This window comes from Chrysemys picta, chromosome 16 (genome assembly GCF_011386835.1).
Source record: "Chrysemys picta bellii isolate R12L10 chromosome 16, ASM1138683v2, whole genome shotgun sequence".
NCBI lineage: Eukaryota > Metazoa > Chordata > Testudines > Emydidae > Chrysemys > Chrysemys picta.
In genome coordinates, this window is record NC_088806.1 from 19547285 (window position 1) to 19618852 (window position 71568).

At 45.8% G+C, this 71568-nt stretch overlaps 2 protein-coding genes across 4 annotated transcripts in view; both read left to right on the forward strand.

The window, feature by feature from the left end:
- Positions 1 to 29749: 29749 nt before the first annotated feature.
- On the forward strand, positions 29750 to 56484 carry LOC101951287 (transmembrane protein 45B-like). 3 transcript variants are annotated; one of them, XM_065570338.1, is made up of 7 exons: positions 29754 to 29817; positions 45081 to 45182; positions 48116 to 48318; positions 49192 to 49404; positions 51493 to 51677; positions 52905 to 53050; positions 55627 to 56484. In XM_065570338.1, exons 3-7 carry the CDS (start codon positions 48135 to 48137, stop codon positions 55742 to 55744), a joined length of 846 nt encoding a protein of 281 aa, XP_065426410.1. In that variant the 5' UTR covers positions 29754 to 29817; positions 45081 to 45182; positions 48116 to 48134; the 3' UTR covers positions 55745 to 56484. The 3 variants fall into 3 exon arrangements, with proteins under 3 accessions (XP_023957677.2, XP_065426410.1, XP_065426411.1); XM_024101909.3 differs by lacking the exon at positions 45081 to 45182 and having other exon boundaries at positions 29750 to 29817; XM_065570339.1 differs by lacking the exon at positions 45081 to 45182 and having other exon boundaries at positions 29768 to 29802.
- Positions 56485 to 65719: 9235 nt separating this feature from the next.
- The window catches only part of LOC101934465 (transmembrane protein 45B-like), a 12877-nt gene continuing 7028 nt past the window's right edge, over positions 65720 to 71568 (forward strand). Inside the window, exons 1-3 of the mRNA XM_065570209.1 lie at positions 65720 to 65803; positions 69378 to 69590; positions 70379 to 70591. Of these exons, the coding sequence (XP_065426281.1) occupies positions 69407 to 69590; positions 70379 to 70591 (397 nt within the window). The 5' untranslated portion in view covers positions 65720 to 65803; positions 69378 to 69406. The remainder of the gene's footprint in view (positions 65804 to 69377; positions 69591 to 70378; positions 70592 to 71568) is intronic.

Genomic DNA, 71568 nt, shown 5'->3' on the forward strand with positions numbered 1-71568 from the left:
TTACTGAGCACTCAACTCTTTGTGACCTCTGCAAAGCACAAAAATATTCAGTGAACCTCTCGCTTGTAAGTAATTGGAAGATCACTTTGTCTTTAGCAGGCATGTATATCCCCACCTTCCACGCCAAAGACACACATATTCCAAAGCTCCTGGTGACCACCTCCTAGTCAAGTACCCTGCCTTGGGCTTTGCTTACTTTCTGTTCCCCAGGCGGAATCCAGTGATACTTAGAATCGGAGGAAAAACCCTGAAAAGGGAAGGTGGGAGGGGAAGGAAAACCAATGCGTTTCTCTTTAGGCAAAAGACTGAAGGAATTATAGCTGAGATTATCAGAGATGCCTAAAGGATTTTGAGGCCCACTAAATGAATGGGAATCAGGCCTCTAAATCGCCCATAAGACTTTGACAATATCAGCCTACAGACATAAAGGGTTTTTTTATTTATAGTATACGCCATGTTCCTGGAAAGATGCATAACCGTGAAAGACAAGGGCTCATATTCCCATCTCACTTCCACCAGTGTAACTCTACTAGGTAACATTTTCAAAGGTGCTTAAATGACTTACATGCTTTTGAAAATTTTACCCCCTGACTTCACTAGTGGTGATATGGATTCACACCAGGCGTAGCAGAGAGCAGAATCTGGCCCATTGTTATTAAAAACCATTGCTAAAATTGATTTGAAGATGCCCCCATTTCAGGCAACAATCTACACATGCTCATCCCCATTTCAGCCCTCTCTGAGTTGTGTCCATATGAATCCAGAGTAAACCCCACTGACTGGTAAAGTTTTCAAAAGTGCCTGTGTGACTGAAGGCTTGTCTACATGGGACATTACTAAGCTGGTGTGTTGTAGATTCACACGCAGGCTTCCCGTGCACTAACATCCCATATAGACTAGCCTTTAGAAGCCAAGTCCCATTTTCCAGAAGTGACTGAGGCACTTGAGTCTAATTCGCATTGCAAGTCAATCTTTGCGTGCAGCTGCACAGACACCTGACTAGGGTTGTGCAGTAACAGACTGCACTAAGATCAAGGAAGATGACCAGCCCCGCTACAGAAACGTTGCTCATGGCCATTCCTGAAGAGAAGGCCCTTCAGCCATGGTTGCTTGGGGAGGAGGTAGGGTTAAACCATGGGAGGGACAGAGCTGCTGGCTCTCTGTGGCCCTGAAGTACCCTCACTGCTTTGTCTAGGATCAGCCAGGGAAGTCATAGATTCAGCCAGATGTTTTAAGGTCAGAAAGCACCATTAGCTCATCCACTCTGTCCTTCTGTATAACACAGGCCAGAGAATTTCCTCTCTGTTTTGAGCCCAATAACATGTGTTTGGCTAAAGCATCTTCCAGAAAGGCATCCACTCTTAATTTAAAGTCATCTGGTCCTAGGTAGAGCTGGTCAAAAAATGGTAAGTATGTGTCATGAAGAGTTCATTAGTTTCATTAATTCTTGGATGTTAGAGACCACCTAGTAGATCCCTGGCCAATGCAGGACTTTTCCTCCCCTCTCACATCTGCTTCACCTGCAAATCTGACCGTCATGATGCAGCAAAATGGTGGCTTGAGGCAATGTGCTGCTAACTTGATAAAGGGGCTTTGGTCTTTCTCTCCAGTTAAACTCTTACCATGAAAGCTAGTAAAGTGAAACTCTGTGGGTTCACTTTCTCTTTTCTCTTACATGTCCAGGGTATCTTGACAGGAGGAGGTGGAGGTCAGAGCCCAAGTGAACATGTCTGTAGGGGGCTCCCATGGGCTGAGTGAGACTTTCCTAAGGATGTCTCCTTCCAATGATGTCCTGTCCCCTTACAATAAGTCCCTCCCCTACCTACATTCACACTACAGTGTGGGGTCTTCACTGCTTTGAGCTACCCTAAACAGGGGCTCCAAGGTATGCAGTGTTGTCTAGTGGATGGATCACTGCTCAGGAAGTCTGGGTTCTATTCCCAGCTCTGACACTGACTTCCTGGGTGAATTTGGGCAGGTCATTTCATCTCTTTGTTCCTCTTTGTCTATTTAGAGTTGAAGTTCTTTGGGATAGGGGCTCTCTTTTACTATCTGTACAATGCCTACCACCACGAGGCCCTGATCTGAGTTGGCACTATTGTTATACAAATAATTAATTAATTATAATAATAATAATCAGATCCCTTGGGGGACTATACCACTGCCTAACAGATCTCCTCATTAGGAAACCTGCTCTGATGACTGGCCTACAATTCCCTGTGCATAACTTCATCCCATTACTCCTCATTAACCCTGGCTCCTTCCTTGGTGTTTATACACTCCAAATAGTTGCAGATGGTTTTGATACTCTATCTCCCTTACAGACATTGTTTAGCTAAATTCATCCCCCTGTGTTAATCCACGGAAGTCAATTGAGTTACTCCAGCGATTAGTTTGTCCCAGTAGGGCCAAAGCCCGCTCTTACACCCTGTGCAATCCCATTGATGTCAAATCAGCCAATTTCTCAGTTACACACGTGAATCTGGAATCAGGGCAGTTGCTTTGGACTTAAACCAGTGTCACTGAGAATAGAATTTGTCCATATTGAATTAAACAATGTTGCAGCTTGACTCATTCACTGCTTTCCTTCATTTTTGCTATGGAATTTTTGTTTTCTATCAGCCAGCTTCTATAGCAATGCAAGCAGTCTAGTTCCTTCTTGCATAGTTCCACGCTTCCCTATCAAAGCAGTCTCTCTGCACTAGGTTCTCGCTTGCTCCAAGGGTATCTCACCAGGTTAATTGTTCTGCCTTGTACTCTCAATGATCTACCTTTTCTCTTGGTTCCCTGACTTCTACCTTCACGTCTATCTGCCACTCAGACAGAGATGATCCATTGCATTGTAGTTTGGAAACCTTTAATAACTCCTCTGCGGCCATCTTCTCTGCTAGTCTTGACCAAAGAAGTTTGTGGCTTCATTTCAACTTCCTTCAGTTAAATGTCTTTAAGAGAGTCTATAGGGCAAAAGGACTCTGATCAAGAACAACTGTCTCCTTCCTTACCACCAACTTTTCTTCTGCTTTCTGTCGTTGAGAGTCATCCTTGACTCTCAGCTTTCCTTCCCCTCTCATATCTACTTCACCTGCAAATCTGCCCATTGTAATGCAACAAAATGGTAGCTTGAGGCAATGTGCTGCTAACTTGATAAAGGGGCTTTGGTCTTTCTCTCCAGTTAAACTCTTCCCATGAAAGCTCGTAAAGTGAAACTCTGTGGGTTTACTTTCTCTTTCCTCTTACATGTCCAGGTCATCTTGACAGGAGGAGGTGATCAGAGCCCAAGAGAACATGTCTGTAGGGGGCTCCCATGGGCTGAGTGAGACTTTCCTAAGGATGTCTCCTTCCAGTGGTGTCCTGTCCCCTTCCAATGAGTCCCTCCCCTAGCTACATTCACACTCCTGATGCTGTGCTGACATCCTGTAGAGCTCAGACCCATGGTAGTAACACTTAGCTGCTGGATACAATTCAAGTTCACTGCACTAGTGGCCTGGATGAGTCTACTCTAGCAAAGGAGGGTGAGATCTTTTAAAGTCCACCCAGAAGGTGGAAAAGACATTGTCTAAAAAGATATACAGCTTGCTGGACTTTCAGCAAATGACAGCCACATGTGGAAACTGTAGGGAAGTGTGAATGGGCTCTGTAAAGCCATTGAACCAGTGGAAAAATTAATATTGCTACTAAGTATTGTTACTACAATCACAGGTGATCACACTGGATTAATATTGGAGAGGACAATAAAAATTTGGAAAAGACTAAATTTAACAAAACTAAGAATTTGATGGTTCCCTGAACTTAAGGGGCCAGATACTCCCTAGACTGGGTTCTGGATTTGTCTTCTAGAAATTTTCCTCCTTTAACACAAGCATTTTTTGGGGGTGAGGGAAAGGGATATTTCCCCTTGGGGGTAGCCAGCCAGTGCTCCAGGGCTGGGAGCGGCCACCCGGCACATCAGATCTGGGAGCACTGCAGCCTCCCCCAACAGCTGGGTCACTGGCTGCCCATGATTTTGAAATGTTCTTCACAGGGAAAGTTCCTCATACAGAGCCCCTACTTTCTTCCTGTGTACTTCCCATGTCCTTGTTTAGCCTTTTAATCCCAACAAGAGTTTCTTTCTCTTGCTATTTGCGGTGCTCCTGTGAGCCTGACCCAGTCAAGCTGTCACTTCTCACCAACATGTCATCGCCTACCATCATGACCGCAGAATCTGCAACGGGTTGGCTGAGATCTGGCTGTTGATTGGTGCTAATGAATGAGAAGCACAGAGGGTGGCTTTGAGCAAGGCAGTCTTGCTAGGGATGAGTGGATGAGGAGAAAAAGGGCCTTCAGCAGTAAACCAGGGTATGTGGCACTTAAAAGTGAGAGCAGGGGGCTTTAACCAGCTGGTGGGCAAACCTCAGAGAGTTGGTGTGACGAACTGGGACTGTTCTTAATGGGGTCTTTGAATGCTGAGTGGGGAGTATTGGCTGGGAAGGCAGGGGAGTGTGGCTAGGATGGTCTGCATTGGGAGATGGGAGACTGGCCGTGAGGGAGAATACCTGAGCATGTAACATGAGAACCCAGGAAGGGGTTAGAGCCAGGTGACACCTTGGCCCGGGAAACTGAACAAAGGCTGGGGGAGGAGATGCTGGGGAGAGAGTTTTCAGGACTGGCTGGTGGAAGGGCTGGGAGGCAGATGGGGCTCTGACCCCCTAAGGGGGCTGTGGTGCCCTGGGACCCCAAGATGGACCTATCTGAGGGGGGTCCTGTTGTCTGTGCCTGCAAGACCTGTCTTGGACTGTGTTCCTGTCATCTAAATAAACCTTCTGCTTTACTAGCTGGCTGAGAGTCATGGTGAATCGCAGGATGCTGGGGGTGCTGGACCTTGTGTCCCCCCACACTCCGTGACAGTTGGCTAAACATCCAAAACAGGCTTTGGGGGGGGGGCACACTTCTGCTAAGTCCTTGTTCAAGCCAGCATGCGAATGTAACCAGATCAGCCTACGCTTGTGGTATTTGTTTAGAGTCCTGGTGAAAACCAGTTTGTGCGAGAAGGAAAACATGCATAGCAAAGCCCTCAGAAAGCAAAGGTTTGAGTTCAGTTTGTTTTTACAGAGCTTCGGCTTGGCTTTTGTTTCATCCAGCAGGGTTTGCAAATTCCCTACAAGAAGGATGGCCATGTGGTAGGCTAGCCCTGAAGGAGCTCTCTAAAACCAGAGACATAACACAGTGTCTAACACGCTAACTTTGCTTCTCCATTCTGCTCCAAAGGTGGCTGCTTTTCAGTGGTGGGTGTGGAGTGAGGCGGATGCTTCCTGTATGCATAATGGATGGAGGGCTCTGGAATCTTTCAGCCTGAAGGGGGCTGTTGTAGTAGGATGAGATGCCCAATTCCAGCTGTTCTCAGTGTGTATATTAGTGAAGGAAGCCAGAAATGCTTCTTATTTCTACTGCTTGCCCTACCTGGTTATAGTACCATCAAGTGCCAACTGAAAGGTCCCGCTTCCCCACCCCCCACAGGGCAAATGGGTTTTCGACACGCACATGGAAGGAAAGGAATGCAGGAACAAGTTCAAAAAGCTACAGCCATCATCCTGGCTGGTATTAGGGATCAGCCCCTCGGTCTGCGGCCCAAGGAGCAGCTGTCAGCTTTTTGCTGGTGAAGATTAACACCCTCCTTTATTGAGATTTCACCCTGGGAGGAGTTTTCGGTCACTGCAGTACAGAGCGACTTGTGTTCCCTCAGTCGCCAAAGGGATGATCTTACTGGGAAAGATCAAATGCACCAGCCAGCTGGAGCTAAAGGCCAGGAAGCGCTGTCCTGGCAAGGGGTCCAGGAGATATAGAGCAGGTAGACGCAGCAGATGTTTGTCTTGAAAACTCACCAGCTTCAAGTCTTGGTGGATCTCATGACTGGGCTCAGAATTAGATTTTAATCCATAAAGGAGAAAATCCAGCTTTACTCTCCATGGCTGCAGAAGGTCCCTGTACAGAGGAACCGCTGCTGTTCTGCCACTTGAGGAGCCAGGGAGGGCTAGCGGGAGCCACTTGGGAAGTGTAAAGCTGACCTCTGCAGGGCACAGGAGTGCCGGGTGTGAATTTGCATCCTAAGGAGGAAGGATTCCTCTCCAAAGTACCCAAACCAGCTCCTCAGGCCGGGCAGAAGGGACTGGATTGGCCCTTGAACATAGGTAATAGTTGAGTTCTCCATCCCAGTAGGATCCAGCAAACACTGGCGCCGTTTAAGGATCAGATCTTACAGAGAAGGAAGCATTTTAAAAAAACACCTCTTAATGGCTAATAGTCTGTAGCAGCAGCTCTAGCAGAGACATGCTTGTGCTATCTCTGTGCTTGCTAAGTCTCAGAAATGAGACGTTAAACATTACGATTATTAGGGGTGAACTGAGCCTACTGAGCTGTTCTCTTCTCCTTCCAATCAAAGCTAAGACTCAGGGCCTGATCCTGCCCTGCGTACCTCTGCAAAGTGAAGTGAAGTGCGGCCAGGCTGACATTCAACATCCCTCTTTGCACAGAGGTGACAGTGACCACATGATGTGCCCATCTGTGGAGATGCACGCAGGCCTCCAGTGACCTCTCTTCAGCCTGACCCAGGAGAGAATAATGCTTATGGATGCGTGAGGAAAGGTTGGTGAAACACAACTACTGCCTGTCACGGGGCACACGGGGCACACTCACCACTTGCAGCAACTCCTGCTGGCCATCTTGGGAATTAGTTCTACTTGACTGGGTGTCTTCCCCCATCTTGTCTCACTCTGCTGTCCTGCTCAGTCTTGGAGCTGCAGTTTTCTCTTCATGGCTTGGCCCTCTGGCCAGGTCACTAAAGTCCTCCCTTTCTGGGGAATTTACTGTCTTTCCAGACCTGCTGTCCACTCCTGTGCCTTTCTTACTCCCCAGTGGTTGGTAGGGGAACCCAGGCCCATCCTCTACACTGGGTTCCAGCCCAGGGACCCTATAATAAGCAGCCACAGTCCTACCCCTTGCTGCTGGCTCCCTGAGCTTCTTCTTACATCGCTGGCGGCTCCCAGCCTCTCTGGGTTTGCCAACCTCCAACTCCCTCCACTAGGGTGACTAGACAGCAAGTGTGAAAAATCGGGACAGGGGGTGGGAGATAATAGGAGCCTATATAAGAAAAAGCCCCAAATATCGGAACAGTCCCTATAAAATCGGGACATCTGGGCACCCTACCCTCCATCCAGGGAGCGACTGCAGCCTACTTCCCTGCAGTCTTTCCCAGCAACAGCCCCTGCCTGTTCCTGCACAGGTGAGCCTGTTTCCAATCAGTGGCCTCCTAGTAGCCGCAGGCTCCCCTGCTTGAGCCTAATTAGTTGATTGGGCCCACCTGGCCTAACTCAGCTGTGGCAGGGCTAGTGTGCGGAACACACCCCATCACACTGCCCCGGAATTTATTGGCCTGAAGTAAAATCCTGGCCCCCACTGAAGTCACTGGGAGCTTTGTCATTGACTTCAATGGGACCAGGATATCACTCTGTCTCCAATGTACAATTAACTAGGGGCATTAGCGTTATTTTTTCCCCTTCTTCTTCTGACGCAGCAGGTGTTAGCCACTGTTGGGTCAGAATGAAGGACAAGAGGAAGCAGTTCTCTCATGCTGTACATGGCAGGGCCACAGGACAAGACGTGATAGTCCCAAAAGGTCAAATGAGGGAACTGGTCCTACATACTCTGAACTAGCCAGATAAGAAGACGTCACCCATCCAGCACTGGTCAATTCACTCTCTGACCTGCCACACTCCTTCTCAGACATACAAGGGAGCCTGAAATGTCAGGAAAAAAACAAGTTAAGCTATTGGAAAATTTTTGAATGTTAAATATTTTTCAACATTTTTTATTCTTCAAGATGATTTTAGTGACAATTTTATTGAGCTTTTCCTCCCCAAATCACTGTCAACAATTTTTTTATTTACCAGAAACTGGGTTTTCGGTAAACAAAAAAATTCAGGATTTTTATCCCCAAAGCAAAGGGTCCATTTCAGTGTATGTTTAGAATCTGCTGTAAGATTAGTAAATTACTTGGGGTCAAATTCTACTCTTAGATCCTTACAACTCCATTGTCTTTGTTGGGGTTGCATGAGTCTAATTGAGAGCATGGCTTGTTTTATCACATGTACCTAGCACCTTGCAACCCAAGGATACCAAGTTACTTTACAGCGGTGGCCCTATCTTATAACATATAACCTGTAAACAGAGTGCTATGTCCTTGCAAGAACAGTGGTCTGCCCACTTGCTAAATGTTTCAAGACCAGGGCACAAAACTGCCTGCCCATCCACCAGTGAAATGCAGCCAACCAGGGGCTGGATAATGGCTATTCAAGGCCAACCTTACAACAAGGTTTTTAAGAGGCAATTAAGAATAACACATTCCCATTGAAATGCAGGCTCCGGGCAGTAGGAGAGAAGAGCAGAATTAAGCTGAGTGATGTGCCCGGTTACCTGGCTGGGTTGAGAGCTGTGCAGAAAGCAGATTTGCTCATCTCTTTTCGGGCATTTCCCTGCCTTCTCAGCCTGGCTGCTCCCCCTTCCCCAGCCGCCAGCTCCTCAGCTTTTGGGGATTGTGATGCTCTCTGTCAGGACCCTTTACAGAGTCTTGCGCACTGAATCTCGTCCCGTGCTCTTCATGGCTTGCTCCCCCTGGCCTGCCTCCCCTCGCTCGCCCGGCTGGGGGGCACCTCCACCCCTCGCTCTGTGCGTCCACTTCCACCTTCTCCACCTTCAAAGCAGCTCAGTTGACAGCAGCATGTCTGCCCTTCTATTAAATAATTTAAGGGGTGGGAGACTATCATGTGATAAGACATTAGCCCTCCTGTTAATCAGCAGCCCCTCCCCCCCCGGCCGCCTTCTCCTCCATCATCCTCCAGCGGGTTCCTAACAGCTGCTTCCTAAATCTCCCGAGCCCCAGGAATTGTTCTTGAAACAATACGTCAAAACACCATTAGCGTGTAGGCTCCCTCTCCCCCCCACCCTCATGCCGCCCCCTCCTCCCAGCTCTCCTGGCCAGGACAGGCTGGCGCTAAGGCACTTTGAAGCCTCCATTTGCGTCGGGCTCGGACAGCTGGGCCTGGCTTGAATCCCCTTGGCCCTTCGGGCTAAGCCGGCATTTTAAAATAGTCCCCCTTTGCAGTGGTGACAACTGCACAATTATTTTAGACACTGTTTACGGACCCGCTGGGTAACCCGAGCTCTCGGACAATGCAATGGCATGGCAGGCAGGGTCAGTAGCGAGGACGGGTTACTGTTTCTCAACCTAATCAGCAAGCCCCTTATTTCTTATAGGGGCAGCGATGGATGCTGTGGAAATAGAGTCAGTTATAGCCCTTAAGAAGCCACTAAGTCTAAAGAATATAAAGGCACAGTGCTCCGTTTGCCCACCACCCTCTTTTTAAAGGCCTAGTGCTCCCTACCCTGACACACAGCATCTCTCTTTATGCAACTTAAAAAACACATAATTCACTGTTTAAATTCCATCAACGTGCAAAGCTCAGGCAGTGCCCGGAGACATGTGTGCTGACTGGAAAATAAACAAATAATATAAATTTTGGGCCCAGTTGAGTAGGCAAAACTCCCATTGACTTGGTGGTGGACAGGGCTGGTGCAACCCATTAGACGACCGAGGCGGTCACCTAGGGCACTAACATTTGGGGGGCCGCGACCGCGGCGGCCGGATCTTCAGCTGCCCCGGTTGTCGGCGGTATTTCGGGGGCGGGACCTTCCGCCACCTAGGGCGGCAAAAAAGCTGGCGGCGCTCCTGGTGGTGGATTGGATCTGGGTTTTGTTAAGTTGCTGCATCCTGGCTCTTTGGATCCTGTGCAGAGGCTGATGCTGAAAAGTTTGCATCTGAATCATAATTTCCATCAGAGGACAGTCTGGTTGAGTCCTTCACAGAGCCCATGCTGCTAAATCTGGCCGTAGCATAAATTTCTCCAAAGGAAAGTTTGGATCTGATGTTCTGGTTCTGGCTTATCCGTATCAGGCACCTGAATATCCCAGCATTCAAGGAAATGCACATGATGTTCGGGTGTATTTAGACCATGGGCATTTTCATTCTTACACATATAGAAGAATTAGAACTTCATGTAGAAGCCTTTGTTTAAACAAAATAGCATTGTATGTGAGAAATAGGAAGAAGGAAGCATATATAATAAACCATATAGCTGTGGGGAGTGATCTGGTATTTGTTTAAGAAGAGGGACGCCCTAATGGTATCACAGAAGCAGGGGGTCAGGTGTTTTATAGAGGATGTAGCTCCCTACTAGAAGCCAAAGGCCTAAATTGGATAGAACTCTGCTACATCGTACTTTGTGGATAGATGTCATTGTTCATCTAGCCAGTCCCTGGCTGGATAATGATATGCTGATGTCCAGCAAACAGCAACCCCTCTCTCTGTGCCACCAGTAATGCAGCATATGCGATCCTGCGTTACAGCAGGTTAAAAGCTGTTAATATTTCCAAAGGCCCTGCTGCTGCAAGCACTAATGTGGTGTGTGGCACCTGGTGTAACCGTGTTGCCTTCAACACAAGTGTGAGCAGAATCTTGTGTAGGCACGGTGAAGGTTAAGTGCTATGTGAATGCCTCCAGCACTGAGGAGTCATAAGTCTCGAGCAGAGCTGGTTGGAACATTTTCAACCAAATTACTTGATGCTGAAGCTGGCATATTTTGTGGAGATGTATCAGCTTTGATGAACTTTTCACCGGGAAGGTTTCTGGCGGAGAGACATTCTCTCACACTCTATAGCCCACTGGACAGGGATGTGGGGAATCCAGCTGCAAGTCTCTGCCCTGCTGGGTTCAGTGATCTGGGATGAAAAACACTGCTCTGAATCAGGCAGAGCACAGATTTGCAGCTGTGTCCCCCACATCCCACGCCAGTGCCCTAACCACCAGGCTATACAGACACAGAAGCCTCCCTACATCAAACAGAGCAGGCGTTGAGCTGAAAACAGACATTTCGACACAACTCCATTTTTATGACAACATTCCAAAGGTTTTGGTTTCATTCCAATGCGGAACAAAAACAAAATTTCAAAATCTCAAAAGTTGGCACAAAACAGAACTGAGGTCCTCTGGTTAGGCTTGTCTCAAGCCTCCTGCTCATCGGTTCCCTTACTCTCACAAGCATGGGGAAGAAAATGAATGGGACATGGGCAAATAATGGATCTTTCTAAAGAGACATGCTTATGCCTGATACTCACTGAGCTCATGCGGTACTTACTTGCCTCCCATGCATACCGCATGCCCGCTCTGCCAAGCAGAAGTGACGGGGAGCTCTCACGCATACACAATCCGACTCCCTTGCTCAGCACTTTATAACCTCACTTTTGTATGTGCAACCCTCCCCCATGGTGACGGGCAGCAGCTAGTTTAAATATAACCTCGTCCAACATGTGTGAACGAAAGAGGTTTGGAACCGGTGGAATCGTCATTATCCATCCTAGCTCAATAGCAGGTGACCTTTCCCCAGAACATGGAGAGAGCAGGATAAACCCATTGCGAATGCAGTAATATGATGGTCTAACGCAGGGAGCTGTGCAGATTGTGTATGTGTGGGTGGCGGGTGCGGGGAGTCAGTTTCTCTTCTGGAAGGTGGATGAGGAATGTTTATTCACTGTCACTCCTGAATGCACCTCAGAAGCCACATCATAGCTTCTCTTTTCGTCCCTCAGTCACCTTAGGTACCAGCCAGGTGCTCCTCTTTCTTCCAGCTCCAGGCCCACCATGCCACGTTCTACGGGGAGAACATGAGGGTAGGAGTTTTGCCCATGTCTCCTGGTCATCTTTAGGGGGAAATGCCCCAGCTCCTTCATAACAGTAAACCCTGTGCCTCTGACATCAGCAAGATCAGCTCAAAATGCTTCCTAGGTGTCTCCTTGTAATCCTGGCAGCCTTGCTCAGGTGGGAAACTGACTGACTGGCCGCTTCTGGACCTGGGCTGGGACAGGAGACTGGGAAGCAGGAATCTTGACATGAATCCCAACTTGGTTGCAGACTCACTGTGTGATGCTGGGTAAATTGCTTCCTCGCCTTGTGCCTCAGTTTCCCTCTTAGTAAAATGGGGACAGTAATGACCACATCCCAGGCAATGTGGAGTGAGGGCAGCAGGTGGGGAGGAAAGTAGTGTTTCTAAAACTCCCTGGGTTGAAAGGCAGCTGTAAGTGAATAGTGTTCAAGGAGAGACATATTGCTCACAACTTCAGTAGGAAAAATTATCTGAAAGGGGCTTTTCATAGGAATAACTGGCCAGATTCCGAGCTCAGACCAGTGGTAAACCCAGAGTAGCTAAGATCAGGCTCTAGCCCCAATATCTGTCTATTCCCCAGCCCCAATATTCACATCACCAGCACCAGCCCATTGTGATGCTGATAGCCTACTTTGATGTCACAGACGGGTAGGGTATTTTTGTAACCCCACAGCACCATCTAGTGTTCGTAACTTGGCATTAACATAGCTAAATTCACTTTCAATCCCACCAACCCACACATGCTCTCCTCCAATCACAGACTGCAAATACACCCTCAGCTCAAATCGGTGTGTTAAAGTGCTCTGAAGAGCTGACCGCTGACTAGACAGCTGGCTTTGGGAGCAACAACCCAAGGCAGATGAAATAAGCTGCTTTTTCTTACCCCTTCTAGGAGGGTGGTGAAGCACTGGAATAGGTTCCCTAGGGAGGTGGTGGAATCTCCTTCCTTAGAGGTTTTTAAGGTCAGGCTTGACAAAGCCCTGGCTGGGGTAATTTAGTTGGGGATTGGTCCTGCTTTGAGCAGGGGGTTGGACTAGATGACCTCCTGAGGTCCCTTCCAATCCTGATATTCTATAGAGGGATAGCTCAGTGGTTTGAGCAATGGCCTGCTAAACCCAGGGTTATGAGTTCAATCCTTAAGGGGGCCATTTAGGGATCTGGGGCAAAAAATTGGTCCTGCTAGTGAAGGCAGGGGCCTGAACTTGATGACCTTTCAAGGTCCCTTCCAGTTCTATAGGATAGGTATAGGGTCTGCTGTGCCACAGCCCTAGAATAGCATGTTCATTTATTTGTTGGCATCATCTTGCCCCACATGATAAGAAGGGGCGGGAGTTCAGATTAGATTCCACCAAGAGGGAATGAAGATACTAACTGGCAGTAGGAAGCTAGGAAGACAGGGAAAGCATCTGAAAGCAAGAGAGAGAGAGAAAATCCACATCCACATCACCCCCCCAAAATAACAAAAGACTTCAGGAGAGGGGCACATGAAAAACTCACAACTTTCCCTTCTTACAGCCACTTTCATTCCAGGAAGGGTTAGGAACTAAATTTGTAATACAGGTTGTTTATGAAGGGTCACATCCTTTGGGATCTGCAAACTTCCAGACAAACTTTGCCTTCTTTGTAAGCCAAGGTCCTGCCAAACTGCAAGAACCGGAACGCATAATGGGATTATGAAACAGACATTCCTCTTCCTTGCCACAGAGCTGTGCCCTGGCTCCACTCATTGCTTTGCCGAGAACCAGGACCGGCTCTAGGCACCAGCAAACCAAGCCCGTGCTTGGGGTGGCACAATTCCAGGGGCAGCATTCCAGGTGGGGTTTTTTTTTGCTTCGGCAGTTGCGCTTTTGTCTTTTGCTTGGGGCGACAAAACACCTAGAGCCGGCCCTGCCGAGAACCACTGCTGAGAGTGTAGGGGTGGGAATGCCGGCCTGTAGGAAAGGGCAGGGAGACCAAAAACCACAACCCAGGGGGGTTTGTCCTTCCTAGCTTTCGAACCCAAGCTCATTTATCCAGCAAAAGGATTGGAACTTTTCCATTTGGTACCCAGTAATAAATAAATAAATACAATTAAAACAAAGCACTTTGCCCTGTGGTAGAACCTTCTAGCTGGGAGTATTAAGCTACCTCCTAGGGGCTGTGAAGTTTGACTGATGTTTAGGGACTGAGTTACTCAGCTGGAAAGTGCAGCAAGCTTACAAAGTAGTATCTCATTAGCATAGTCACGCCTATGCAAGTACCATACCACCTACCACTTCTCTGTACCCAGCAAGATTACCTCTTCCAATGAGGCCTCGATCTTACTGGGGACTTAGGCGGTAGGACAATACAAATACCCACTAATCAGACTCACAGAAGAATCTCATTGTTTAACATGCATATTTATACACCTCTACCTCGATATAATGTGACCTGATATAACACGAATTCGGATATAATGCGGTAAAGCAGTGCTCCGGGGGGCGGGGCTGCACACTCCGGTGGATCAAAGCAAGTTCAGTATAACGCGGTTTCACCTATAACGTGGTAAGATTTTTTGGCTCCCGAGAACAGCATTATATCGAGGTAGAGGTGTAGCAAGTGACTAGGTAAACTCACAACCCTCATTCGAGCTGTGCAAAGGAAAAAATCACCAGCAAAATAAAAAACATTTTAACCCAATTTGCAAAAAGCAAATGACTGAGTGTTTTCGTGTTTAAATGTTCACTCAGGTAGAAGGCTGTTTTCCTCCCCCCTCTGCTCCCTAGTAGAAAGATGACGCAAGGCCCAGATCATAAAGAAACACACTCCTCTTCCTTTTGGGGGGGACAAATATAGATCCCAGAAGGGCAAGCATTGAGCCCAGCCCTGGTAGCCAAGAGGGATCCTCAACCCTGCTCCAGCTTTTCTACACAATGTAAAAGGGGCAGAGTGACATAAAGAGACGTTAAAAGCCCTGTATCCATCCGGGATAGGATTCTCCCAGTCCAGGCACCCTGCAGGACAGCCATAAGACTGGCTCCCAAGGGCCTCTCACTAGGGCCTCTACAGGGGGTGTACGTTGCAAAGATTCCAGGCAGTGCTGCAGCCCATAGGGCAGGCCAAGGAGGCTTGTGTAATTTAAGACTGAGCTGTCTAAATAGGCTACACAGGTGGCTTAAAGCCATCTTATGCCCCCATGAGCTGGGCGTTCTGGGCGTCACCTCTGCCAGGGTACGTCTACACTGCCATTTAAAACCCAGTTTTACAGACTTAGGCTTATGCAACAGTGCTAGAATCAGCAGTGTAGATGTTGGGGCTTGGGCTGCAGCATAGGCTCTGAAACTCACTCCCCAGGCTTCAGTGCCCAGTGTCTATATTACTGTTTTTAGTGCCATAGTGTAACCCTTCTGCCCATCTAAGTTGGCAGCAACAAGGGCCGGGTTCTGTATCTAGGGGTTCCGTTTCAATAACGCAATGCAAAACCGGCTCGAGCCCCCACCCAGTGACCTGGGACAATTACATACCACCCCCTGGGCACCTCTAAGAGGCAATACTTCCCCTCTCGCAAGCACGGAGTCTGAGTGTAACAGAAAATGTTTAATAACATGAGGTAAACAACATCAGCATTAAATGGAAAAAACACCACAACTAGAGTTTTTAGACCAAACCATGAGCGAAGACCCACCCCAGCAAATTGGGCCGTGTCCTCTCCCGTTGGTTCTTGAAACCAGCGACCCAAGAATCACCAAAGTCCCAAAAGTCCACCAATCCCAAAGTCTCTTGGGTCCAGCAACCCAAGAATCACAAAAGTCCCAAAAGTCCGACAACCCCCCAAAGTCTCTGTCCATGATCAGTGCAGCCCCAGAGTTCCAGGGGGGGGGGGGGTGAGCAGGGTGTTAAGGGGCACCTTACGTGATCCGAGGCCAACCGGCTGCTTCTCCGTGGGGTTCCACTGCAGCCTTCACCACGAACTGCTCCACTCCACCCGCAGTCCCACGAACTGCTCTGGCAGCTGCTCCGCTCCGCTCCGCTCCGCTCCGCTCACCGACCTGTGAGCCGCTCCGCTCACCGACCTGTGAGCCGCTCCGCTCCGCTCACCGACCTGTGAGCTGCACCGCTCCGCTCACCGACCTGTGAGCCGCTCCGCTCCGCTCCGCTCACTCTAAGCTAAGTTAGCTTAGCTATAGCTTCAGGCTCCCCCACTAGTTAACACAGCCTCAGTGATCTCAGCTCTTAAATAGCTTTAGCTCTTTTGTGATTTCAGCTCTTAGTGATTTCAGCTAGTAGTAGGGGAGCCCCAGTGCTGGTGCACTATTGGCCCAAAGCGAACTCAGCTCAGCAGTCTGTAACTAGACTCCTAAGGGAATCAAAGTTAGCTCTGACATTCAACAGTGGAGAGAGGAGGTAGTGCAATTGGTGTTTCAACCCCCTTGGGGAGGGGGCCCACACCATCAGGTACAAATACCTGTCCCCATCCTCTCTCAATTCACTGGGTTTTGTAACCCATGCCCCTTGACAAGCAAATGCTACTTAGGTAATGGTGAATGACTCACTCAGTCCTTCTGTCATACAACAGTTCCACTGGCCTTGATTCACAGAATCAGGGTAACAAAACTTTATTCTTCCTGCCCCAATAACAGAGAAACTGGGGATCCCACACCAGCCAAAGTAACCACTTTGAGTTGCTGTGGTTTCATGCCAGGCGAGTGGGTGTGCCTATGCAAACAAGATCAGCCCCTGGAGTTCTTTTCCACCCTCGCCATAATTCACCACCAGATGTCAGGGTAGAGCTCATCCTGACTCTGCTTACATCCTCCCCCCAGCCGAAAATTTGTCGTCCCGACAAATCATACTCCCTATTATAACAACTCACTGGTTCCCTCCAAAGGGCCTCAGATAGCCCACTCTAGCTTCCACAAGCCTGTGTGCTAAACATATTGGTTCCTCACTAGTTACCCCAGGTGCATCATAAGTCAACCGTTTTACTGGTCTTATTACCCTGTCTCGTCTATTGAGAATCTCTGTTGCCGTGGTGGGCGGGACAGCCTCTTGACCGATGGATGGAGAGGTTTCCTTTGAGGGTCCCTCGGCTACTGGCATAGGCCCCTGCATTTCTAGTTCTAACAGTGGAGGGTCCAAGGTGCCCAGGACATCCTCCACCTGTATGTCTCCACTGTCCAATAACCTGGGTGTGTCATCACATGGGGGTCCCACCAGTGGCTCAGGGGTGTCAGGAATGGGCCTAAATACTTCTGCCATGGGGTTTAGGGTGGAAGAAGAGGAGCTCTCTGTTGATTCAGCCGATCGAGACTGAAATCTTGTCTCCATCCCAGGGTACACCATGGTTGTGTCTTCCTCCTCAGACTCACTCTCAGATGTGCTGCATGGGGGTAGGTTAGCTGCAGGGGGCTGGCTGTCCACGTTGGAGGGCGGCTTTGGTCCAGCACCTTCGTTCTGCCCAGTTGCCCTGTTGTGGCCCATCTCATACGGGGTGCCTACCAATTCCCCCACAGGGAGCAAAAGGTTTCTATGCACTGTCTTTGTCTGCCCTGGACCCTCTTCAGGTTTGATCTTGTAGACCGGCAGGTCTCCTAGCTTTTCCATCACCAAGTAAGGTATTGCCTTCCATCTGTCGGCTATCTTGTGTTTGCCAGCAATACCCAAATTTCGCAGCAGAACTCTGTCCCCCGGCTGGAGTTCTTGCAGACGTACCCTAGCATCATATCGATGTTTGTTGCGGTCGGCGTTCTTCCGAGCCGCAGATGTAGCTAAGTGATAAGCATCCCGCAGCTTTTCTCTCAGTCGGGATACATATTGCTGATGAGTTTCATAGCTATCTCCATCCTCTGATACACCAAAGCACAGGTCTATGGGTAATCTTGGTTCTCGTCCAAACATTAAGAGATATGGGGTGACTCCTGTAGCATCATTCTTTGTGGCATTGTAGGCGTGCACCAGATATGCAACATGTTGGCTCCAGGTTGCTTTCTGCTCTGGTCGCAAAGTCCCCAACATATCTAACAGGGTTCGGTTGAACCTCTCTGGCTGAGGATCACCTTGCGGGTGATAAGGCGTTGTTCTAGACTTCTTAATTCCCGCTATCCTCAGCACCTCCTTCAGAAGATGACTCTCAAAGTCCCGCCCCTGATCCGAGTGTATCCGGGCTGGAAATCCATAAACTGAGAAATATTTCTCCCACAGAACTCGAGCAACCGTGGTGGCCCTCTGATCACGCGTGGGATATGCCTGCGCATATCGTGTATAATGGTCAGTCACTACTAGAATGTTCCCAATATTCCTCTTGTCTACTTCTAAAGACAAGAAATCGATGCATACCAGTTCCAAAGGTTTGGTGCTGGTGATGTTCTTGAGATATGCAGCCCTCGTGGGCAGAGTTTTCCTTTGAACACATCGAGCGCAGGTCTCACATTTCCTGCGAACATCTTCAGCCATCCGAGGCCAATAGAATCTACTACGAAGAAGTTCCAGGGTCCTCTCCATCCCTAAATGTCCAAAGTCATCATGCAGGGCCCTCATGGCCAGGGCTCTGTACTCTTTTGGCAGCACTAGCTGTGCTCGTTGCTTTTGTAAAGGGTCTGTGGTCACTCGATGTAGCACTCCCTGAATCAGTTTTAGTTTGGTCCATTCTCTCAATAGTAGTTTACCCTCCGGGTTAGGTGGGACAACCACAGCTGGGCTTCGCCCCTCCCTTTTGGCAAGTAGTGTATCACGAATGCCAATATCTTGCAGCTGGGCTTCCTGCCAGTCAGCCGCATTGAGCATGGGCAAAGGAGATTGGTCCAACGCAATATAGTTCACTGAAGCAGAAGGCACGCATTCAGGGGGCAGGCCCAAAGCTTCTGCAGCACATCCATGAAGACTCTCATGGGACTCTGGCTCCCGGCGACTCACACTGCAAATAGCCCTCACTCCATCTGTGGGTATCACAGCAACTCCTGGTGCCTGTGGACGCCTGGACAATGCATCTGCATCTACATTGCTTCTCCCTGATCGGTAGTGAATGCTGAAGTCATAGCTAGCCAAAGCGGCCACCCATCTTTGCCCTGTAGCATCCAGCTTAGCACTTGTTAACACATAGGTCAGTGGGTTGTTGTCTGTCCACACCTGGAACTGAGCACCATATAAGTAGTCTCGAAATTTCTCAGTGATGGCCCATTTCAAGGCCAAGAACTCCAGCTTGTGGGTGGGATAGCGAGTTTCACTATCAGACAGTCCTCGGCTGGCAAAGGCTACAGGTTTACGTCTTCCTTCCACTTCCTGGTACAGTACTGCTCCCAGACCCTCCAAACTGGCATCAGTATGCAGGATAAATGGCTTGCTTGGGTCAGCAAAGACTAGGACTGGAGCATGAGTTAGGCAAGTAATGATTTCTCGAAAAGCCCTTTCACATCTCTCATCCCACCGTGGCCCAAATGGTTCGAAGGGGCCATAGTGTCTCTGCACAGGAGGCTTTGGGGACCTTCCCTTATTCTTGGTCTTAGATTTGTTCCTGCTGGACTGGTATCCCCTGGTAAGATCATTCAGAGGTTTTACAATCGTAGCATAGTTTTTCACAAATCTGCGATAGTAGCCACTAAACCCAAGAAAGGTCTTGAGTTCTCTGTAGTTACTTGGACATGGCCATGTAGTGAGGGCTTCTATTTTATCGGGATCAGTACTCACACCCTCTTGGGACACGATGTGACCCACATACTTCACTGAGGTCCTGCAGAACTGGCATTTGTCAATTGAAAGCTTCAAACCATAATCCTCTAACCTATCAAGCACTTTAAGAAGTCTTTCTTCATGCTCCTCCAAGGTTCTTCCAAACACTATCAGGTCATCCAAATAAACTAACACTTGCAGTAAATTCATGTCTCCCACAACTTTCTCCATAAGACGTTGAAATGTGGCAGGTGCTCCAGAGATCCCTTGGGGCATGCGTTCAAACTGATAAAACCCTAATGGGCAGATGAAGGCTGTCTTCTCCTTATCTGCTTCACCCAGAGGGATCTGGTAGTATCCACTCCGAAGATCCAACACAGAGAACCACTGGCTTCCCAGCAAACAGTCTAAGGCATCTTGGACTCGAGGCATTGTGTACTGGTCAACCACAGTACGCCGGTTTAGGGTGCGGTAGTCAATACACATCCGGATTTTCCCATTCTTTTTACGGACCACCACAATGGGTGAGGCATATGGGCTGCGGGACTCTGTAATGATGCCATTCGCAGCCAGCTCCTGAAGATGTTGTCGCACATCTTCCATCTCGGAGAGGGCAATCCTCCTAGATCTCTCCCTGAAAGGTCGAGAGTCATGTAGTCTGATGTTGTGCTCTACTCCTTTTGCACATCCCACATCCCACTCATGCAATGAGAACACCTTGGATCTTTCACAAAGTTTCCTCCTCAGGCGATCTTTCCACTCCTCGGACAACGGTGAATCTCCAAAGTCAAACTTTGCAGGGTCTATTGGCGGAACTTGAGTCTCACACTGGGGTTTTACAATTGATTCAGGCTCAAAGAGATCCGCTATCTTTTGTCCTTGCTTCACAACAACATCTCGACTTGTTTCATTAGCAATCAGTATAATCACCTTTTCCTGGGCTTCAGCAGGTAGGGTTATGACTCCACTGGGGACCAGCACTCCTTCCGGGAGCTCTCCTTCAACCGGCTGCTCTACCATTGCTAATGCCCCTTTACTGCCTTTCAGCCGAGTACTCATGACAAGCACTTCTTGCTCCGTCCTTGCGGGCACTACTAACGGGGTTGTGCCCATGTACTTCAGCGCCCCAATCGGTAGCTCAGATGTCTCCTTTTTAGCACCCTCAATCTTCCTATAGGCTTCAGCACAAAGCGTATGGATCATCAGGGTATTCAGGTACTGGTCCCCAGCCCGTCGTCTGCAGTAATCCGCGAGCACCTTGAAGAGACTGGAGTTGGTCCCTATCAGCACAGACACATCAGAGGTCCCTTTAGGGTCAGGGCATATTAATGCAGCTGTGTCCACCTCTTCTCTTACCCCAGCAACCTCCTCTGGGAATTCCAGGTGCACTATGACATACCCTTGGTAGGGGTATTCATCCATGCTGAGGCCACACAGACCAACGCCAGTCAGTGGCTGTATAGGCAGGTGCCTAAGCATTTGTTGGTAGAATGACTGAAATATAATAGTCACTTGAGATCCAGTGTCAAGCACGGCTTTACACTCCACCCCTTCAATCTTCACCATGACCTCTGCTCGAGGCCCTATCAGTCCTGCGGGGATCCCAGCTGGACAGTCTTTTCTGGGGGAATCTTCAAATCCTGCAGGCCTGGGTGGTCCCCGTCCCCGGACTCTCTGGCAGCTACCGGATCTCTCCCAACTGATCCTCAGCTTTCCATACACTAAGGAGGGGTTTTCTTCATTATGGCACTTGGCAGCACTGTGTCCATCTTGACCACATCGGTAGCAGAAGAATTGTCCTTTCCCTCTTCGCCCAGATGGGATGGTGGCTCTAAATGCTGACTTCTCCATCGCCACGGTCAGAGGCTCCTTATTCCCGGAAGTCTTAGCTTGGTCAATGGTGCTTTGCAGTTCAGCTATCCGTTCTGTCAGGACCTGCACTTGTTGGGCAAGTTCCTCTGTGGTGCTCACCATCCGTACACTGGCCATTTGCAGTGGTGTTCTGCCGGCTGGCTCCAATGTTTGGGCTTCCCAAAACTCGCTGGCAGCCTGCCTTTCTTCCTCTTCTCTGACCTCCTTTATCAGCTGGGAATAACTTGGGGGATGTTCCCGTCGTTCTCTTAGCCGGAGATGGAGTAGAATCGAGTTCTGATATTGAGCTCCTCTTACAATTTGAGCCAGTCTGGTCCGATCCATCTGTTCAGCAGTCACTGCACCCCTCATGACAGCTCTCTGAAGCAGTCTTTCCAGCCTCTGTATATAGGCTGAAATCTTCTCGCCAATTTGCTGTCGGGAATTAAGGAACTTACAGTAACTGTCTTCAGGGCCCTCTACACTCCCAAAGGTATGATCAAGGGCCTCTAGGCAGTCCTTCACACTGGCCCCAGGGTCAATGAGCTTCAGGGTGCGAATCACATCTAATGCTGGGCCACTAAGGCTCTCTATCAGACATCTTCGCTTTTCTGCATCAGGTACGGCCCACTCCTGCAGCATTTCAGTGGTATGCTCCAACCAGGGTTCAAACTCCTCTGCCCCAGCAAATAACCTTAACTCACGACAAGAGTTTGACCTAGCATGGGACAACACAACCTTTTCCAATATTTGCCCCAGTGCTTTTGTCCAATCATTGGCTGAGGCTGTGGCCCCTGAGCTAGAGGCTGCAGGGCCGGGGCCCAACAAACCCGACATATTAGCCATTATACAAACAGTAATTTCCTCAAAATATAACCACAATTGTTTCCCAATGCAGGGGAACACTCAACAGGTGCTTGCGAGGGGTACTGACCCAGGGGATCCCGGACGAGCCCCCAAAAATGTAACCCTTCTGCCCATCTAAGTTGGCAGCAACAAGGGCCGGGTTCTGTATCTAGGGGTTCCGTTTCAATAACGCAATGCAAAACCGGCTCGAGCCCCCACCCAGTGACCTGGGACAATTACATACCACCCCCTGGGCACCTCTAAGAGGCAATACTTCCCCTCTCGCAAGCACGGAGTCTGAGTGTAACAGAAAATGTTTAATAACATGAGGTAAACAACATCAGCATTAAATGGAAAAAACACCACAACTAGAGTTTTTAGACCAAACCATGAGCGAAGACCCACCCCAGCAAATTGGGCCGTGTCCTCTCCCGTTGGTTCTTGAAACCAGCGACCCAAGAATCACCAAAGTCCCAAAAGTCCACCAATCCCAAAGTCTCTTGGGTCCAGCAACCCAAGAATCACAAAAGTCCCAAAAGTCCGACAACCCCCCAAAGTCTCTGTCCATGATCAGTGCAGCCCCAGAGTTCCAGGGGGGGGGGGGTGAGCAGGGTGTTAAGGGGCACCTTACGTGATCCGAGGCCAACCGGCTGCTTCTCCGTGGGGTTCCACTGCAGCCTTCACCACGAACTGCTCCACTCCACCCGCAGTCCCACGAACTGCTCTGGCAGCTGCTCCGCTCCGCTCCGCTCCGCTCACCGACCTGTGAGCCGCTCCGCTCACCGACCTGTGAGCCGCTCCGCTCCGCTCACCGACCTGTGAGCTGCACCGCTCCGCTCACCAACCTGTGAGCCGCTCCGCTCCGCTCCGCTCACTCTAAGCTAAGTTAGCTTAGCTATAGCTTCAGGCTCCCCCACTAGTTAACACAGCCTCAGTGATCTCAGCTCTTAAATAGCTTTAGCTCTTTTGTGATTTCAGCTCTTAGTGATTTCAGCTAGTAGTAGGGGAGCCCCAGTGCTGGTGCACTATTGGCCCAAAGCGAACTCAGCTCAGCAGTCTGTAACTAGACTCCTAAGGGAATCAAAGTTAGCTCTGACATTCAACAGTGGAGAGAGGAGGTAGTGCAATTGGTGTTTCAACCCCCTTGGGGAGGGGGCCCACACCATCAGGTACAAATACCTGTCCCCATCCTCTCTCAATTCACTGGGTTTTGTAACCCATGCCCCTTGACAAGCAAATGCTACTTAGGTAATGGTGAATGACTCACTCAGTCCTTCTGTCATACAACAGTTCCACTGGCCTTGATTCACAGAATCAGGGTAACAAAACTTTATTCTTCCTGCCCCAATAACAGAGAAACTGGGGATCCCACACCAGCCAAAGTAACCACTTTGAGTTGCTGTGGTTTCATGCCAGGCGAGTGGGTGTGCCTATGCAAACAAGATCAGCCCCTGGAGTTCTTTTCCACCCTCGCCATAATTCACCACCAGATGTCAGGGTAGAGCTCATCCTGACTCTGCTTACAATAGCATAACCCCAAGTCTGTAGACCCAGGCTCTGAGACTCTTTGTGTGGGTTTTTAAATCACAGTTGTCGACATAGAGTCAAAGGCCCAGCACAGAATCTCACCTCTGGTTTCTATCAGGTCCAAGTCACACATCCAAACATCCTGGGTCAGGCTCCCCACCCCAGATTCATGGGATTGGCTTAAAAATCTTGAGATTTTAAAAGGAATTCACATTTGGAGTGCTCTTTATTTGCCTGTTGTGGTTATGAGGCGTTAGGTTTGCATGTTTTCAAAGCTTTTCTCTGCAACAGCTAGAAGCTTATGTTTTTGGTTTTTCTTTTTTTTTTTTAAAGAGAGAAAGAAAGAAAAGAGAGATTCTTGCAGTCACCTGACTCCAGGAACTGGGATTTTTAAAAAAGGCACCGAATATTGGGAGACTCAGTCTAAGACAGTCGGAACTGGCACCACCACAAGACTCTGAAGAAAATTGTTTTCCTTTCCTATTTAGCTTGTGTGATTTTCCCATGAGACAAATACAAAGCTTCAGATGAAGTATCTAGACTGCAAGATCTTTATGCGTGAGACCATCTTTTTGTTCTGTATTTGTACAGCACTTAGCACAAAGGGGTCCTGAGCCATGAGTGGGAATTGTAGGCGCTCCCACAATACAAATAATAGCAAAACTGGAACTCTGCAACGCTCTAACCTATACATAGAGAATTCTAAGCCTCATATCCCTGATACTTAGTATAAGACTCTAACATCAGTAGACACGAGCCATGAGCAGCTGTGAACAGAGAAATCTAGATACTAGCCACTGAGCAGGTTTAATTTAACTTTCTGTTGGAGATAAGAGCCCTGAATGAGACAGTGACTTTGATATGCCCTCTCGCTTTGGATTTTTAATTGGTCTATCAAAAATATTAATGGACCATCTGGAAACATTGTAAACACTTTTACAGATTGATACAGAGCAGAGTATGTTTAAAATGAATTCTCTGCCCAACTGCTCTTCAACAAAGCTTGGCTTTGCAGACCTCGCAAAGATGCTTGAGGATTTTCAGGCCACCCCATCAGTCACTTAAGGTTCTTAGTCTCATCCATAGAGACCTTGGGAGGCCCGAGATCTTGGGAACTGTCTTGTAGAGTCAGAATGTCATTTTTCAACTGTACTCATCCTAAAGGAAAGGACAAGGTTTCCACAGCACTGGGAGAAAATGGATGTCATTTTGGTTCCCACTGGTTAAAATATAGTAAAGAATTTTTGTGAAAAGTTTTAAAGTTGGTTCTGTTCCATGGGGAGCAGGGGTGTTTGTTTATTTAAAACACTTCAAGACATTTCAGTAAAATATTTGACATTGGGGTTTAATTTCCCCCTTATTTTTTGTTCCCTTCTCCCTCTTTTTCCATTTTACCACTAACAAAGGTGAAAAGCTGCAAACAAAAATGTTTCCTTTTTTCGTTTTGTTGAAGGATAGAAAAATTTGGGAGAAGAGAGAAAATTCTTTTTAAAAAGGCCTTTTTAACCAACTGGCACCCATCCTCCACATATACATCTTCATTTGAGAATTTCAGTCAGCTCTAATTTTGATTTATCTACCCGAAATCTGGATCTTGTCTAAACTTGACTTTTACACAGCATCTAAGGCCTCTTGGGGAAAACTGGAGACAATCCTGCTATTCTGTTTCTCTGATTACCATGTTGTTTAGTACTAAGGACACGTTTGAAATTGGAATTTTTATCCTTCAAGAGTTCATCCGCTTGGCTGCCCTCAGATATCACTGTAGTCATATCACCCCTGCTTGCTAAGCAAAGGAATTTTTATGTCACAGAAATCTAACTTTGGAACAGGCAGATAGTAACAAAAAGAAATGTAATGCAGAGTTGCATAAAAACAGGATTAAAGAAGTGACTGGAAATAGAGAATCAAGTGTGTCTGGTTCAAAGTTTCCCCATAGCGTGACAACTACACTTTAAAATATGTTTGCAGTCCAGAATACAATAGATACTTTCTTGCTCAACAGAACTGCACATTGTATCTATCAACTTCACTGCACAAAACAATGCCTGTTAGCACTGCAGTTCCAAAGCAGCCATGGGTGGGCGAGTTGCATTCTATTCTGCCTCCACCCTCAACACTAATATCTTCTAAGTCCTATTTGCAGAATCCTTATAGCTGCTGGTGAAGTAAGTTCTTTCCCTAGAGTGTGTCAAATTCAAGGCCTTTCTTCCTATCTTCAAGACATTCAATGGTGTGGACCCAGGACACCTGGAAAGTCATGTAAAACTCTGGAAATGGTCAAGAACTCAGCTCCTCTGGTTCAATAGAACTATTTATTGCAAAGAAGAATTTTTTGTGCAGGAGGCAAAGGCATTTTGGAAACCAATTCCAGACTGTGGAACAAATCAACAGGAAAAAAGAACTACCACAAACCTCACCATCTTCCATTCTAATGGTAATAGGACCATCTTTGGCTAAGCCTTCACTGATAAAACCACACAGCACACAGAAGTGTATATATTCCTGTTGGATACACACACAATTTTCTTCTTGTGGAGAGGAAGAGACAGAGGAAAACCACTACACAACAGCTGTTAAGTCACATTATTTAGTGCACTGTTGAAGGCAATCACATACCATGATGAAGAACACAGTTAGATGAACCAGAATAGAACTGGAGAACACACAGCCTGACTTTCATAAGGCAGGCTGAGTTTGCTATCAGGGCCGGCTCTAGGGTTTTTGCCGCCCCAAGCAAAAACAATTTTGGCTGCGCCCCCCCCCCCCCCCGCCGTTTTTCCTTACCCCACCCCCGGCCCCACCTCAACTCCGCCCCTTCCCCAAATCCCCAGCCCTGCCTCCTCCCCCCAGGCTCTCAAGCCTGGGAGGGAGGGAGGGAGGGGGAGAAGGGGCGCGCCCCGGCCACTCAAGGTCTCCCCCTCCCTCCCAGGCTCTCAAACCTGGGAGGGAGGGTGAGCAGCGGCGCACGAATCAGCTGTTTCGCGAGCTGTGGCGCACGAGCGGCAGCAGTGGAGGTGAGCAAGGGCGGCCGGGGCACATTTTTAGGGGCGGTATGGCCGGCGCCAGAATGCCGCCCCTAGAAATGTGCCGCCCCAAGCACTAGCTTGTTTTGCTGGTGCCTAGAGCCAGCCCTGTTTGCTATAATGCCCCGTAGCTGCCAGGTTTTGACTTATAAATTGCAGCTTTGTCTGAAGAGTAATTAAGAGAGAGAATGTGGAACTTCCACAATATTTGACAGTTTTTGTCTTGAACTCCATTAATAGCTACAGGACTTTCCAAAAGCATTAGCACATTCTTCCTTCATGTTACTTACTATATTAAATAAAATGTTTGGACTTTTCAATTTGCTTCAGCTGTGATCACCACCACTTTGTGTCTGCTTTCTGCAAATATTTTAGTTTCCCAGCAGCCATGTTTGTGGAAACAGGAGATTTTAAATACACAAAGCAGAATATTCATCGCACGTAAATTGTGAATTCACCATCACAAGCATTTGCATCAGAAACTTGACTCTAAGTCAGGGAACAGAAACATACCATAAGACCTATATGTCCAATCAAAGAAGCCTGAATTTTAAACACCCACAGTGAACTGTTAGCAAATAAGCTACAGAATTCAAGTTACTTACAGAAGTGCTTTGATGCATAATTTGGAACAACATATGTAGGGGAATCCAGATTTGTTCATGCACAATTTGCAAATAGAGGCAACCAGTTCAACTAAATTATTTTGTTTTGTATTTCTTTTCCATGTCCTCTCTCACCATTTGTTTTAAACTCACTTGTGTCTTTTCTTCAACTTAGATTTTAAGTTCTACTGTCTCTCACTATATGTTTATATAGGGATTTACATAAAGGGGCTCTGATCCTGATCAAAGCTTCTGTGCATTACTGTAGTGCAACTAACAAATGACTTATTCTGAATTGTTCACCCAGCTCTTGCAAGGACTCAAGTGAAGGCATCAGGAGACCACTGGGACATTACAGGTCACTTGACAGGAGAAATTGCATGTATGTGAGCAACAATTAAGAGAGAAGATATTCCTGCCATTTAGCCTTTCTTTAAGTAAAATTTGAATTGCCCCACTTGGATAAAGCCTGCTTGTTTTGCCCACAATACCACTCAACGTCATGGCAGCTGTCTAAATGAGACATTTGTATACACTGATACAATATGCATGAAACTCGTGCAGAAAGCTTCCCCTGCTGGTTTGAACGGTACCTATGTGTCAGAGTAGAAACAGCCAATGGGCTCGCATCTCACATTTTACAATGTCACCTGTGTCAACAGTGTAAGATACCAAAAGGGAAGCTATTACATTTTAATAAACTCCTTCCTTCTTCTTGAAAAAGACGCGTGCGTGGGAAGGTGCCAGGCCTGTACTGAACTGAAAGTTCATTTATGGAATGACACAGAAATATTTAAATTCCCTTACTGCATCTAAATGATAACGTCTACTTCCTTGCTACAAATTCCCTGAGGCAGGTAGGTTTGCTAGCAGTGATGCAGTATCTGCACATTGATATGTGAAAGTGAATTACAGCTATGTCTGCCAGCACAAGGGTTTTCAAGTACCACTGTTACAAATAGGGATAATACTACTTCCCTTTCTCCCAAGGGTGTTGTGAGGGTTAATTATTTAACCTTTGTAAAGCACTTTGAGAGCCTGGAATGAAAGACTTTGTAAGTACACCATATTATTATGAATGAACTCTGTTTTCTAGGATAGCTGGCCATTTATCTTTAACATAGTCTATATGATCTTTCCAAAGTAACTTAGTGTCAAATATTACCTGCTAGGAATTTAAACCCTTTTAGCTATATCTGTTTTACATTCCTTTGTAGCTTTCTTTTAGTAAAGATCAGTCTTTGGTTTTATCAATGGAGAACTTGAAACCCGAGGCATTTCCACAGTTTGAAGTCTCCAGTAATGTTTTATTTATTCTCTTTTGTGTCACCTCAATATTCCTGCTCCTAATCCATAAAGCACAATCATCTGCAAATAGAGTGACACCTACGCCATTTTGGAAGATCATTTATCATAATGTTAAAGAAGGTCAGGCTGTTAACACTTCCCTGTGGTGTACCATTTTTAATATTACTTTAATACAACTTTCCCAAGTCTGACATACACGGACCTTTTACTCAAAAATTCTCTAATCCATCCATTCATCCTTCCTTTTATCCCTATTGTACCTATGCTTTCTTTATTGCACACCAAAGTGTTCACTGCTGTTCTGTACTCAGAATGATAGTGGTTTACATTCACTTTTGACTGGTGTAGATTTTTACACAAGTACTGGACAATTGTGAATCTGATTCAGTTCTCAAAGCTAAGGACCTCAAGGTAACCCATGTGGGAGCCTGGTAATTCAATCATTTGAACTATAAGAAAAGAAAATAGAGATTTAGGGTGAAATCCTGGGCCCATTGAAGTTAATAGCAAAACTCTCATTGAATTCAACTATCCCAAGATTTCACCCTTATTTGTTTAGAAAAAGTGCCATTTTTTATTTAAAGAACGTGTCACAAAACCACAGACTCACGTGGTAACTGAAAAGTAACAAAGCCTTGGAAGAAAATTAGATCAAAAATTAGAATGTCCAGGATATTAATGATCTAAAATACATGGCTGAACTTTCAGAAGTTCAGGACCTCCCACTCTCCTTGCAATGGGATGCCTTGGAGCTCAGAATCACTGTACATCAGGATCTTTAAAGTGCTTTATAACGCAATAAAGCCAGGGTTTATTTCCACCCTCTCTTCTGTATTTTGTTTTAAGTAAAAGGAATGTGACAGAAACTATATGACCATCACACAAAACTTGTGACCAGGGACTGGCCAGGCTGCATCCAGACATAGAAAACAAAGTGCAAATCAGTGGCACAGGAAGAGGAAATACACAGGGGAGAATGTTCGAAGTAAGTGTAAATATTAAGAAATTGGGAGTAAAGGAAAATTCTCCCAGAATGTGAAATTAACCAGAAAGCCAGGGAGGCTCCAACCACAGCACTAATTAAAAGCCGGGGAAGCCATTGACTAGAAGGGGTTTCTTTTTTTCCTCCCGAGAGGTTTGGGCTAGGGAGAATGGGGCGGAGCCTTGTGCCTCCACAGTTCCCTCCCTCACCTGTGCCTGCTTGCTCTGCGTCAGCCGCTCACCTGTATTCAGAGAGCGACAGGTGCGCTTGGGGCTGGAGCAGCAGTAAGTGGTCAGCAGGTAAAGTTATTCTGCGGGTGAGCGGACTGAGAAGGGGAGCGCTAGGTACCTGCAGGTTTTATGCTTCGTGTCTAGAGGCTGCCCCCTGGATCAGGCTATCGGGGGCTGCAGAATGAAGAAAGGGGGCCCCTTGGGCTGGGAATTTTCTCCATGTTTAAAGGAGCGGAGCCGAGCCCCTCTCTCTTATTCCCCCACCCATGAGGGCTGCGCTCCGCTCTCTGAGCAGCCTGGGGTAGGTAGGAGCTCCGGGCTACAGTTCCGTGAGCAGGAGGCTGTGTATCACGGTGATGTGGGAAGGCTTTGCTTAGGTGAGTCTCATGTCACTGCCCTTCCCTTCCTCCTAAAGTCATCGCTTTCCCTCTGGAGGCCAGGGGGTTCCCTCCCCTTGGATCCACCCCAATGTCCCAGTCTCCAGCACAAGTCCCCTCCATCCTCCTCCTTGGGTTTCAGAAAGCAGCAAATAAAAGAGTAGGCACGATAAGGCTGAGTCCTGGGGTGTGGTTGCTCTGATAATGAGACTGCCTGTGTGCGTGAGCCCTGCACTTCCTTCCTTCCTTCTCTACATACCGATGTCACAGAGGGGTCCCTGGGCTGGGGAGTGTTTGGTTTGCTTTTGCTCTCGCTAACCTGGGGAGGTGGAAAGGTGACCACACCGTGTATGTAGTGGTAGCAAACTGACCAGGGAGCCTAGTGGTTAAAGATCTAGGAGCCTAGCAGCCAGGAGGGGCTCCAATAACTTACAAGAAGGAAACCTCTAAACAAGGTTAGTCAGCTGCACTAAGCTACATCAGGCGAATGGCAATTGGAAGCAGGGGAGGAAAAGATCAACTCTCAATGATATTACAAGTAAAATGATACTTTCTGTCCTTGGCCACTTGGTCCTTGGACTTGCAGAGGATCTTGCTCCGTCACTGGGCTAATGTAGCTTTATGAGTCTCTTTCTTTAATTCCGATTCTTCTGCTCTGACTTCAACCAAACTAATGAGACGGAGCCTTTTCTTCTAAAACCTAGAAGAAAATCTAGATGCGATCCATATGTCGTTGAGCTGCTGGCCTGAAATGCATTAGCCTTCAGGCGCGCTCTCTGTAGCATTGTCCAGAAATGTGCTTTATTTTTTTACAGTGAGTGAAAAATAAACAAATACTTCTGGAGCAAAGAACAGCAGCAAGATCAGAGTCCAGAAATAACTCTTATCAAAACTTGATACTAGTGACAGACTTGCTTCAGCAAAAATACTAATAGGAGCAATAAGGAAGGGAAAAAAGTCATCCCTGTCATCTAGTAAAATTGATAACAGATCTCTTTTCTAGCATAAGGTTCAACATCTGATACAGAGTACAACCCTAACTATGCACTGATCTCAAATGCTTATGGAAGAAAATTACTAACCGCTTAAATTTCTAGGGAAGCATCTATGAGCAGGCTGCATGAGTGCACCCCCTTCCCCCAAAAGTGACTTTCAGGCATTTTAGGTGTTGATTATATAATTAATTTTTGATTCATTTGGTCTTTTTTTAATGGAAGACTGGAAATTTTCAGAAGCAACTGTAGAATGAAGGAAAGTTGCTCCACCGGTCTTGCAGATCAGTCTAATTAGTTTAAGTAATAACATAACTGTTCAAAACCATCACAATTCTCCCTGGGTGCAGCTGGAGGAAAGGGATATAAGAAAACCTGTGATTAATAGATGGAATTCTGCAAAGGGGAATTTTAGCCTGAATAGAGATCACTAACAAATGGGCAAATCGATTCCCAAGGAGAGAGGTTGAAGTGCTTATATGATTATAGGTGCATGTGAGACTGCAGACAAATAGGGCATCGTCCTGACAATCTAAATTTGATGTTGCACAAGGAGGATTTGAAGACAGGTAATAGGTGAATGGGGCAAGAGAAGGAAACAAGTTTAGGAAAAACTTAAGTTTGTGTGAGTAGTCTTCTCCACGCATCTCTTGTTGGTTCCTTTTATCATCTATTTGTTCTCTTTATAAGAGTTTGGGGGAGGTATTCTCACCATTTGCCTCTGTCTTCTCCCCCACATATTGTCCCACTGCATGAAGGTCCATTGGAAGCACCTTTCCACCCTCCCCTCTAGAGCACCCAGGGATTTCCCTACACACACCCCCAGTGGTGGTGTAACCCCCCCCCAAATTTCCCCAACTCCCCCCACTCCCCCAGAGGTCAACTAGTTACGTGCAGTGTTGACAATTTAGTCGTTGGTTGTGAATTTGAATTGAAACATTGATACACACTTTAAAAGCAGATACAGTGTATGATAAAATACTTGGACCTGAAAAAGTACAATAGGTTTGAAAAGTATGAACAAAGACTAGCTTCTTCACACAGCTATTGTTTTTTCTGACAATGTTGGCACGTTCATTTCGGCAATGTTGGCCAGCCTTGTAATTTTAAATTCTCATTTGTAAGCAAGGTCTGAATGAGCTCTCCCCTGACAGCAAGTAATGAGCCAGGCTAGTGGGGAAGGCTTCAGGACCAGACTGTATTTACATGAACACACCTACTCTGCCTAGGTATCCAGCAGACAGAGCTGTGCTGCCCAAGTGATCAATTTTGGCTGGTGTTGGGTTACAAATCACTTTAGTATTGAATGTGGGGGTCATGAAATGTTGTTATCCTTATTGTATAAGTGAAGGGCAGCAGAACTGTACTTAGCCTGTCCTGATTGAGGGGGTCACCCTCGCTGCTTAATTTTTGCCAGGGCTCAGCCCTGGTACCTCTAGGTGTGTCAGTTCATAGCCCCGGGCTTGCCACATCAGTTATCAAAGTAAAAACCTTGCCTGAGTCCCGGCACCTCTTTCATTACAAATTAAGCACTGGTCACCCTCAAGTGAACTGCACTCGCAAAGCAAGGGGTTTGGCTGGTAGAGAGGGGGGTGAAGTACAAACTTTGCTCCGAGAAAAGTGTAACTCGAAACTCTCCTCTACAAACTGCAGAGGCCAACTACTCCAAATAGCATTGGGCTACAGAATCTTCAAAAGACATTTCAAAAGCTATACATTTTAATGTATTAATTATACTCTGGATGAAAAAGAGTCCAAAAGGACTGAACGTCTTGGAAAATATAGAAGATACACTGGGACTGAAGTTCAAATTAGTCCAATCTGGGAAAACCCGTTGGCTTTTTCGTGAGTGATCCTTGGCTGTTGTCTTTAAATTACTGCAACCGTTGTTATTGGCTTTGGAAAGCATCTACCAAGATGGGATGGATCTAAGTAGTGAGGCTGGTGGACTACTTTTGCTACTAAGTTCAGAGAACACAGTCACCATTTTCTCTCTTGCAAGTCAACTGTTGAAACCACTTGGGTCATTAAACAATGCCATCCAGGCATCTGCTACAATAGTAGTAGATCTCTGTCCAGCAATGGAAACTACACTTGGATCAGTCGGAGAAAGATCAATTGAAAACCTACTGGAAGAAGCAAAGACTTCAATTCAGAAGTTGACTAATTAGGGCATGTATACTGACTCTTTAAATGAAGAGGACAAGAAGTGTTTAAGTCAGCTGGAAAAATAAAGTACACAGACTTGATTCTTGCATCTCTACAACACCAACTTCTGGATTCTATCAACCTCTACGTAGCTTTTACAGATGCCTGTCTTATAAAACACCGACAATTGAGTGGAGTGAGGCACTGCCTGCAATGGGGTTGCCATGTGATCAGGACAGAATAGAGAATTTAAACACAGAATGGAATATCATGCAATGAACAAATGAAGATTTAACTTGAACTTCTTCTTTATCATTACTAGTGGTGCAACCCAATATTTGTGCTATGTTTTCTGGGATTGGAATTTATCTCTTTCTACCCCCAGTCACAACAGCTACAGTTGTGTGTTCTTTTTCCTCGTTGACTAGAATTTAGTGTTCTGAAAGAAGTTGCCTTCTGTGTGATCATAACCATATCATGAAGGACCGGACCCATGAGAAGCCACCAAAAATGAATGCACTGCATTCAAGAAGTTCATTAACAGAGTTGTGCAAAATTACAACAAGAAACTAAGACAAATGTAGATATAGTGCTTCATAGTAGGCTTGTGTGGCCAACTTTAATTTGTCATTTTAAAAACATGAATTAAATCTAATAAAATGGTCACGAACCATTTTTCAGTTTTAACTATGGTGCCTTACAGCCCACCTGCACCCTAATGGTCTCACACCTCATCAGCCCCTCACTACTCCCCCTAATTTCAATTCCTGGGGGGAACACTGAGAGCGTCCCAGCCTATGAGGTTGCACTGTACTCTGACGAAGAGAAACCAGACACTCGGTGAGAACATCTGGAGTATAGGAAACAGATGGGGAAGGAAGGCCTCTTCTACGTCAGCTGCCCTAGTGTTGCCACTCCCTGATGGCTGTGGGGAAGAGGAGCACTATCCTTCAGGGGCTGAAAGTAGGGAATAATACTGCACTGGCCACTGGGGGCTTGCAAAAAATGAAACAAGTGAGCCTGCCATGTGTAGCTGCCTCTTATAAAGCAGAGGCCAAACCGAGTTGGTTTGTGAGCTAGGTCCTTTTGTTGGGAGCTGCTATCTTTGCTCAAGAAGTTTAGCTTTCATCTAACTTTTCAAATGCCATCTAGGAGTAACCCATACAGTAATGTCTTCCAGAGCCTGCAGACAGCCTGGAACAACAGCCCCAAGAAGTGTGAAATGCTTCCACCCATACCAATGGGTTATTAGCTCTGAGGACTGATGTCCTTGTCCACATTAATTACTTCACTGTAGCTCAAAGCATGCAAAAAATCAGTAGGATGATCCCATTACTAAGATCTGTGGTGAGTGGTATCTCACCGTTACCTTTCCAGTGGATGCAACTTAGTTTATGGGTGGAGCTTGGGGGAAAGTGACACTACTCTTTTCCAGTTGACTGGTCATCCAGTGAGCTGTTCATAAACACGTGAACAAAAAATAACCCCTAGAACCGGCATAGGTTATTGACCATTATTCCTATAGAATGTCTGTTGACTCATCATAGAGTTTAAGGCCAAAAGGGACCGCCAGTTCATCTAGTCTGACTTCCTGTATATCACAGGCCACAAACACCACCCAGCACCTGCACATTAAACCCAACCACTGAAACTAGGCCGAAGTATTACAGCCCACAGAAGCCTAAACTATTATGTGCAACAGGCAGAGAGTAGGAGGAGCCGAGGCGCACCAGTGCCCAAGGTCATTAAGTGAGATGTACCCAGATGATCCTGGCAAGTGACCTATACCCACATGCTGCAGAGGAAGGCTTTTTAAAAAACACAACAAAACTCTGCCAGTCTGACCTGGGAGAAAATTCCTTCCCAACCCCACATATGGTGATCAGTTACACCCCGAGCATGTAGGCAAGAACAAACCAGCCAACCACCTGAGAGGGAGAATGCCTGGTGCCACCTCTGTCTCATCTCTAGCTGTTGCTATTCCTGATGCTTCAGAGGAAGGAGGGTTTGTTTTTATGTTTTTTTAAATCCCAGAATACAGTGTGGAGAGGGAATCTCTTCCTGACCTCTGCAGCTAGCTGGCTGAAACCATGAACCATGAGCTTTTAGGAACATAAGACAAAAATGGGAAGTGAACCCCAGGGCTGTTGAGCCCTGCCCCCCTACCATCACATGCAATTGCACTCAGATTTGTCCAGCATGTAAATAATAAAAATGTACTCAGTGCTGGGGGCAGAAAAAGGGCAAGCAGATCTCATATAAAAGGGATTTAGTTCTTTTTCTGTTAAACTGCTGGCAATTAATCACCGGCAATAGAGGTCACTGTCATCTGCATGGCTTCAAAGGATGCACCTACAGAAATTCAAACTTTCCTTTTTATTTCTCATCTTTCCCACCTACCTTCTAACAAGTTTTCAGATAAAGAATTGAGAGGCTCTTGGAACTCATACCCTCTCCCCTAATAAAGCATTTGCCTGAGGGTAATGAAATTGTGAGAGAATGGGAGGCTTTGTTGAGCTTTGAGTCCTCCTAATAGATCAAAGGCTCTTTAGTTAAACACTCCAGATGTGTTTCAGAACTAGAACCAGGAGTGAATAGTGTTGATTTGGGGGGCCATTATTCTATAAAGACTGAGCAAAATGTAAATATAAATAGAGAAACCTTGAGGACCCCACAGTATCTGACCAGATAAGTGAACTGGTTTATTTGTCCAATTACACTGCCAGATTCATTAGTAACCAGTCTAATTACTACACTTGCATCCGATGAAGTGGGTATTCACCCACAAAAGATCATGCTCCAATATGTCTGTTAGTCTATAAGGTGCCACAGGACTCTTTGCTGCTTTTACAGATCCAGACTAACATGGCTACCCCTTTGATACCCAAGTCTAATTACTGTATGTTTGGAACAAAGGTGAACAACACAGTATTGCTATACATATTCAGGTGAGCAGGAGGTGAAATAGTCTATTAACACCTAGGTTTGGCTGGCTTTACTTTAGAAGCTGAATCAAACTGGGTGTTTGTTGCAAGAGACGCACTTGCACCAAGAATGGCAGGACTGACACAAATCCTGTCTGAGACTTTCCTGAGGCTTTTGCTAGTGAAATGTATGAGTGAGCTAAGTTCATGTTGAGATTGGAAGACTCCCTGTAATTCACTTGAATTAAGGGGCCAGCAGTTCCTTTAAGACTGTTACAATGATCCTTCTAACACCAGGTACACACGCAAGAGCCACTTGCACTGTTCTCAAACCCCACATGGTATCATCATCACCCCTGTAGTTCTTTGCCCATCAACACCAGTGTAGTTCTTCTGTAGTGCATGGTCCGTGTGTGAACCTACGTGCATGATTTGCATAGTCTGAGTGAGGTGGGAGGGTGCAGAATGGGTGTCTGTGAGCAATTTGCTACAGTGGCATACTGGACTTTGGACTTTCACTGTACACCGCCAGGAACCAGACAGATTGTGCAAGATGAAGTGTTATTGACAGGCTAAAAGAAACTGATTGAGGGAGGATATGTGCACTGGTCCAGTAAAGCAGATGAGACCCTTGGAAAGTTCCAGAGGCTCCAAACTTGGCCATGAAGAGGTCCTCTGAGGCAGTTCTGGTGAAGTGGAAGAAACAGGAGAGACGCCTAATGATCCTGGGGAAAGCTGAAGCTGCTGCATGACCGCAGCAGAAGAGGCAGTGTTGGGTGGGAGAAGGGTCTGCATTTCACTAAATGGCAGGAGAAGGGTAGGGGGAGACAAAAGATGAGATGTTTGCCTGGGTGATCTATCTTGAGATGGGAGGAGTGTTCCAAAGTGAGCAGGAATGTGGAGTGAAATGGAAGGTGGAGGGCCAGAGGGATCAAGGTGGCAGAAGAGGGGAGGTAAAGGAGATGGGCAGAATTGGGGCAATTGGCTCTTGTGGTGGCAGAGGAGGGGGTGGATGTAGGACTGAGTAGCAGGGCGATAAGGTGGGAGATGGGGAAGGGCAGAGAAGGGGGAACTAGGGTAACCAGACAGCAAGTGTGAAAAATTGGGACGTGGTGGGGAGCTAATAGGAGCCTATATAAGAGAGAGACCCAAAAATCGGGACTGTCCCTATAAAATCGGGACATCTGGTCACCCTAAGTGGAACTGGTGGTGGGAATAAGAGAGAGGGAGGGTGGCTGGAGGAGGGGGAGGTGCATGAAGCAGGAAGAGACTGACCCAGAAGAGGTGCATTCAGAAACAGGGATGAGCAGTAGCTGGCTATGTCCAGACACTACTAATTCCTTGGGAGAACAGGGAATTGGCAACAGCCCAAGAAACAAACTGAGCTGTGAAAGTGATCCGAATAGAAGCCCCAGGTCAATGATTAAGGCGACTAATAGCGTGATACTGTAATAAACAGACAACAGTGCAAAGTACAGTAATTAAAGTGAGGGGAGAATCAGGTATGCTATGGAACAAGCAGGTGAACCGAGTAATGGAGTAAGCAGGAAATCAAGTAAGGGCAAGGCAATTTCTGAAAAAGCAGCCTCTAATTGTGGGTGCCCAAGTGGAGATGCCTTGGACCTGTTTCTCGGGAGATACTGAGCACCCACAACTCCATCTGAAGTCATTGGGCTCTTTTCGCTTATGTCTAATGTGGTAGTGCCAAGGACCCCAGACACAGATTAGGGCTCTGTTGTACTTGGGACTTTACAAACAAATAACAGACCGTGGAGCACTAGGATTTAGACAATAGGCAAACGGTGAATGAAGAGAAAGGGGACAAGGTAACCGTAGAGACAAGTGCATTCAGGCATGTTTGTATTCCCAGTAGTTACATAGTTCAGACAGGTTATTGTGCCCTATTCCCTGCTCCAGAGTAAAGGCTCTGCACAGAAATGCTTGAGACTATTGCTCTTTTGTGCTCACCTGAGTCTCTATTGACATTGGCACACAAACATTGCAAGCAGTTCTGCGCTGTGCAGGATGGGTCAGGACACATCATTCTATTAGTCTCAGGGTGGGTCAGTCACATGGGGAAACATTAGTCCTCTCTTGGTGTGCTTAAAAATACATGGAAGATAATTTTCTACTCTCCCACAAATGCATTTTGATTGTGGAACGGGTTGTGCAGTGTGTTCAACAGGGCAAAGGGTGTGGCCTTAACTTACCATGCCCTGATGAGTCTATGTATCTATTAATTATGAAGAATATTCTGGCAGCACCTATTTTATGGGGCACGCCTTTAATTGCCATTTAAATGTCTTTTTAATAGGACAGCTGCTAGAGCTCTCATACAGGCTTACTGGTGATCTATTCACCCAGAAATCTTATCTTTTCAGCCATCTCCATAGTGCATATGAATGTGGCCTCTTCATAGCAATTTGGGTAGGTGGTCGGTGTGTCTCCAAGGAAATGAAGTGTCTATTACATAAAACGGTTGGATTGTACCAATACTGCTGGTAAAGGATTCTCTGTTTGGCTCATTAAACACAAAAGGCAAATGTGCTCATTTACCAATAATCTCTCCCCTTCAGCCATGGAGTGAGGCAGAGGCTTTCATTACTTGTAACAGCTGGCCACAACATTGCTGTCAAATATGCTAGAAAATAGTATTTTATTGTATGGGCTAGTTCCATTCTAGGAGTAAATATCCTCATATAAGAGCTACTTGCAGGGATAGCAATATATCTTTACTGGTAGCTCCTATCTCGTGATTTTGTAGGAATGGAGCCCAGGACCTCAGCAATGGAAGCAAAGTCCTCTACCTCTTCAGCTGAAGTAACTGTACAATAAACAGTCAGAAAACTAGAGGAAGCACTGAACAATGATCATAACACTCAAGGCTTGTCTACATGAGAAAGTGACACTGGTTGAACTGAAGGTGATAATTTAAACCAGTGCAAGGCTCTGTGTCAATGCTTTTAGTTTGGTTTAAGGGTGGCTTATTTTGCTTTATGTTGAGTTGATTGGAGACACGTTTAAGTTAAACTGAAATAAGCGTCCACATGGGGATTTGCACTGGTTTTGTGGTATTAAGGGCCGGGCCTTTAAGAGCTTAGCTTTCCAGAAAGATAATTTAGACAGAGTGCTGTGAAGCTCTTGTTTACCTCAGTTGGAGTACTGAGTCTAATTCTGGGTGCCACACTTTAGAAAAGATGTGAACAAATTGGAGAGAGTCCAGAGAAGAGCAGCAAAAATGATAAAAGGTTTAGAAAACCTGACCTATGAGAAAAGATTTAAAAATCTGGGCATGTTTAGTCCTAAGAAGACTGAGGGAGGACCTGATACGTCTTCAAATATGTTAAGGGCTGTTAAGAAGAAGATGGTGATCAATTGTTCTCCATGTCCGTTGTAGATAGGACAAGAAATAATGGACTTATCAAAGGAGATTTAGGAAAATCTTTTTAACTATAAGGGTAGGTAAAGCTCTGGAATAGGCTTCCAAGGGAGGTCATGGAATCTCCATGACTGGAAATTTTTAAGAACAGGTTGGTCTAGATTTACTTGGTCTTGTCTCGGAGTGGGGGGCTGGACTTGATGATCTCTTGAGGTCCCTTCCAGCCCTACGTTGCCATGATTGTATGCACAGCCTGTTGGAACCAGACACGGAATAAAGAAGAGCTCCTGGAAGCACCTTAAGCACTGAACACCACAGATTTAACTAAATTTAATTTAAAAACCAATTTAAACTAAGCCAGTGCAACTTTGCCATTTAAACAAAGTCTCAGCCAATCAAAGCCCTACAGTGATGCAACCATTTTAAAATCTTAGGCCCAGACATCCCCTACATGATGGGAAACCCACATGGGACCAGAATCTTTAGAAGGACATTGTGAATTTTTGGCCTGTGTGGGTTGGTTGGTGTTTGTATTACCGTAGCACCTAAGAGCCTCAGTCATGAACCAGGATGCCATTGTGCCAGGTGCTGTATAAACACAGAACAAAAAGATGGTCCCTGCCCCTCTTGAGTAGTGGAGTGGAAAGGGCCCTAAAATATGAGGACCTTGAGTCTTCTGCTGGTGCTTAGAGCTCTCTGCACAGAGGGTCTGTGTTTCTGCACTGCCTCCCAGGCCCCACTACCCAGCTCCATAGCACCACAGCTCTGACGGAGCCAGGCTGCTGGGAACTTTCCAGTCAGTGCCTTGGTGAGCGCCAACCTAATATTGATGGTATTTTGTGTGAAATCTCTGTGGAGTTGGTGAGCTGAGGGGATGGGGATGGCAAGTTGCAAGGTCAAGATCCAGCTCTGAACTCTGCAGTTTAGCCCCATCTTACACCTGCTATTTAAATAAACTAATTCAAAGTAGCAAGATATATGGCTGCTGCTTACTATTAAATGTAAGTCTGTTTTAGAGAGAGAGACCAATACACAGAAGAGAAACATTTGGGTGCACTGAGTTTCAGCTTCACCTATTAATTGAAAAAGCCTAATTGATCATCCTGGCACAACTGACCAGTAATTATGCCAGATGGTCTTCCTGACATATGCTCAAGGCTACATCAAATAGCTAACAGTTTCTTCACCTTGTTAAGCAAACTAGCAAAAGGCAAACAGGAACATACTGTGTTTAATTGCTACAATTCTCCTAGGAAACCAATCCCCTGACTAACCTAAGTAACGGATGTGCGTGTGCTCTGTGACTAAGTGAAACACTGGGACTCTCAACCTGCTGTTCTCTGTATTAACAGGTGACAAGTTCATTCTGTGATATTGAAACTGTGGTGCTATATAACACAGCATACAGCATGGTCATACATTAAGTGTCACCCAAGATCTGTAACTGTATTATCCTTCCTGTCACTCTGTATAAACTAAGGGATCTGTTTTACACCTTTCTTTTTTTCATCCCTAAATCCTACTGTACTTCATCCTGTCTTCTGAAATCCTCTTTCCCTCTCTGTTCTTATAACCCCAACCCTTGTCCATCTCTTGCTTTGACTGCTGCAACTGCCTCTTCTCTGGACGCTCCACATCCCATCTTGTGCCCACTGGAGTCTATCCAAAATGCTGCTGTCAAAATCATCTCTCTCCCCACTCCGCACCCTCCCCCCCAGATGCTCGGACTGCTGGTGTCTCTTTGCATCTCTTCACTATCTTCCACTCATGCAGCAAGTTCAGACTTGTCTTTCCCTTAAAGAGCAGTCACCTTCCTATTCACAACTTTGCTCTCCTTCTTCTGTTCCTAACCAACCTCTTATAAAAGTGCTTGCTTAGATGGAGCTGTAACTGTGGCTTATATACTGGTCGTTGCATTTGGAGAGAAAGCAAAGAGCAGATGCTGGCCTAGTTAGGCAGTCTGGCTTGCTGGGGATATCATAGTGCCAATCCAGGGAGCTGTGCAGTCTTAAAATCCCTTATCAGGAGTCAGTGAGATTCAGGTCTCTGCCCCAGAGAGATGACGGCTGGGAGCCGGAAACTTTAAGCGGGAAGCCTTGAGGGACAGTGGAGGGGGAATACTGATGCATTTGCCCTGAAACTGTGACAGAAGAGAGATACAAGGAGGGGGGAAATGAGTAACAGGTTTGGATTATAAGTGACAGGTGGGCTTCATGAGCTGGTCTGGGTTGTATGGAGGACCCAGGGTGACAGTTTTGAAATATAGTAACCAGGCCAAAGAAGAACTGATCTGTACCTTTTGGAAGGTTTAATTTAAACATGTAACGTCTCCTCTGTGCTGCCTAGTTCCACTCATCAAGGACTCAGATTCAAAAGCTCAGAATAACATGAGGCCATTCTTGCAAGGGATCAGTCCAGCCTTGTTAATTCCCTTGGGTCCGCTGAGGCTCTGAACCATTTTGAAGTTCACCCGTCAGCAGGAGGAGTTGGTAGCCACTGCCTTTTTATACGAAGGACCCAGCTCTGTATCTTCCCCACAGGCCCTCTCTGCTCAGGCTGCTGTTTTTTGTAACAGAAAAGTTGCTGGCCCTGTACTCCCACTGGCATCTGGCAGATCTTCATGGCTCTTTTGTGGCCACTGATTATTCCAGAGAGCCAATAAAAGCAGGAATGTCTGATGGCCTCACTGCCGTGCTGAGGTCAGTGCCAAACGCCTCCAGGGCAGGCTGTGGGTAGTTGTGAAATGAGCCTCTCCCATGTAGTATTCACCTTTCTGCTCCCACCCTGGATGGAGACATAGGGAAGGAACACTGGATTAAGCTCACACCCTGCTTGCACCATAGCTGGCATGTCTCAGAGCTCCATCATTGTCACATCTGTCTGCCGTTGTGTAACATCTGTTCCTTCCATGCAAAGACCCGCTCTGTCCCCTCAGTTTAGATAATTTACTTAACAGAAGTCCTAGATGGTTTATTTCCAGTAGTAAATCGTTGCGGTCAATCTGCAGCTTGTACATTAGAAGACCCAAGGAAACCAATGAGTCTTGCAATGTACCTGGAAGGATGCAAGATTCAGGCTCAACTTGCTCTCTGGTGTCAGCAACTTCAACAGTTTTGGGGCCTTTGCTGAGAGTTAATTGAAGCCCAGGCTCCATCAGCTGGACTACTGCATTGAACTAAGTGGCCATGGTGGGGTGTGACTAGACAGAGACATTCCCTGACACAGCCAGGTCTTTCGAACCAATTTAGAGCTCTATAGATAAGGGCAAAAGCTTGAAATGGACCTGGAATTGGACCAGCAGCCAACATAAAGCGTGAACTCAGGTCTCTGTTTAGATTGCTGGTGAACTGCTCCGTTGCAACCTTTCCAGAAATTGCTCACCAGTTCCAGAGTACGTGTAAGGTCATTCGTGCAGCACGGGGCTAGCCTTGTCTGTCAGCCACCCACCTAGTGGATCATTTCCCAATGTTCCTTCCTTCTCCCACCCTCCTAGCTAGGTCTGCGCCTCTCCTTCCGATCAGCTTTTGCTCTGCCTGAGACACATAGGAAGCAGAGCCAGACCCTGTCAAGTATTGATGCAAAACTTAAGATGTCTTGCTCTTGTAATTGACCTATGTTGAGGGAAGGAGAAAGGGGAAATATAGCGAAGCGTGGGTCAGAAAGAAGAAGCAATTAACGACGCAAATTCACTTTGGAAAGACCCCATCGTAGGCAGGAGAGAGCCCAATGGCAGTCAAATGGCTACGACCGCTGCAGTGCCTTCCCCAAACTATTCACTGTTGCCTTGCCCTGTTAAAGTTGGCATATTCTTCCCCAGAGGTGGCTACGCTTCTCTGGTAGGCAAAGTGATCGCCCTGCAAGGATACAGGCTTATCTTTTTGTGAAGAACTTTGGGCATCTTTACCATAAAACATACCATAGAAATGTAAGTTAGTGAAGTTGTGTAGAACCAGGGAGAGTCCATTCACTGATATCTGAGCTTTCTTCACTGTCCAAGTCCTGCCACATGCACACTGGGCTGTGGGGTACAATATATTAATAACCAATTCTTTTATAGCACTTTTCACCCACAGAGGGAGGTATCTTTGCCCCCTTGTAACAGATGGGGAAAGTGAGGCCCAGAGTGACTTGCCTTTAGTCATCCAGCAGATCTGGGAATAGAACTCAGGTCCTCCAAGTCCCAGTATAGTGCTCTAACTACTAGGCAAACCTGCCTTCCAAGCTTCTGGGCTTTAGGGGTTCATTTCTCATTCATTGTTTGTGACTTTTTAGGTAAATCGTGGTGATCTGTAAAACTCGGCATCCAAAGCTGTCCCCTTCCAATATTTTGTGCACCCGGAGAGCATGTGGGCTCTATAAGCCCTTCAAAAGAACAATTTACAAAACCGCAACAATGGGAAAACACTGGCCAGTGTGTATTAACACGTCTCCTCTTCTTTCCCCCCCCCCAAAAAAAACTATTCATAAACTTGGGCAGCAGCAGTCGTGTTAGTCTGTATCTGAGCTTTTGTTGACTTTGAATCTAAAATCAGAGGAAACTCTGAATAAAAGGAACCAAAGGACAGTGGGAGCACAACACCGGCTGGCGAAGGTGGGTCAGATTTCAGCAAGAAGCAGATGTTTGGCCAGCCTTCACGGCATTGGAGTGTCAAAGGTACCAGGCATTCTCAGATGATTTCACTAGTACTTGGGGCAACACTGAATCCTACTATGCACTAAGAGGGACATTTCACTGTTGGCTAACTACTTTCATCCCTGCAGCCAAAACAGGGTTTCCTGTGTGAAATCAAAGCTCTGTTTTGTTACATAGGTTTAACAAAATCAGAGGCTAAGTACAAATAAAAGTGATTTTCCCACTTCCTTGAACAGCTTCCAAATTCTCATCAGTAAAACCAATGAGAGGATATTAATTGCCTCACGGAATGGTCTTTGGTCTCCTTTGCCAATGGTGAGGTCACAAATGGGCCGGGATGGCAGAAAGAATCTCAGTTCCTTCAGCAGCTAAGACTCTCTTATCTGGTATATGCTGGTATATTGACTACCCCTTCTGGGCAGTAGTCTATATACAGAGAGATCTAACTAGAACAGTTCACAGGCAGGGAGAAAATTCTGTGTCAAATTGGGATTTGTTAAATTAGCAAATTTTTTTTATTTATGATACACAGAGCTGTCGACACTCAAATTATTTTCTTGCCTAAGTATTAAGAGCTGGTGACAAATACAAATGGTATGAGGATACTGCTGAATTTAGACAGCATTGGCTAGAGTTACAGTGATATCTATGTATTGTTATAAAACTTGTTTGAACTTTTTTTTTCAGTTCATCCCATCTTTCTTAATAGGTTTGTTGTTAATCTAATGTAGATCGTAAATCATTTCAGTTCTCTTAATCCTTTTATTCTGCTCAACCACATTTCTGTAGTTGGTATCTGTTTTTTCAGCTCTATTCATTAAATAAGTATATTAGCTGCAGTCAAACTCTGAACAGGAATATACCTATGTTTAATTTCAGCAAATCAGTTCCATTTTTCCCTAAAACCATAATAAAATGTTTGGTGGATGGATCCCTGAAACCAGTCCTGCATCAATTTTCTAGCAGAAAGGAACATTTCAGGTTGGAACAGGATTTATTTATTTATTTTTAAACAATTACTTTCAAATATGTAGTAGAGTAACAAAGGCGTAGATGCTAGGGTGACCAGACAGCAAGTGTGAAAAATCGGGACAGGGGGTGGGGGGTAATAGGAGCCTATATAAGAAAAAGACCCAAAAATCGGGACTGTCCCTATAAAATCGGGACATCTGGTCACCCTAGTAGATGCTTATATGGCCCCCATTGCCAGGGTGCCAGTGTTTATTGTATTTATCTTCACATCACCCCATTCAGGTAGTGGGAGGTACTATTATCCCCATTTTACAGATCGAGAGCTGAAGCACGGAGAAATTGTGTGACCTTGGGTGAGTCACGTAAGTCTGTGGCAGAGCAGATGTGCCACACTGGTCTTCTGAGTCACAAGCTACTGCCCTTACCTCTGAACTATGCTCCCTCTCTATGTAGCTGTGTAATTTATTATGTCATTACTTGGGTTATCAAAGTAAAGGTATGCTTGCTCAGTTCCTCATCCTCCTCCCTGCCTCTTGTTGGGGAAACTTAGTATTTGCTATTTGGCTTTGTTCTAATTCTACATAGGTAGACACTACCCCCGCAGATGGGAGGAGTTCTCCCATTGGTGTAGGTAATCCACCTCCCTGAGAGGCAGAAGCTAGGTTGATGGAAAAATTCTTATGTCGACCTAGTGCTGTCTACACTGGGTGGTTAGGTGGTCTTAACTACATCACTCAGGGGTCTGGATTTTTCACATTGCAGCGTGTCTGGTGAAGATGCTCTATGCCGACGGGAGAAAGCTCTCCCATCGGCATAATAAAAGCACCTCCATGAGAGAGACTCTCCCGCCAACATAGCGCTGTCCACACTGGCGCTTATGTTGTTGGGGGGGGGGGTGTTATTCACACCTCTGCGTGACATAAGTTAGGCTAATGTTTGCTGTAGTATAGACATAGCCCTAGTGATTTAGAGTCATCCTGGTCAAGCAGATCACGTTGTACTAAAGGAAACAAACACCTCAAGAGAATGCATGTCTGAATACAACCGCTATGAGAGCCCAATGAAACCATGCATCTGAAAGCTTACTAAGAGCCACCGAAAGGTTAACAGAGACCTGTCTACACTGGGGGTGGGGGCAGATCAATCTAAGTTACGCAACTTCAGCTACATGAATAACGTACCTGAAGTCGATGTACTTAGATCGACTTACCGTAGTGTCTTCACCGCGGTGAGTCAACTGCTGCTGCTCCCCCGTCAACTCCGCCTGCGCCTCTCGCCGAGCTGGAGTACAGGAGTCGACGGGAGAGCGCTCGGGGGTCTATTTATTGGGTCTAGACTAGACGCGATAAATCAACCCCCGCTGGATCGCTCGCTGCCCGCCGATCCGGCGGGTAGTAAAGACCTACTCAAAGAATGCCATGGATGTAGCATTTCAGTCAAGCAGTAATTGCCTGCAGCCATACAAAGAACCATGTGTGCAGCACATGAGAGCATAGAAGCTGAAATATCTAGATCCATGTAAACTATGCTATGGCCTGGAGGAAGCAATGGTAGCTGGCACCCAGTTAATTTCTCTTGTTGAAGATTTGAGCTTTGGGAAAGAGATTATTTCTTTAAATTAAAAATCTCGGGGATGGTAGTTCACACACCATGAAAATCATCAGTGTTTGGTCTTAAACAAATTCTGTTTGTAATGGCCTCCTTCACTGGCTCATATTGCACAGTGAACCAGTGGCTTCTGTATTTAGATTTATTTTCTTGCCAGGGTTGGGAAGAACTTGCACCACAGAAGTGACCCTGTGTTTCTACTCTGAATAAGTCTTTCATGTAGCTGCCCTGCCTGCTCTGTTCTTATTTGGTTATTTGCAAAAACCACAAACTGGATCAGAGGCAGTGGGTTTGGATGAATATGTTGTCCAGAAAGGTTTATTGGCAATGAATGTGTTGTCATTCTTTTCTTACCCCTGCGCATTTCCCCTTCGAAGCTTTTGCAAATCTGCCACAGTAGCCTACTAATTTGGCCGCTCCATCCTAGAGCTTCGTCCTTGCCTGCAACCATCTTTCAAAATTGGCTTCAAGAACTAATGTCAAGTTCAAACACAGACCAGTGAAATGATGAGATGCTTCTCTTGTCCTTAAGGCACAATACAGTGGGGAGTGATATCGTTGCCTGCCAGGCAGTTTGGATGTGCTGTGGATTCCCATGGCTACCAACAAGATAGCTTGTTTCAACTTCTTGCGTGCTTTGTCCTCTTGCAGTGATGCACGTGCTCCATCGCCCGCACAGGTGCACGTACACCACAAAGATCAGAAGCTTGTCTGGAACTGTACAGTGCTTTGCAGTCCACAATTATTCAGAGCTCACAAGTCCAATATACCTGGTGGCGCCTCTAGATAGCTTCATGTTAATCTCTGCCCATGCTACATGTATAGAAGGTTTATTCTAACTGTTTTGTTTTTTATGCTTCCTCTGAAGGGATATTAGTCAGTCAGTTTCAAAGGGGATTCTTTTCCTCTTGGTTCCAGAGTCACAGGGCCCGAAATTCCTCTGCAAATTGCTCCGCATCACTGACCATGATATACAGTGTGTGATCGGTATCTTGGTAAAGATTAGACTCGTTCTGGTAGCTGAGCCAGAGGGAGGCACTCTTCTCTTCTTTGGTAGGGGCACTGCCGGCAGGGCATGGGGTTACTGTTTAGTGACTGCGCTTGAACGGGAATTTGCTTAACGTATCTGCCATGCCACTGCCTCTTAAAACGACAATGTGAAAAGCAAATATTTGGGTTGTAAAATGATCTTGAAATAAATGTGAAAAACACGGTTTTTGTTCTCTTCACAGAGCTCTCTTCCTGGTCATGCCCCATGGGCAAGGCTTATTTGCATCGTTGGGGAGATTGTAAAAGCCCTTTTCTCAATGGCCTTTTATTTCCTTGCCTTTTAGCACCAGCAGGTGGACCGTGATGGCAAATTTCAAAGGTCATGCTCTCCCAGGCAGCTTCTTCCTGCTCTTTGGCCTCTGGTGGTCTGTGAAATACCCCCTGAGGTACTTCAACGAGAAGGTGAATAAAAAGTCCCATAGAAACCACAGTTACCAACGCTTGGATGTCATTGAAGGAGCAGCCAAAATCATCTTTGCCATGATAGGTAAGGATTAGAACACAGAGCATCTCCAACCACCCAAGACTATTCACCATGCTACAATTATTGTCTTACTGTAGAAACTCTGACCTTTTCACCCACCCTACAGCCCCTTAATTTCATCAAAGTAAGGGTAAAAATGATCCTACATTTACAATATATAAACATGGTCCAATGAACTGCACACCACCAAGTGTCTCCAATGGGTTACATGAAGCATAAGAACATAAGCACAGCCATGCTGGGTCACAACAAAGGTCCATCTAGCCCAGTATCCTGTCTTCTGACAGTGGCCAATGCCAGGTGCCCTCAAACAGGTAATCATCAAGTGATCCATCCCCTCTTGCCCATTACCAGCTTCTGGCAAACAGAGGCAAATTCTACCAGGCCTTTTTCATTCTCTCCAGCCTGGAGAATGTTCTGTCTTCAAATCTGTTCCTCATAGACATTGCCAGACTGGATCAGACTACGGGTCCATCTTGTCCAGTGTCCTGTCTCTAACAGTAGCCAGAACCAGATGCGCCAGAGAATAGTGCAAGAACTCTGCATTAGGCAGATGTGGAATAATATGACCTCAAGATAGGTCTCACCTTGGTCTCTAACAGAGATTAGTTTAAGCTGTAAAGCACAAAGTTTAATCTCCCTTCCAAAAATGTTATTGTCACTAATTTATGATAACTGGATATCCATATAAATATCCATTTCCTTTTTGAATCTTGTTACATTCTTGTTTTTAGTGATTTCCTGAGGCAGAGAGTTCCACAGTCTAATCACTCATTGTGTGAAAAAGTATTTCCTTTTCTTGGTTTTGGATTTCCCTCTTTTTAATTTCCTCCCTTAAAAGAAAGGACATGTACCCCTCTATTTGTCTCTGTCCAGGGATGCTGGCTGAGCAGTTTGTCCCCGATGGCCCCCACTTGTATCTCTACAGTGGTGAGGAACGCAGCTGGGTGAAGTTGATGAACTGGCAGCACACGACCATGTACCTGTTCTATGGACTCTCAGGCGTGGTGGATGTGCTCACTTACTCCCCGCTCAAGTTGCCCCTGGGAATGGATCGCCTCATGCTGTCTGTGGCTGTGTTTGTTGAAGGTTAGTAGCCTGGTGACAAATGGCTAGGGCTGAGATTCCCAAAGCTGCTCAGAGGATTTCGACAGATACCTGTTGAACCTAATGGGAGTTGGGGATATAGATGTACAAGACAGCTTTGAAAGGCTACCACTAGGAGGATAACTAGATTGTAAAACCTGCTAATGTGCTGAGGAAAAACAGTTAAGAGACTGGAGAAACTACACAAAATAATCACTGGAATAAACTCTGTTAATTGGATTCTGAAATGGCTGGAAACCTCTCCAGATGTTGCTGGAAGCAGCTGGGTTCAGGGAGAAAGTTTGGGGATATCATAGATACGAAACACAGGAAGTATCATGAAAGAAGGATTAATGGTGAGTTGCTGAGAGACAATGGATCTTGCCAAGTTCTGAACTTCAGCAAAGTTGGGGTGCATTGGGGCATGGGGTGTTACTTAAGGTCCACCTCTAGTGAGACGTGAAGGGCAGCCACAATATCTAAATCAGAGGAGGCCTCAATCTGGCTTTACTGTACCAGAACTTTTTTCTGCAGTGAAAGGGATTTCTTTGTGTCTCTGACTATGAGGAGGTTTGAAGACCATACGAGATTTCAGGTTTCCTCGCTGAATTCACGTCAGATGGAAGTAGATAGAGTTGAAGACTGAAACCGTTAAGTGGCTATAGAGCTGGGATCAGGATGTGTCACACTATTATCACAACAGGGAGCGGGCCAGTCACTTCTTGCACTATCACGAGAGCGAGGGCCTGTCTGATGCCCAGCAATGAACATCAGGCAGGTGAGCTCTTTGTGTGGAGATAAGGGAGTATAATGTAACTGACACAGATAAAAGCTAAAGATCCTGCCATTATTTCCAGAGTAACTGCGTCATAATTACTAACAGGCTTTAAAACCGTGCGATACTTGCCGTAGGCTGGCATGGATTCCTCAAATGACAATGGCTTTGTGGTATGAAGCAGCCGGCTGAGGTCCCTTGTTACCATAAACATCTAGTAGATGCTACTTTTGCCTCACATCTATAGAGCTTTGTCCTTGTGTCATGTGTACCCCCAGAGAGCAATTAATTCCACTGTAGGCAGCATCGGTCTTGCCTGCTTTCATCTCACCTGTCAAATCCAAGTGGCCTATGCACTGGCTTCAAATCAACACATCGTGAATACCATTCTCTGTTCTGATCATCTTGGACATGCAGAGCCAGGATTTCAGGCTTCACTTAACTTGAACAGGGCAAGCCAATGGCCATGTGCAAATGGAGCTCCTGTTGGTAGTGAATCCACTGTGTCTAGGAACATCTCGAGATTCTTTTCCTCCGCCTATTCCCATGACTTTAAAGAATGCAGAACAGAGATTGGGGGGGAGGGAGGGGATAGATATCAATGATTGACGCTGAAATGATCGTTTGCAAAGGCTTAGGATTTAAAAGGACACTGTCCATGCTAATCTCCATTTGCAAGCTCCTGGAGGAAATAGTGAAGGTTAAACTAATGAAGTACAGTAGATAGCAAAAACTCAGTAGTGATGGGAGTTCACCTAGCACCTTCAAACAGGGATTGCTGCACCATCCTCTTTTCCTTTGCTTCAGTCACCCGTACACTATGCTCAAAGGCTTTGAGCCAACTTCTTGTTGCCTTGACATACAGGCTATAATTGGGAATATTGGCCTGATGGGGTTCCATGACAGCTTGGCTCAGTTAATATGTCAAGATTTCATTTTGCCTGCCAGTCCCATAAACTCACGTGTGTGCCCATGCACATGTGTGCAGTGGGAGCGGGGGGACAGAGGGCTTTGCAGCTGAAACCTATTAGTCTTGCTGGTGATGTGTGAGCTAGATCCTATCACAGGATGGGGACCTGGAAGACCTGGGTTCTATTTCCAGTCTGCTACCGCTCTCCTGGGTGACCTTGGGCAAATTGCTTCACCTCCATGTGCTTCAGTTTCCCCATCTGTAAATTGGAGATAATGGAATGGTGCTGGCCTCCTTTTGCCAAGCACTTCGAGATTTATTTATTTTTTTGGATGAAAACTGCAATGCAAAATCTATACGTTCCTTACTAACGATGCTGCTCTGAATTTGGTATGAATTTCGACAGGTTTTCTCTTTTATTATCACGTCCTTCACCGCCCCATGCTAGATAAGCACATCCACTCCCTGCTGCTCATCGCTGTGTTCGGTGGGGCCTTCGGCATCCTGCTGGAAGTCTTCCTCCGTGACAACATTGTCTTGGAGCTCTTCAGGGCTAGCCTTGCCATCCTGCAGGGAACCTGGTTCTGGCAGGTCAGTTCTGGTTCAACACCTTCAGCTTTGTTCTAGGACTAGGCATTGGGGATGGGGAAATGTGGTGTGGGGGAGGGATGTACATCACTCTACATACAAATCAGTTGTCATTAAAGGATTATCTTTCAGGGTTTACTTGGTAAATGCTTCAAAACCCATCTATGAACAATTGTCCTGGAAACCTACTAGTCCTGGGTCCTTTACTATGACCATTGATCATGAAATACCTGATTTTCTTTGTTCACTTGTTCTTTTTAAATAAAGAGAGAGAGAGAGAAATTACTTGCTGTGATCAAGACTTTTTGCCATGTTCTTCTAGTAGGGTGACCAAATGTCCCGATTTTATAGGGACAGTCCCAATTTTGGGGTCTTTTTCTTACATAGGCTCCTATTATCCTCCACCCTCTGTCCCGATTTTTCACACTTGCTGTCTGGTCACCCTATCTCCTAGCCATGTACTATAGATATTGTTCCTTCATGTTTTTTGCACATCGTGGGGCCCCACAATATTCCGTTTAGTTTAGTGGGAAGAAATAATCCACATACAGTTCTAGAACGGTTAAGTAACTGCCGTGTGGTATGCTAATGAATTTCAAATGCATGTTATGGAAACTCCCCTAAGGATGGTTCAGCATCAACAGTACCAAAGGGTTGAATATGTATCTGTAGAACTAAATGGAACACAAGATAATTGGTCATGTTCTCTTTCTTCATGTGTAACTGCTCCCTTCACATTGATTCAGGATAGGGAACCGCCTTCCTAATAGAATCAAATCTAAAACAAATGTTTGCCAAGCAGTTCTAATAAGCTCGTTAATTGATAAGGATGGTGATTTGATAGTGAGCCCACAGACTTCTGCTTCCCAGTGCGGCGTTTATTGCTGAGCACCTTGGGCACCTTAACTTATCTTTACAATTCTCCTCAGAAATCAGGGAGTATTATCATCCCCATTATGCTGATGGGGAAACTGAGGAACAATGATTTTAAGTGAGTTGCCCAAGGTCACATAGCAAGTTTGTGGCTAAGATGGGACTTGAACTCAGGTGTTCTGAGCCCCAATCTGAGCTTGAACCACAAGACTTGTGCATGAGTGGGGGTCAGGCCACGCCATTAGAGAGTGAAGCATTGTAATAATGAGGGTGAAGTAAAGCGATGTTAAAGGTTGGAGGGTCAGGCATCCACCTCTTTTTTTCCTCAAAGGTAACAAATCGTTTTATTCTAACCAGATTGGGTTTGTGCTGTTCCCACCCCGGGGAGGCCCAGCCTGGAATGAGGAGGACCATGACAATATCATGTTTGTCACCATGTGCTTCTTCTGGCACTACGCGGCTGCTCTTCTCATCATGATTGCCAACTACATGCTCACTTACTGGTATGTTAGCGGTGGGAGGGAAGGGGAGACGATTGGAGCATGATGCATAATGGCTCATATCATGACCTGCAGTACAAAGTCATGGTTGAGTTACTGGTGTCAAACGGCTTTAAATTTCAGGGCACGCTGAGAGGCGTATTCCTCACTTGCCAAATGTACAGATTCAAAGCAATGTCAGCAAGCCTATACAGTTGCTTCTTGAAGTCCTAACCTTTTTATTTCTTTGCACTGCATGCTGGCTGGCAATTGAAAGTGAAGGTTTAATTTTAAAAAAATGTACAAAAGAATCAACAGTCAAAATATTGCTGGAAATATGTAGCACTTCGAATGAAATCGACATTGCAATGCCAAGGATTTCAAAGCACTTTAAAACAGCAACGAATTTAGATTCACAGCACCTTTGTCTAGAAGGCAGACCAAAATAGTGCCAACCCCAAATATTAAAAAATGTAAAAAGTACTTAGACTCTAGAAAATCATGAGATTAACTTAAAAAATCTCATTATTTAAAAAATAAATAAATAAATGGGGGGTTCTTTTTAAGGCTTCCAGGTTTCTGAGCTCTACTGGTACAACAGGGTCAGCTTCCCATGCTACCAGGAGGGCTATCCATCTGTCTTAAATATTTGTATGGCCCCAGCACTGCAATACTTGAGCGAGTAGGGAAGTACTTTCATTTCCATTTTACAGATGGGGAACTGATGCACAGAGAAACTTGAGTTGTCCAAAGTGTCACAGTCTAGAAACTTTAAAAAAAAAAATAAATAAATAAAAGACGGGAATCTCATATATTCACTCCAGCAGTTGGGCTTAAAGAAAAACATGAATGATCACAAGACTTGTGATAAAATCATGAGAGTTGACAACACTGCGAAACAGCCACAAGAGATTAAGGGGTATATATATATAATATTTTTTCAGCCTAGCTGAGATGTGTCTTCCCTTTTTGCAGCTGATATTTGCAGCTATATTTTTATTCCTACAAAATAGGTTTGGGGCTAGATTTGTAAAGTTATATTGGTGCCTAAAGCTGCAGACAGGTGTCTAAGTGTCTTTGAAAATCCTGTTAGGTGCCTATCAGCATCTGTAGGCCCCTAAATAGCTTTAAAATATGCCCATGTGAACTATCTAACCCTCAGATTTGTGCCTGCACTCGAATACTTGGATACCAGGGATACTCTGATTTGGGTCTGCAGTTCAATACTGGGAGCACAAAAGTGATTGTTTAAACTGAGTACAACTTGTGCCTGCGACAGGAGGAACATCTTCCTGAAAACTTACCCCTAAATGAGGTGTCCGCTGTCACACTCAACCTCTGTGGCTGAGCTCTGTAATAGAAACATGGTCTCCTGACTTCCAGCCCGGGAACATTCTTCCTCCCACGTCTCACCATACACGCAGAGAAATATTTCACTCTATCACAGATGACGTGACCATATCCCATCTGTACTTATGTGTAGAATATGGTATCCCGCTAATGGCTGCACCAAGCTAACACAGCCACACGGGACAAGCCCATTTGTCTGAGCATCTTGCACTTGCACAGCCAGCCTTGCAGTGGCTACATTAAATGCAGCGTTTGGGATATGCAACTGTGATGCTCCCCGGGGGTATCCAGGGCTGTGTGGCACCTCGCCACCACTTGCCCTTAGCACGAGGCAGCCTTGTCAGTTCCCTGAAACCATCAGCCTCTGACAGCACAAGCACTGCCACCCAGATGTCGCTCTCTCTGTACAGGTTTGCGATAGGCACATGCCAACCCCTTTTCAGGGAATGGCCCAAGGATCTGCTACAGAATTACTGCTAGTCCAGCCCCATGCGATGCCTGTAATCCCGCTGCAGCCCCTGGATAGTTAGCATTAGGAGACTGATCGATTTCAAGGCAAGAATGGACTATCATGATCACCTGGTCTGTCCCCCTATATAACACAGGTGACAGAACTACCCAAAATAATGCCTAGGGCACTCTGTGTGTGGGGGTCTTCCTTTGGAGGCCACTTTCCAGGAGTATCAAACAAGGAGCTCGCTAGGGTGAGCGGTGAAATCTGCCTATACAGCACTTGGTGGGGGTGTCATTCCAGGATAGATGGGGAGGGATCTCTTCCTCTTGGGCACAGGGTAAGGCGCTTCTTATAGAGAGGCGACACACCCTATACAGCCCCCATCTCCTTATATGGGGCCTCATATCATAGTGCATCACACAGGGGGCTGGGGTCTTTCTGGAGGTTGTGAGGCTCAGTGCCAGAAAGTCTCTTCTGGCTGGTGGGGTCCCTTTCGAGAGGGAATGGATTCGGGAAAGGGGGGTTGCTGCTCACCGGTGTTCATACAACTCAGCCAGGCTTCGCCTTCATTCCTCCTCAGCGCCTGTTTCGTGGGTCACAGCACGTGGGAAAACCTGATACAGGGGAGAGTAGAGAAATTATTCAACATCACAGAATAATACAAACCACTGCAACCCATGCAAGCAAATTCTTACCCATGTATGTAATCCTGCCACCCTAAGATTAGTGGCCTGCAGGGCAGCACTGGTGGGTGGTGGTTTCAGTAACCATGATTATTATTGTTTGTGTGTTACAGCTGCATCCAAAGATGTAAGAGAGACACTGGAGAAATAGATATTGGACTTGGGGTTCGGAAGCAGAAAAGTGACACAAGCTCCCATGTTGCCCTCTTAAATGGATCGGATGAGGAATGACGACAGTGCACCTTGGCTGATATCTCTTACTTCCTAAAGATTATGAGAATCAATTTTTTTTTAATCTGAGCAATATTTATATTGGAATATCAAGAAGGAAGATCCTGTAATTTTACTGCTGAACAGTATGGACAGACTCAAGATGTGATCTCTGCTCTCCTTCGGTAAATTCCCTGAAGCCCTTTGGATCTGAAATGGGTGCATAATATCCTACTTCTGAGCGATTTCTTTAATGGCAAAATCAAATGCAGAAATTCAAATGTCAGGACAGTTTGGCTTATGGGATCTCAGGTCTATGTTGTCTCCATAGTTATGGAGCAGAGCCTGCCAGTCATATTTTCTGAGTGAATTGAGGGCTGACCTGTGATAGTCGAAGTTGGAGAAACCTGCCAACTGGGCTTCAATAACTCTAGTTTCAGAGTAGCAGCCGTGTTAGTCTGTATCCGCAAAAAGAACAGGAGTACTTGTGGCACCTTAGAGACTAACAAATTTATTAGAGCATAAGCTTTCGTGGGCTACTGCCCACTTCTTCGGATGCTAGTGACACCTTGTGGAATGAAGGATTCGGAAGGGTCACCCCAAGCAGGAAGAGCAGTTTCCAGTGCCAAGAATGTGCAATGTCATTGTTCAACTGTACGCTATTGAAATTTTGTACGACGTCTATCAACTTAAGTCTTTTTATATTTTTGAGGCAAGCCTTACAAAGACTGAAAATGATAAGAAATAAAAATCCTACTTGACCATGTGTCCATAATTCATCAATTTATAATCTGAGTATTGCACAGCAGGTACTAAACATTACCTTCCTACTCTTTGGCATGTCTATCTTCAGATTTTGTACTGCTGCCTATCACCAGAGTATAGAAAAGCCTCCCAGGTAAAGTAGATTGGAATAACAAGGTCCCTAATGGATACCCCAGAGTCTAAGGCAATCTGAATGCAACTTCAGGTTTTTAATAGATGTAAACCATACTCCTGAAGGTTGGATAAGACAAATACGTGTGTCCCATCTCCAGTGCTGCACAGGCTGATTTAGAGTCTAGCTGTCCTGCCCAATGAAGGTTGCTTTTGGGACATGTTCCTCCTTCTCCTGCTTCTTAAATCCCATTCCTGCTCTCAAGCAATGATTGATTGTGCAGGTTTTTTGTTTTGTTTTTTTAAGGTACCATAGAATCCCCTGAAAGGGCTGCTGAGCCAGGTCCCACTGCAGATATGGAGCTATCCAATCCAGTGCTGTAATATCCACGCTGCTTGTGCCAGCCTGCTGGGTGGGGGTGCTGTGAAATCAGCTGTCTCCTGGGTTGCTGAGCAGTGAGTCCCTGTGGGTCTGTTCAGGCATCACTGGGAAATCAGCTCTGTGATGCTGCTGGTCGGCTCTGACCCAGTTCAGCAAATTTACAGGTCACAGACTCTCCAGGTAGGGAATCCAGAGTAAAACGGAACCCTTGGACAGAGTCCCTGCTTGCTGAGATAGTGATCCTAGTCTCTAGGGAAAGGGTTCTGCCACCCTTCCTCGTTGAACTTGAGTTTTGTCGCCAAAACCAAAGTCCACTACCCATAAGGTCAGAGTGACCTGCTCCTGCCGAGGCATATACCGCACAATGCTTGTGTCCTTTAATGAATACAGCAATAACCTTTTATTTATAAAATCAAAACATAAGTTCCAACCACAGAAACAAAACTCAGGTGGAATTATGGGTAAGTAACATTATAATTAATGTAAATAATGATGGCTTTTCCCCTTCTCTAGAGGGAGCAGAGTTTCATCCCTCTGAATCTTCAGGCCCTGTGGCTTACACTATTTTATTATTGGGGCATTTGTCTCTCTTATAATCTGACTTTTCTGTCACCTACCTGTGTGCCTCCCTCTAGCTCTGAGAGAACGAGGAGTCCCTTTCTGGGCTGCCATAGGGAAAGGCAGAGAGTCATTTTCCCTGTGAGTAGGATACTGTAATGAACTTTCAGTTGTTGCCTATACCAGCAGCTGCTGTGTGTCTGGTCCCTTCTGACACAACAATGAGAAACGTCTGCCAAGGGCATTAAGAGAACTTGCTGACCAAGCTCTATTCTTTCTTCAACCTGCCTTTGCCAGATAATTAGATCCAGAGAGACACTGGAAATGCCGCTCCCTAGTTCCGATAGGAATGGTCTGACACTGGTTGTGGGGAGGCTGAGGGAGAATTAAAAAAAAAAAAATTTGCATTGCAAACATCCAAAGTTCAAATCCTTATATCCTTGGATAAGAATGATGCTCTGGCGTCACAGACTACAGTGTGTTTTAATAACTGCTAGGAGTAGAATGGGAATTGATTTTGTTTTTGTCCTGGCTTAACCGAACACCTATTCATTTTACAATAGGTTCAAATTATATCTATCTGTGGATGTATGTTTATGCACCCAGGGAAGGCATGGTTTGCATGTTAATGTCCTATTGAGCTTGTGTGTGCATGGTGAGAAGACTTTTTAATGCTGTCTAAAGAGTCTAGAATTGCTAATTAACAATGTTGCAAAAACTCACAGCATACCTTTACCTGAATGCTAGCTTTCCTACTCTCTTATTTTTTCTTGCTTCCACTGAACAGCTTTATTTTGCATTCCTGAATACTAGGAGAAGCATGAATGAATTGATGTGTAAAGAATCAAGAAACAGCATCTCCTCCCAATTAATCCAGTTGACAAGAGCCTTAACTGTAAGCTGCAAGGATTTGAACTATTTTATACAATAGGCATTTTGTAGAAACCATTCCTCCCCCCTCGCCCTTCCCCCCAAATAATGTGTTTGGAATGTTTTACCTAAATAAGCTGCATCATTCCTTCCCCTTACAATGATACAAAACTTGCTGTGAGCATCTTTCAGAATTTTGTTTCTTCTCTGTAAGCTTAGGGTACTCACATAGGTAAGCCAATATCCAAACAGGGACAAGCTGAATTACCTAAATTGCAAAGGGGTGAAAATAAGGGTAATTGAACAATAAATAGAACTGAGGTGACACTGCAGAGGTTTCTGCTTATTTAAAAAAATGTAAAAATTAAATGACCAGATGGTGGCAGCAGAGGTTGGAAGAGAAGGTGATGGTTTATACTGCACAAATGACTCAAGATTTTAGATGATAGTCACCTTGCATCTCTCCTCCCCCTACTTCTCCCAAAAGAAATGATTGAAATCTATTTTCATAAGCTAGGATCAAGATCAAAATTGATCTTGGTTTTTGAAACATTCATTGGATTTGCTCCGCTCTTTGTGAGAGCTCCTTAAAGTGAGAATGGTCTTTCTCCATTTCTTCAGGGCCATACATGCTGCTGTCGATCAAATAAATTGCTTTTTCTGTCACTCCTGTCACTCCCTATTCTCATCCAGCATCTTTTTTTATCCCTTATCACAATCTGGTCACAATTGTAGCAAAGCGCTTCTTTTTCCTCGGCTGTTCCTACCATCTGGAATAACTTCTCTTCTGCCTCATTGACTCCCCAGTTCTAAAAATGTCTTAAGATTCATCAGTATAATGCTTGTTAATTTGTTTTCTCTGTGTGAAGCATATTTATTCCAAAGTATCCTCACATCTAGTGACTGGGAGAGGGGGAGGGAAGAATTAGCAATGGAAGAAAGAAAATATGCAATCCCATCCTATTGCCTGTTAGACAGCCTCTCAAAAGGGGAGTGGGAAATTTTATTTCAACTATGGGCCCACATTGAGATAATCTAGTATACTGAAAAGACCCTCTCAACTTCTGCTCAGCACAAAAAGCCAAAACAATGAGCAAAGATGCTTTTCTTCCCGCCCCCCCTCTACCCCCCTTCTCTGGACATCCAGAAGCAGCTAACTGATTCAGCCAGACCCCTGTGGTTGCAAAATGCAATCAATAAGGGTTTTTTTTTAAAGATTGAGTTCCCTGCCCCCACTCCATCTCAATTAAAGGGGCTAATATTTTCTCTCTTTAAACTATTTCCATGTCTGTTGAAGTCACCTTTGTCTTATCTGGACAGATCGCTTTCTTTCAAGCCCCATCCTCTACACAATTATTGACAAAGCTGAGTGACCCTCACACTGCATGAATCCAATGACCTGGAAACGTAGAGATGAATGTCCTAGCATACAATAATGTACCACACTGGTAATCATGTGTTACAGATCCCACTCTGTGCCCAGTCTGCAGAAAGGGAGAGCCTTGGCTCTTTAGCTCAAGTTGTAGCAGTTCATGTTTTTAGCTCTGGTTCAATCTCTGGTGTTTAGGCCAAGTTGGCAGCAATCACAATAACACTCAAGCCCAAACCATCTGTCTCACAATTTCCCCTAGTCTTTGTATACACTGGAACTGGGGGGTGGGGAGGTAGCACTTTCCTCTTGATGGGAAGTTTTAGGAAAAAACAAAACCACTCACTGGACTCCATCTAGCCTAGCCTGCAGAGACTCCACTTGCCCCTGAAGACATGTTGTCATTGTGAAAAGTAGCTAATGGGCCTGAAGAAACCAGCACAGATGTTTTGATCTGTCAGAAGATAATCAACCACTGACTAGTGCAGGTCCAATTCTGGACTGTACTACACGCAGATCCAATTCTGGACTGTAGCGGATCAAGGAAATCTGAGGACTCCAAAATGAAGCAGACCTGACATCACTAAAGCCTTCTCTGTCTTCTCCAAAAAAGGTAAGATTAAAGACAAGGAGATCACTGGCAAAAATGTCCACATCAAGAGATGTTTCCCGGAGCATGAGTCTGATTGTTCATGCTGTTACATTGCCTTATCAAAGGGGAGGTTTTGATGGTCTCTCTTAATGATAAACCTCACCAAAGCATGGATCCAAATCGCAATCCAGAACCTTAATCTCCCTAATCGCATTCAGAACCTCAGAAGCTGACATTGGTCAAAAGCCAAGGAGACGCATTCCTACAGGTGTTTCCCCTGCCACAAGTCTGCTATTGCAGAAAGGAACTAATATTGTCCAAATCAAAACAACTTTATTTATACCATATGCTTTGTTTATACCATTCCCAAAACATGACTAAATAGTGAACTAACTGGTTTCCACAGCTTAAATGCTAACATCAGCCACTTACTTTGAAATCTTACGCTCAACTATTTGTTTACAATTATTTTAAAATATACTAAGACACAAACCCACATTTTTAATTATACTTTCAAGCATTTAAACTAGCCACATTTTATGTCTGCTTTCTTATTCCTGAGGCCTGCATGGTTAAGCTGATGTGAGCTGCCTTGTCTCGACCTAGCTGTGAAAGTATCTTCACTTAAATTTGGCTCCTGCCGATGTAAGTGCCTCTCTGCGCTGATTTAGTGACCCCACCTTCCCAAGCAGCATAAAGTCACAATCAAAGTTATTAGGTTGATGTAATGTCAGTGTAAACACTGTTATTTACATTGACTGTTACTGGCTTTCAGGAGCTGCCCCAGAATGCCCCCACACTGACAATACAATCGATACAAGAGCTCCTGGTGAGGACAGGCATGACCGACACAAGGAGCCAAGTGTGTGCACGCACAAGCGATTTAATAACGGCGGTAGCTGTATACCGACGTAAGTCAAGTTGGCATAATTTTGTAGTGTAGACATGGCCTGATTTCCTTCTCTGAAGGGAATATCTATGTAGCTAATTTATCCTTCCACAGAAGGCAGACACAGACTTTAATACATCTGATAACATCCTTTCCCCGCTCCCCCCACTTTTAGACTCCTGTAGACTTACTTTGGGGTTGCTGCAAGATCACATTCCAGAGCAGTGGCTGGTGTTGCTACTATGGGTGCCTGTTGCGGATGTGAGTAATCTGATAATATAGGGCAAGAGGATGTTGTTGATCATTTTTAAGATAATATCCGTAATATTAAGTCTGACTCACTTTTTCAATCTTAACAGTATTAACCTAAAAAAAAAGACAATTAAGTTAGAAACCTGCTGTTGCTCCACACTGCAACAAGTATAATATTAATACAGAATGTCCATGCAGGACTCATTTCATGTCCTCAACTAAAGATAGGCTCCACCAACGCCTACCTCCACTGCCTCTTTTACGCAAGATTGAAATCAAAGCGTGGGAAGCAGAACAAGTCCTGCCCACGCTTATACCACTTGTTTCACCGATTATATTGCCTGTTTGAGAGGCAATAATAATACTTCACACTTCTCTAGCATCCTTCCATCTCCAGAACTCAAGCCATTTAATTATCCTTTAATTAAGCCTTTAATTAAATCAGCCTCCCAATTCCCCTGTGAAGTAGGCAAACATTATCACAATTTTTTTTCATTAACTTCAAGTATGGTCATCTCACAAAGGTAGGATGGGGAGGAGAATTGAGCTCAGCATAAAACTTCAGTGGATTTGCGCCCGCTCACAACAGTGTTGAATTCAGCCGCTGGCCTCTCTATTCCCAGTTCTGTTACTGACCAGTCTAGGACCCGGGACATGTGCATTAATATCTCCAGGCGCAATATAGTGGCAGTATTGTCCACCTCATGTTACCAAGCTGTTGTCAAAACTTCACTTTGGTTTTTATAATAAAAACATCCTTTTTTTAAAAAAAATGGAGCCATTTCATACACCTTGCCCCAGCCTGGGTAAGTCCTTCAGTCAGGTTCCGTTCCCACAAAGGAAAGTGGAAACTTGGCCACTTCCTGTCTTTACAGCTGATTGAAACACACCACTGCAGAGTCACCCTTTTATGGAAACCTATCCCAGCATGCTTTGCTCATCACTGGCCCTTTACATTTGGCAGAGAAAAGCACCTTGCGCCTGAAAGTGTCAATTGGGCTGCTGGCTGCTGCTTATTGCATCTTCTTTCCTTCCAGCTGTTAGGTCTTCCACTTACATTTCCCTGATAGTGGCTCAACGTCAATTTTACCACCTGTGAAATGGGGTTAGGTCCCACCTGCTTTCCAGGGAGGGAAGGTTGAGGCTTAATTAATTTTAATGTTTTTAAATGGGCATGAGATTGACAGCTGGAAAGCACTAAGGAAGTGAGACAGGACCGGGACTCTTCAATTTAGCAGAGAAATGTATATCACAGTCCAATGGCTGGAAGTTGAAGCTAGACACATTCAGGTTGGAAATAAGGTGTAAATTTTTAACAGTGAGGGCAATTCAGCACTGGGGCAACCTATTAAGGACCATAGGGGATGCGCTATCACTGGCAAATTTTTTAGGCAAAATTGGTTTGTTGTTTTTTTCCTAAAGGCTCTGCTCTAGGAATGATTCTGGGGCAGTTCTCTGGCCTGTGTCATACAGGAGGTTAGACCAGATGATCACAGTTGTCCCTTCTGGCCTTGGAATCTAAGTCCATTCATCATGACCTCCTGTTGTAAAAATGCTTTGAGATCACTGCTGAAAAAGCTCTGTGTAAGTGCTAGGTCATATTAGCTCTAGAAGGGGGGAGGGATAGCTCAGTGGTTTGAGCATTGGCCTGCTAAACCCAGGGTTGAGTTCAATCCTTCAGGGGGCCACTTAGGGATCTGGGGCAAAATCAGTACTTGGTCCTGCTAGTGAAGGCAGGGGGCTGGACTCGATGACCTTTCAAGGTCCCTTGAAGTTCTAGGAGATAGGATATCTCCATTAATTTAAGGGGAAATTGAGGCTATGTGACTTGCTCAGCGTCACTCAAGAAGTGTAAAGCAGGGGCAGCTCTCCCCAGGCAGTCTCTCTGTCACCACCAGTAGTACCATACCTGGCATGGTGTCGCTGATAGCAACGTTGATCGGTGAGGAGTGAGCAGCTACCCTGTTTCTGGTGTTCAGGTCCCTAGGCAGGGTCAGGCACCTCTGAGGGGAAACTGGCAGGCTCCTCATGCCAAATAGCAGGGCTGGGAGAGGATCCCTTTCCCCATGAGCCTCTCGACACCCAAGTCTCCAAGTTGTATGTTCTCTATGCTGGGGATGCCAGGCCAGCTCTCTCTCAGGATCTTAAAGGCTAAGCCTGGGTGAAACCATGTGCGGGGGGAGGGATGGGTTTTTGCTTTTTCTTCAGGCTTCTTGTTAAATCCCTGCTTGCTTTCACCTGCCTCACTCTGCCATGCTGGGTTTCTCTCCAGCTCAGGCTAAAAGAGCTGGCCGGCCTCGCTTGTACAGAGAATTCATCGTGGCCTGAACTGTCCCCCTCACGTCTTTTCCTCACAGCTGGGAATAGAGAGAGACTGGAAGATGTGGCGCTCCCCTCTATGTGAGGCGAGGACCTTCTTCCACTGCTGCTGTTTGCCTGAGACACCCGCCACTGCTTCCGCCTTTCCTCTTGGGTAGGATCATTGCCTCAGCGGTGTTTGCTGTCCTCTCCACCCAGCTCGACAGCTCAAAGTCTCTCCTTCCCAGCCCTCCACTCGCACCCCTTCCAGCCTCACCAACTGAGTTTCCTTGACTATTCCCAGATGGCCTCCGCTGATGCTAGTCCCTGTCAACAGTCATGAAAGCAGAGGTGAATGCTTTCCATCTCCCAGCTGTGTTGCTTAGCAACTGGGGTGCTGACAGTGTTAGTATCCCTGTACACTGGTGCGGCGGTGAAGTGACAGAGGCTACCGCTTCCTTGGCTGTCCTCACAGAGGCTACCGCTTCCTTGGCTGGCCTCACCGGCGTTGTTTGCAGTGGTGGTGTAGCCGTGTGAGACCCAGGGTATTAGAGACACAAGGTGGGTGAGGTAACAACTTCTACTGGACCAACTTCTGTGAAATCACTTTGTTACACTCACCTTTTCTGCCATCACCAACCCCGTCTTCCCACCCCCCTCGAGAATAGGCACCTGTGGTAAACACAGACCTCTAATAATTGAACAAGCACTTGTGAGAGAAAGGTGCTTCCTCAGAACCTGACACTTATTGCTCTCATTCCAAAGCTATCTGAGGTAACAGCCATTGGTAGGAGGTGGCCTAGTGTTAGTAGTGAAGTATTGCTTTGGGTATTTTACATTGTGTGGGAGGCTTTCCTGGCTGTCCGTACTTGGATTGCACTGAAAAATGCACTAATGCATGGCATGCGGGTGCAGTGCACTTCATCAACCAGCTCATTTGTAAGCCTCCTGGTCTCTGGTTAGATCTTACTTATGGTCCTAAACAAAAGCATGAGAAGCATATCACCACGCTGGTTTGTATTAAAACACCATAGAGGGGTGTGATGCTCTGTAAGTAGATAATAAGACAAGGTTTTTGCCCTGAGGTGCTTACAACCTTTCTACATGCAGCCTATAAAGACTTTGAGGGGTTGGAAAAGAGCTTAAAGGAGCACTTTGTATTTACTTGTGATCTCTGCAATTAAGTAGCTATATTAACTTGTCGTCTTTTATTTACTGCGGGTATGATGATACTGAGCAGCTGCTCAGTGGAGGGTTAGTGGCGGAATGTTAGATGAAAGAAGTGAGTGCTTCTAGATAGATTAAGAGGTCTTTATAATTGAATCTTCATAGAAATGAATGAGTGTTTTGTTTATGGTGGAGGGAAATTTCACAAGTCCTCAGCTTCAACTTATGAAACCCCTGGCCTGAATTCTCAGTTATATTAACTCCTACCCCCCCCCCCCTGCACACCCTAGCAGTTGCACCTGCTTCACACTGTCAAAGCCATGTGATGGGGCATTAATGTAACTGAGAATTCAGGCCCGAAAAGTTTTACGAGCTTCCAACTTGTAACTCTACTGAGTTCTCCCATCCTGTTGAACAGCAACAAACTTGACTAGTCAGGATACTGACCAGGCTTTCTTCCGTCATCAAAACCTGAACATGATGTAACCTGAGTAAGCCTGTTTATCACAAGAATAAAAATTAGTGTTGGGTTTGTTTAATTTCATGGTGAAATCCTAGAAGAACGTTAATTTTCCTTAGGAAATACAGCAGCAAACAGGTGTCAATCACTGTGAAAACTGGTTGACTCAGACCTTTTCTGATCTGGTTTGAAGACATTTAGGGTGGAGCATCTGGATTAAGAGTCACCTCCCTGCTCTACTCCTCCCCTTATCTGGGACTTCCATTTCACTTCTCCTTACTGCTGCTGCTCACATCTGGAGTGTGAGTGGGAACAGGTGCACCTCACCTCTGCAGCAGGAAGGAAGCAGGCAGTGCTGACAGCACAGGTAAATTCCTCCTCCTCCTCCTCCTCCCTCCCATGGGGAGATGCTGAATGGTCTGTGTGTGAACCTGGCTTTCTGAGCTTTCTAAGATCTAGGGAGCTGGAAGGAAGGGTTATCTAGATGCAAGGGGAACAGGCTGGGAATATGGTTCATGCTGTTGGAAGGGGCCTGGATGAAGAGATGCTGGGGAGGTGTTTTTGAGTTCCCATGGTTAACCCCTCTCCCTTCCCCCCCCCCCCAAAAGAAGAGTCACCTTTTGAGGACTGCCTGGCTTTTAAACTTTGTGATCTTTAGTGAAAAGGATCTTCCTGCAATTGGAGGATGTTGGAGGGCTATGCTGAGCTGAAGGTCCCTCCTTCCTCAGGGATCCCCTCCACCATCCTAACCACTGGGCGAGGTCAGCTAGCAGCTCAACAGCCAGAAAGCAGATGCTTCCAGGTGTGTGTGCATGGCATCAAGTATCAGGGGGTAGCCGTGTTAGTCTGTATCTACAAAAACAACAAGGAGTCTGGTGGCACGTTAAAGACTAACAGATTTATTTGGACATAAGTGCATGGCAGTCAGCAAGCTGACAAGCTCTTTTCTCCTCTTGGCAAATTATCTACAAGCAGGCTCTGATTGTTTGTTTTTATGAATGTATGTGAATTATTTACCACAAGTGCTGTAATTGGTCACCAAAAATCACATGGTATTGTTGCCTCCCGATTGGCTGACTGGAATCCTTGTAAGCAGAGAGCAGGCACTTGCAGTACAACTAGTCATGGGTACGTGCACATTCAGCTATTCGCAGGGATAACAGCCGTGTCCCCTCCTCCCATGCAGATGAAACCCAGTTCTTGGGAAAGGGGATGTGAACCTTGCCAAATTGAAAAGGGATTTGCAATGCCCTGTGAATGTTCATGTGAATGCCCCCAAAGAGCTAACAGTATAATTTTACATATGACACACAATGTGTTTAATAGACTCTCTGCTTTCAGATTCCCTCCCTAAAAGTCACTTCCTTTGTCTTAGCTTCTGCCACTTATCTCCCCTCTGGTGCAATCCATTTCCTCTCTGACCCCTAATTATATTTGGGGAAACAACAAATGCAAAACAAACACCTACAGTGTACATGTCCTGCAAGAAGGAAAATACAGTCTTCCCTTGGCACTGATTGACCTTTTTTCTCCTCCCTTCTCTGGGTGTTTTCCCCTTTCCTGTCTAATTTGGAATGTAAGCTCTTTGAGATGGAGACTTTGTCTTCCTATTTCTATGCAAAACATCTTGTTCACTTATGGCATACGTAGATTGTTCAGTGCACAGAGTTGTTAAAACATGGCAATCTTCAATAACACCCCAATCCTCTGCATGCAAGATAGAGTAGTCAGTCTGAATTAGATTGAGTGGCTTAAAATGTTCCTTTCAGTGTCCATTAATTCACACTTACTATTTTAAATTTTATTTTGCCTTTCTGGCTGCCCATTAAGGTTTTTAAATTCATTTTGTCATTCTTCACAATCCTTCGCCAACCTAAATATTTCACAGCAGCTTTTGCTCCCTCCCCATTAACTCCGTATGCCAGGTTACTGATAAATATGTCTACCGGGCTAGATCATCAGCTGGCGTGAATTAACACAGCTCCATTTGGGTTAATGGAGCTATGATGATTTATGCCAGCTGGACCACAGAATACAATTAGTTCTAGTATTGATTTCCAAGAAAGCCTACTATTAACGTCTGTCCATGATGAGAAATATATGGGTATTCCTGTGTCATGTCAATGGGGACTTTTTTAGGTGTTACTTAAGCTGAGACCCATCATAACTCGTACATAGGCGTCCTAAGTAAGAATGAAAGGTAGACCCAGGTGGTATGAAGGATAATGCTTTTATCTGAGCAAATAGGAGTAAAGATGAGCCCAAACCAGAACACTTATTTGAACCAACTCCACTTGGAGAAAATGAGGCCAGAGCCAATCTATCCTGTCCTGGGTTTTGCAAAACACAAACCCAACCTTTTGAGGCTTTGTAAAGACCTCTTGATCCCTAATCTCCAGTACCTGTCTATACCACACCCTATCCTTATTTTGAATTGCACACCTAACTACTCCCTAGCATGGGAGGACTTAAAAAATGTGCCAAGGTGTTTGTCTATCTAGATTCTGACAGCCCATGTGCTCAGGACTCTACAAACATTCCATAATGATAATCACTGCCCCAAGGGGTTCCCAGTATAAACTGGACACTCACATAGGAAAAGTTCAATATCATTAGAGTACCGTGGTGGATTATTATTAATCTTAGTGGAAGGAGAGTGTCGAAGATCTGACGAAAGAGAGGAAGGTTTGTGTGGCACAAAAGGGGTTGTGTTTTCCAGTGCAAGAATGACCCAGAAGAATGCATGAAGAAGAATGGAAGGGTACCAAAAGGCAAAAGGAAGGTTTAAGTAGCTGGAGGGTACTAAGAGGAAATGACCAGAGAATATTTATTTAAAGCCCAGCATGTGAATTATAGCAAGCATTTGAATAATAACTCCTTGTGCATTCCTGTGCTCGCTGTGCTCGCTTCTTGGACCTCTTGCTAGATCTTGAGTGACAGTTAATATTCCTCAAAGTGTACAGTTTCCCAGAGCATGGCCAGAAATGCTCATTGGATCTCAACGTCTTCTGTTTTGATTTTTGTTTGTTTTTGTTTTATTTCAACCGGTTCCTACCTCCTGCCCTTGCTCTCTGATTCCAACACAGAAAACAATGCCCTCAGACATTAACTGTCTCCTTGTTTCTGAAGATTCAATCTCTAACTCTGGTGTCAATGCATCTCACATGCATGATGTGAGAATCATGCATGAACATGCCAATGTAGTCATTGTTACATTTTCCATACGTGCTCTGTGATCCTTGCATTTTTGTACCTGGGACTCTGGGCTGTTCCCCAAAACCTGGGATGTCTGGTCACCTTAACTTTATAGGAATCTCATTTGTTTATCTCGGTTGTTCAGTATTCAAGTTTTAATGAAGCCAAAGTTCTCTGGAGCGATTAAGAAATCACATCCAACCTGGCTGGCTGGACTCACACCCTATTAATTACTTTGCTTGAAGGGAGTTAATGTTCCTAAAAATCTTACGTACTTGCTTTTTGCCAGCAATAACTTTGCTACCTTCCCATTAAAAATCATCTGGCTGCCATGCTCGTCTGTAAGATATTAGCAATAGAATGGTCTAGATAATTAGTCCTGCCACGAGTGCAGGGACTGGACTAGATGACCTCTTGAGGGCTCTTCCAGTTCTATGATTCCCATAGCATTAAAAAGCCCCTGCCATGGGCAATCCAGTTATTATGCAAATCCTTCCCTCTTCTCCTCCAGTGGTATCATGGCTCTTTCTGTATTTCTTTTGCAGTTGCTGTTGATTACCGCTCTGTTGTTATAAGGACAGAGATGTGCATTGGGATTTCACAGGAAGCCAAGTGCCTTGGTGTGACAACATTGCAGACTCCAGGACACAGTGTCTAGAGAGGCAAGGCTCCTCTGCGTCATCCTGTTGTCAAGGTGATCGATGACAGGGCGACTTTGAACTTTTTTTTTTTTTTTATCCTTTCAGGCCCAGGTATCCAGCAAGTTGGCTCAGTGATGTCAAGCTTCAAAGGCAATGCCCTTAGGGGCACTTTCTTCCTGGTCTTCGGGCTCGGTTGGTCTGTGAAATACCCGCTGAAATACCTGAGCCGGACGCTGAATGCAGACAGTCAGGCAAGTCGCTGGATCCAGAAACTGGATATCCTCGAAGGGGCAGCCAAAGCTTTCCTTGCTGTAGCAGGTAAGGACGGACTATTAGTCACTACTACTTTCCCCAGCAGCCCAATGACCCATGAAAAACCTGCCATTATCATGCTGCGAGTAGTCTCTCATCAGAGACTCTGTGGACTTACCCCATGGCAGAAAATGTATGATTCTGTTTTCAGATGCCTTCATTTTAGCATTTTATATAGAAGTCTTACAACATCCTCAAAAACAGCTAGGCAAACCCTACACCACCATACAAGCATGCTTTATGAATGGCATACCAGAAAGTAGAACAGGAGTACTTGTGGCACCTTAGAGACTAACAAATTTATTAGAGCATAAGCTTTCGTGGACTACAGCCCACTTCTTCGGATGCATATAGAATGGAACATATATTGAGGAGATATATATACACACATACAGAGAGCATAAACAGGTGGGAGTTGTCTTACCAACTCTGAGAGGCCAATTAGAGTTGGTAAGACAACTCCCACCTGTTTATGCTCTCTGTATGTGTGTATATATATCTCCTCAATATATGTTCCATTCTATATGCATCCGAAGAAGTGGGCTGTAGTCCACGAAAGCTTATGCTCTAATAAATTTGTTAGTCTCTAAGGTGCCACAAGTACTCCTGTTCTTCTTTTTGCGGATACAGACTAACACGGCTGTTACTCTGAAACATACCAGAAAGTGTCTCCAATGGATGATCCTAAACAAACTCCATTGGGACTTCTCATTCTCTCCAGCCTGGATGATATTCTGCTTCCTATCCTCATTTAGAAGGAAAAAACATGATCTGTATTTGCCTCTATTGTCTAGGGATGCTGGCTGAGCAGTTCGTCCCCGACGGCCCCCACATGGGTCTCTACAGTGGAGAGACCTACAGCTGGGAGAAGCTGACTAACTGGCAGTACACGACCATGTACCTCTTTTATGGCCTCTCGGGCATTGTGGATGTTCTCTCCTATTCCCCGCTCAAACTGTCTCTGGGACTGGATCGCCTCTTGCTGTCCGTGGCTATGTTTACTGAAGGTGAGTAGTAAGTAATGATAAAAGGGCTGAACTGTTTGGCTGACTGAACTTTCAAATGACAGAAACTTGGTTGAGAGAACATAGCTGGAGATCTAATAAACTGCTTCACCAATCACTGGGTCACATTTTGATGGGATTGGATATGAAACCGTGGCTGGTCCCCAGGTTCATGTGAAAAGTCTCAGAGCCTCAATTGAAGCTCTCAATGCACGTGGCCCAAGGTTTGAACCTGCAATTAAACCTGGCCAGTTCGGTGAGGTTTTGTGTTCTTGTTGTTGTGAGCATTTTGCCCAATTCTAATTACACACATCCAGCAGGGCAATGAAACAGTCCCAAGGCCTTTTGTTTTTGGTGGTGCAACATCCCAACTCGGCCATGTTATGTGGACATCAAAGGCAGCAATAGCAATAGCAAATGTCCACTACATGACAGCTAAAGAGGGGAAACAAACTTTGTCTAATAACCAGAAAGGCAGAACCAGCTTTGGAGGCATGGGAAACAGGCGTGCATAGGGCATTGCCTGAAGTGATGAGTTGGGTATTTGGAGGCTATGCATAATTTACAGCCACTAGATGGCAGTAGTGGTTTAGGGAGAGGAAGCTCCTTCCCTCTCCCATGGACCTGTGTGATTATGGAGAAGGAGGTTGGTTAGGGTTACCATATTTCAGCGAGCAAAAAAGAGGACGGGAGGAGCCCCGCCCTAGCCCCGCCCCTGCCCCTCCCACTTCCCACCCCCCCCTGACCTCCCAACCCTCCCCCCGTTCCTTGTCCCCTGACTACCCCCTCCTGGGACCCCTGCCCCTAACTGCCCCCCAGGACTATCTAAGCCTCCCTGCCTCTTGTCCCCTGACTGCCCCAACCTTTATCCACACCCCCACCCCCAGACAGACCCCTGGGACTCCCACGCCCCATCCAACCACTCCCCACCCACTGACAGCCCCCCCCCAGAACTCCCAACCCATCTAAACCCCTCTGCT

What these genes read in the sequence shown, in the direction of transcription:
- LOC101951287 (XM_024101909.3), top strand. Translation starts at nt 48,135, where the DNA reads ATGGCAAATTTCAAAGGTCATGCTCTCCCAGGCAGCTTCTTCCTGCTC. An exon ending in TGTGGCTGTGTTTGTTGAAG is followed by an intron (nt 49,405 to 51,492) that starts GTTAGTAGCCTG and finishes GAATTTCGACAG; the next exon opens with GTTTTCTCTTTTATTATCAC. An exon ending in AACTACATGCTCACTTACTG is followed by an intron (nt 53,051 to 55,626) that starts GTATGTTAGCGG and finishes TGTGTGTTACAG; the next exon opens with CTGCATCCAAAGATGTAAGA.